Source organism: Sylvia atricapilla, chromosome 7 (genome assembly GCF_009819655.1).
Source record: "Sylvia atricapilla isolate bSylAtr1 chromosome 7, bSylAtr1.pri, whole genome shotgun sequence".
NCBI classification, from domain to species: domain Eukaryota; kingdom Metazoa; phylum Chordata; class Aves; order Passeriformes; family Sylviidae; genus Sylvia; species Sylvia atricapilla.
Window position 1 is genome coordinate 36,043,133 of NC_089146.1, and position 72,089 is coordinate 36,115,221.

A 72,089-nucleotide genomic window follows, 5' to 3' on the forward strand; every position below is an offset into this window, starting at 1 on the left:
ATGGATTCCTGTGCTTTCCATGACACCACAAACTATGGACCAGTATTTTATCCCTGAAGAATCTAGCCCAGGGACTTTTCAGCTTTCTTCCCTCGGGAAAGGGATGGGCAGCACCACCTGCACTTCCCTCTCACAACACCAGCCTTTTGTGGTACCCAACAGGTCAAAAATGCACCTCCAAAACCAAATAACCTCAAGATTTTCTTCCAGCCTTCTTCCAGTTTGCTCCCAGCCCCATCCAACCTGGCCTTGGGCACTTTCAGGGACATTCTCCACCTTTCTGGAAAACTTTTCCCAGTGTTTCACTGTAAAAACTCTCATATCTAACCTAAACCAACCTTCTTTTAATTTAAAATGCTGAACTACCAGCAGTCTCCTTTCCCAACTACCCAAGGTTTTATTTTGAATTCTGGCCTTTAAAAAAAAAAAAAAAAAAAAAAAGGGAAAAAAATTAAAATGAAGCAAAAACCCTGGAGCAGCTTCTCTCATTGATACCCAGCAGAGGACTGTGTCCTTCCTGGAGGGACCTCCTCGGATTTTGCACCTGATTTAATCCTAACTCAGGGTTAGAGTCATGCTCTCAGTGACTCAGTGCTCTGGTTGACTGCCTGACAATCTCCACAGGGTAGAGTGCAATTTGCTTGTGTGCCCCAATTAGCAGTGCTAATTGGGGCACAAAATCTGTGTAAATCTTTTTTTTTTTTTTTAATTTTATTTTTTTTAACTCAACCACCATTCTGGGAATGGCAAGTGGGCACTGAAACAGGAGGGGGCTGATCTGTCCTGACCTTCAAACGTGTCACAGAGAGTGGGGAGAGTAAAAGGGTTTGGAGAATCATGGAATTCCAGCATGATTTGGGCTTGCAGGGACTTCAAAGTTCATCTTTCCATCACCTGCCATGAGCAGGAACAGCTTCCACAATCCCAGAGTGTTCCAAACCTGGCCTTGGACATTTCCAGAGATCCAGGGGCAGCCACAGCTTCTCTGGGCACCTTGTGCCGTGACCTGCCCACCCTCCCAGCCAGGAATTCCTACCTAAAACCCAATCCAAATCTCCTTTTATCAGCTAAAGTCCATAGCATGTGGATAAAGGCAGAACTTTTCTGATAATATCAAGTTTCACAGCTTTTTCTTCAAGCAATCCAGAAGTATTTTTTTGATGAAAATGGGCAGGGGATCGCAGAGGTTTTTATACAATTATTTCAGCTGTGTGCCAGATTCCACAGGTACTGACTGATACAGTAACATCAATATTCTGGTATTTTCACACAGAAATGGCCCTTCTGATGCCATTAGCATGCATTAATATTTGTCTTTAACCCAGACTTGTAAGTTTGCCTGTGTACAATCAGGCAGAAAAACCTTTTTATTGTGTTATTTTGCACAAAAATCAGCTCGCTCAAGATCAAGTGATCCTCACTGGATCATTGTCGTGGCTGATGCTCCAAACAGAATCCCAGACTGGAATATAAACCTTTATCAATTCAAAGAGGATATGCAAAACAAACAGCCTAGAGAATGAGATGCTTTTTGCTTTTCTATGATGCCATTTGATAACACTGTAAAAGAATTATTGCACACTCCTACAGCCAACACACTCCCCATTGCAGGAGGGCAAACTGAGTTTATTGTGATCTATTATAATAATAAAAGAACAATTATCTCTTCCCCAGAAGCTTCAAGCCTAAATCACCTCATGTGCTTAATTCAGGATGCTGTGAAAAAAAAAAAAAATCACAATATTTAGAAAGGGCCCTGTCCCCTTGCTCCAGTCAGGAGGTGAAGGGTACAAAACCAGGATATTGACAATTTGGACTCGTTATTTGTGGGTGTTATTTCAGCGCAAGGAAAAACACTTTATCTATGGAAAGTTTGTGAACATCCTGCTCCAAAATCTCCATCCCAAGCAGACAAGATAGGGCATGGAAAAGGGTTGATCCTGAGAGTTCAACTTTAAAACCTTCTTTTGTTGCACTCTGTGGGCTTTTCACTTTGAAATAAAAATTGAAATATATATAAAAATATAGGAAATATTTTATATATAAAGATATAAAAAATTAAAAATCAAAATTAAATAAAGTAATCTCCTTTTATGGCTCTATCCTAAATGACAAGAAGAAAAAAAGTTTGCTCTTATTTTGTTGGGACTTTAATTGTTTATACAGTTATGATTAAAATAACGGAGCTCACACACAAGCTGAGGTGCCAGGGGAACAAATGTTGAGCCAAAACCACACAGCCAAATAGTTTTTTAAATCCCATTTTCCAGGTGGCAGCTCTGGAGCACTTCTCCATGGCACCAGGTCCTGCCTGTACCCAAGGCAGGAGGCATTTTCTCCTCTCTCTGAACTCCTGGGAAAAGCTGACTCCAGGGAGGGTGTGGAGGCCCCTGGTCCTTCAGCTGAGCCAAAATCTCTTTGCCATGGATTTGGAAACAAAAGAGAGACCCCACATCCTCCCCTGAGCAGAAAGATCCCTCTTTATGAGGAGCCCAGCAGGGTCTGGCCCGTCTCAATCCCACACAAACACTTCCAAATGCTCCTGGAGCTCCTCAATAACACGGTGGAAACAGACACTGGCAAAATCACCAGCAAAGGTCAATAGAAGCCACTGAGGACTGCTTTGGTCCCAGGAGATCTCTGTGGCTTCCCCTGGATCCCACCTGGAGCTCCAGGTTTGTGACACCAACGCTGCCATCCTTTGCTCCCACTCCTTTAGCACCCAGAATTGCACAGTGACGTTTTGGGGGAATTATTGTCACATCTTTGCCAGTAAAATAATTCCATTTCTCTGGCCAACATCCACATTGCTGCTGCAACCCTTGTATCACCATTCCAGAGGGATAAAAGGGACCCTCAGGTCCAGTTCCTGAGCCAGAATTCACTTCCCAACCCTCCCAGGCAGTGCCCTGAGGTCAGTCAGAGTGGTCCAGAGACACAAGGAAGTCCCCAAGGTGCCATCCAGCAGAGGTTTCACTGCCAGGACACAAAAAACTGTCTCATTTTATCTCCCAACCAAGTTGCTCCAAGTCCCATCCAACCTGGCCTTGAACACTTCCAGGGATGGGATAGCCAAAACTGAAATTCTGGACTGAACTCCAGAACCCGAATTCAGATCCTGATATAAACTTTCAAATTTATATTGAGAACAATTCTTTCAGTAAAACAAATTTTCAACCGTTCTTTTTTCTCCCCCACAGGAAGATAAAAACTCAGAATGGTTGGAGTGTGATACAAAGAAAAGCCCAAAGAGGAAGGAGCTGCAGGAATTGGGTGTAACTGAGAAGGAAAAAGTTTTGGAGCAGTAATTAGTATGGAAATAATCTTCACCCACCCCGTGGAAAGCCTGACATATGTTAAGGTCAGACTCGTGCTAACTCAGAAAATCTTTTCTAAGCTGAATCCTTAAAGGAGGATGATTTAAATTAATAAGTACAAATTCCCTCAGCTCCAGTGACTGCAATCAGAGGCAGAGGCCAGAGGAGAAGAAAGAAGATTGGACAAGGCACAGCTTGACCCAACAGCGTCCTCCTGATGTGTGATTTTGGGGTTGTCCTGTGCAGGGCCAGGAGTTAGACTTGATCCTTGTGAGTCCCTTCCTACCCACAACATTCTATGAGAAGGACAAAGAGAAGCTGTTCCTTGAGAACCCAATTTATGGGCACAGAGCTGGAGATGAGGAGCTGTAAAATCAGTATTTCTACGCCAGATATTCCTGCTGCAGGATATTTGGGAAGAACACGGAGGAGCTTCAGGGATCACACCCTCACAGCAGGCTGGCAATGACCCCTCTCCAAACTGACCTCCAGCCACAGACAACCCCAATCTGTCCCCTGATGACTCCAGCCCAGCCCCTTGTTCTTCCTGGGAATGACAAACCCTCTTCCTTCAACACAATCCAGGATTTCCTGTGCAAATCACATGGGCAAAAAAATATATTCAACATGACAGAGCTAATCAATGACAACACTGCGGGGACAGCTGAACAGCACTTCCGTGGAGCAGCCCTCGTTGGGGGAGACTCTGGGCCACAAATAATTCATCTCCCCTTTATTAAATAATTAGATATTAACGGAGAACCACTGATTAGGCTGCACTGCTATGATAGTGTGTATTTTCTCTCTTGACTTTGTCACCGAGGTCACCAAACCACCCAAAAGCTGAGGAGGAGAGAGGGAGACAGAGCATGGGCATGGCTGGAGAGAGAAGCCTTTCATTAACCCCCCTGATCCCCCATAATTTCATGTGTCAGCAGCTAATCAGCCACTCACTGACATCATCAAGGGACAGGGAGAAAAGATGTCCCGAGGGAGCGATCACTTCTCACAGGAGAAAATCTACACTTGCACCAGGAGCGTGAGCGGATTTTGCAGATAAATAAAGTGGGTTTGCATTATAATCACTGCTGCAATTTATGTTTGTGCTGTTGGCAGCAGAGATTTATATCCAGCATGATGGAGATCGTAGTTAAAGGAGACAGTCCTTGATAGTCCAACCCTTTCAGACTTTGTCTCATACTTTGTCACTTCAAAAACACAAGAAAATCATCTCCTTGCTGGTGCACAGCTCTATTAATGCCACTGGTTTTCCAGACAGAAGAGGAAATAAAAGGGATGCTGCATTTTAATCATTCTGTGTTTTCTTAATACTTTTATCCTGAAAGATTTTGTAAATCTAATCAACACAGCACTTAATTCATCTACAGCCCACAGAAAGTCCCCTCTTAAGCAGGATAGAGATGTGTCTTTAGCAGTGCTCCCAAAAGGGTGGGGACATGGGAGGGTCACCCCACCAGCCCTGCAGGGCACAGCAAGGGATGCTGTGGGGCTGTACACCTGAATCTCCAGGATTACCTGGGATCTGCAGGGATAACAGACGGACAAACTGAGTCTGTGCCCTTCAAAAGGGTTCCCAGAGGAAGGCAGTGCTGAGGGACACGGGAACATCGTGCTGAGAATCCCTGGCTCTGCCCAAGAGCAGGGGCAGCTTGTCTGTCTGTCTGTCTGTCTGTGTGTGTCCAGCCTGGATGGGATTTTCTGGGATCCCACAGGAGCCTCAGGGGTGTTTCCAGCACAGGATGTGGGTGGGGAGTGTCACAGCTCAATAACACCAAGAGAAGGCACTCACCAAAAAGGAAGAGGAAGAAGAAGGGACTGAAGTGCCCCACATCCCAAAAAACACCCCAAAAACCAGCCTTGAAACCCTGCACCGCTTTCCATGCGGATATATTTTATATTTGGAAACAAGAATCCCGCCTGGACAGTCTTCCACCCTCCAGGCATCAACTTAACAAATCCCAGCCATTGGGTTGGACTCGATCCTAAAGGTCTTTTCCTTCCCAAAAGATCCTATGATCCATTTGGAAAGCTGGAGGACATTCCCTCACACACTTCCCACAGACCCTTCTTACAGCACCCTCTGGTCCAGCTCAGCACCAGGCTGCTGCACAAACACGAGGCAACAAACCAAAAAATAATACAAAATATCTATTCCTTGCTCATCATTATCTCATGGATTTGTGAAGCTGGACCTGATTTTTTAGGACTCTGGAGCTCCTAAACCCGTAATGACTCCAAATTAGCTGATGCTCACATTTTCGGTCTCTCATTGACCATCCAGAAGGAGAAATCCCATGTTCCCACGTGGAAAAATATCCCCTACCTTAATTAGGCATTATAAATTTATAATTATCACCATCAACATTCTCAATAAGGACTTTCCAGATAGCCAGGTTAGTTTGGATGTGGGAGACAGAATTGTATCCAGAAGAGTATCCTAAGTTTAATTAAAATATTGCTTAATAATAATCGTTTAAGGGCAGAAGAACCTCAAGCTGCAGTCCTTCAAAATGGAAAAATAGAGATTCCTGCCCTGTACTGGCAAAGAGCTTTGAAGAAATATAGAAAAGATATCATGGTAAGGGGAAAAAAATATGGAAAAATTATGAAAAAAATAATTTTGGAATGTGGGGAACACTACTGTTGAATTTTACTTGAAATTGGCCTTTTTTTCCCCTACTGGAATAAATGCTGCCATTCCAGCAAGCAGATCTTACAGAGTAGATTTCTATTGGTTTTTCTGAGTTTTGGAGAGTTGTGAGCTAAAAAACAACTCATAGAGGGGCATTAACTTAATTGTACTCAATTGCTCAATTGGTAATAAACCAATGACCACCCAAATCACCGAATTAAGTAACTTTACAAACACTCAGGTAATTACATGAAACAAATGCATTTATATTGACTGCAAAACAGAAGTGGAAAATGTTATTTTTTAAAGAGTTGTATCTCTTTGTTTTTTCTTTTTTTGGACTGTAATTCTGTATTTCCAGATATATATTTATGTAAATATATATCTTTCAAAACTCCATTTTTATTAGTACTTCTTCTCTTAGCACTGACAGATCCTGCACCATGTTTCTCACCAAACAGCCCTAACCTGGAATTGAAAATGTTGGGAATCCAGAATCTCTCCATGGAATCTTCATTCCAGTTGCTTCATTGGACACAAACATTGGAATTGCTGGGGAATTGTGCCTAAATCTCTTTGTCCTGGCTCAAATCATGAACATTATGTACTGTAACACAGAGAAATTAACAGCAGGGCCAGGAAATTGTCACTAAGGATCAGCTGCCCACCAACACATTCAAACCACACTAAAATCAAAGGTGAAATAGATTTTCCTAATTGTGAGAATATTTCCTCTTAAATTTTGAATTTTTTTTTCCCGAAGCAGAACTAAGAGAGAAGCTTTTGCATCTCTCCCGTGATTTTCATTTTCTAAAGTGCAAATTTCTTTGTTGTTGAATCCAAGTATGTTGCAAAATTTGAATTTGGAATAAAACAAATCAAAAAAAAGTTGTATTGCTTTAAAATTGATTTCTTTTTTTTTCAGCATGGTATTGATTTATCCCATCCTAGACCTAATCTCCACTTATTATGTTTTTGGTTTTTTTTCCTTCATATCTAGCTCTCCTACAAGGTTCATTCATAAATAAAAAGCTGAATTTAGCCCAGTTTTACTTTAATTAAACAAGTTCATCATTGAGAATAAGGATTTTTGAACACAGGACCAAATAATCCCATTTTTTCTGTGTGATCTGGGCATCTTCCTTAGGAGTAAGAACAACCTTAAATGATCACATCCTTAAACAAAACTTACACAGAAAGAGAAATGAGCAATAAATTGAACAAAGCATAAAACCCAAGGTAAAAATAGGATTTTCCAAGGGTCATCTTTGCCAAGGGTCCACAAAAATGAGTTTGCAAATGCAGCCCAAGGTTCCCCACAGTTCTGGGGCTGCCATGGGATAGGAAATTCAGGAAGTTTAGATATAAACAAAATCTAAATTCTCAGCATATGCAGAAGCTGCATCTGATACAGACTCATTATACAGTTTGTTCTTCTGGGGAGAGAATAAGTTTCACACCTAAAAATACACATTTTCAGGTACTAAATGTTAAATATCTCCATTCCCACCTACCCCAGTGTTACCAAAATCTATTTTTTTTTTTTTCTTCTGTTAGTGCTGTGAAGAGCATACAGCCAACCTTCTAATTTTAATTTTCTGGAATGGTCCCCGGAAAGACAAGGAAATTGTTTCTTTCAAGACACTGAGAGCTTTGTTTGCCTTTAAAACCAAAGTCTGGGCTCCAATAACTCCTGAATGTCAGCACATCTCTGATTCCCAAAATATGTGGTTTAGGGAGGGATATGGAGCCTGTTCCCACTCCAGGATAATTCCAGCATTAATTTTCACCTCTAATTGTTTCCTCCTCAAACAGCCCCACAGAGAGGCACTCCCAGCCCTTCATTGCACATAACTTATCACAGCATTAAATTTGCCTAAATTGTGCTCCACTGCTGACCCCTCAGTCTGTAAACAAATACATTTGTTCTCCATATATTTATGTTTTGTCTTCTAAATGGTGAGAAAATGAGCCTGGAATCTTCATATTGTAATTGTATCATCAAAGCCTGTTGAGAATACGATAAAGTAACCAGAAGTTAAATTATCAATAAGAGTCATTTATTTTGCATTTTTATTTTTAAAGAATACTTATGAGAATTGTGATAAATTAGCAGTGACAAACTACTTCTTGCAGGCTGATTTTGTGTGGAGAGTTTAATTAAACATTGCAGCTGTTTATCTCTATGGTGATTAAATTTTCATATGTAAATTACATGTATTAAGATCAAGATACTTATGTAAATGTCACTTGCCTTAATGTTTTGTGTTACTGTTATTAACATCTCACCATCAGCTTGTAATCTCCTTGTATTGCATTACGCCGCCGTGCACTACACGACTAAAATAAGTAGATTTATATCTTAATAACAAACAAGTTTTTTTTATAAAGAACATCTCGCTATGTAATTGAGATGTAGATTAAAAAAATTAAAAAATAAACCGTGGAGGGTGAACTGCTGGAAATTTGAGAACCTCTTTGGCTCAAGTTGTGTTTGTTTGTGGACGTGGCACTTGGGGACGTGGTTTAGGAATGGGCTCATGGCCTTGGAGGGGTTCTCCAAGCTGAACAATTCCATGGGTGCCTCCCATCTGTCTGCAAACCATATTTGAACTGGGAAGCAGCATTTTGACACCCAGGGGCAAAGAACAGCCCCCAGAGGAAATTGTGTTACTTCCACAGAGGGAGAGAGCAGGGTAATTTCACTGCACCTACCTGAGAACAAAAACTTCGGCTGGACATCTAAAAACCCACTCAGAATTACTCTCCCATCTGCTTAGAGCAGCTGAGGGCATCGTGTTTTATTCTGTGTTGTTCCCACCAACTAAAAAGCAGAATTCTATTGTAGATCTGAAATGAACACTTCCTAAACAACAACAAAGCAGATTTTTATTTCAAGCAGAGAAGAAAGCTTGAGATCCACCCACACCCATTTCCAACAACCAAAAGAAACCCCTAAGAGGTCACAAATATTCCTTTAGTAATAGAACTTTAAACTCCTGGCTCTAACAGGGAGTCAAAAGAAAAAAATTACTGAGATTTGACATTTACTACATTTTCTACCTATTTTTTCCTACTCTTGCTGTACCCCAATGAGCACCATTCCTATTCCCTTCGATGGCAAAGATTAACTACAGCTTGGAGTGAAGACACAGGAAGATCTGTCATCTGATCTGAGTTATCAGACAGAGGGAAGTTCCTAAGCACAAAATTCCAGCTCTAACTCAAGAAAAGACTTTTCATTATGCCAGTCATGCTTGGAGCCTTCCGACAGGCAGACACTCATTGACAGCAGGAAATCAAATTCATCGTTTGCAACAACAAATTAAGAGCCCAAATTGCAATACAAAAAAAAAAAAAAAAAAAAAAAAAAAAAAAAAAAAAAAAGAGAGACAACCACTCGGGATTAATTTCTTTTGAGGAATCCATAGGTTCTGTGTGATCTTGGGGTTTTTCCTGGCTGCTGTGATGGGCAGGAAGAAAAGGAAAAAGAAAAGGAAAGATTCATGGGTGGTGGAGGCTTCATTTCCCCCCACGGCCATCCAGAAGCACACGGTGCTGTAAAAGGAGGGCACATAATCCCCCCAGGATCTTCTCCAAAGCAATGAAAACCTTGAAGATGCCCCAAATTTAGGCTGGATTTCTGGAAAAGTTTTTTACTGAAAGAGTGATAAAGTACTGGAACGGTGTGCCGGGGAGATGGTGGAGTCACCATCCCTGGAGGTGTTTAAAAAAAGACTGGGTGTGGCACTCAATGCCAGGGTTTAGTTGAGGTGCTGGGGCTGGGTTGGACTCGGTGATCCTGGAGGTCTCTTCCAACCTTGTGGAATAACTGTGTGGATGTTCTGATGGGCAAACAGAAGCTGAGGCTCAGAAGGAGCTCAGTAACTCTCTCAGTGTGCCTTGAAGGCAGTGCAGTTGGCACAAGGAATTAGCAGTTATTTTAATGGGCACTGTCCCTCAGTGCCAAAAATTCCCTCTGATGAGAGCCTGGCTTTGTGCTCTCAGGGGCTCACAAACACATCTCTCCCAACAGCTTCAATCCCCAAATCCACTTCGAGTTCCTTTTTTATTTTACAGTTGTCAATTACACCCCAAACACTCTCTGGGGATTAAATCCTTTTCCTTACAGGATTTTCTATTTCCAAATTTAAAATAAATGATATCTGTCCTTTAGATCCACTCACATGTTAAACTGCTAGAAAAGTGTTTTTTTTTTTTTTCCTTTTCCCAGCACCAGATTTCAGGTGCTGCCAGAGGATATTTGCAATGTTTAGACTCTTCTAAAGCCCTTATCCATGGCTTCATGCTCCCACACACCCCAGCTCTGCTCTGCACATCATTCCACATTATTTCTTCCATCCTCTGTACAGGTAAAAAGAGGAGGACAACATTTCAGACATTAAAAACCTTCCACTAAGGAAGGTGGTGGATTCTCAAAAGTCAATTGTTCTAGAAGGAATTGGTGCCAAGATCCACTCACTATTCTCTGAGGAGGCACAAGAGGAATCTACCCTGAGGACCACTGAAAATTTACCTTTGAAATTTCTTTATCCAGTTAAAAGTTTTGTGGGGTTTTGTTACAAGGAAATAAAGTTTGTGTTTGCAACTGCTCCTTCGCATGGAAAAACTGCTGCAGCAGAAGAATATATCTTTCCAACTTTCATAGATAATAACAACCTCAATTAACTGGAAATTGGATATCACGACATTTTGGGGTTTTCTCTCCTGCAGAAAGCACATCTTTGATGGGAAACCCCAACCTGTGACACTTCCCCAGCTGAAATGAGGCAGAATTTCTGCAGCTGCAGAAAGACCTAATCCAGACATGGAAAATTGCTTCCCAGTGCCATCTCCAATGTGGGAGAAGCCTCTCAGGCTACCAAGGGGAAAGACAAAATCACAGTTCATTTCACAGATCCTTCTTCACCGGCAGCTCCATGCTCCAGTGGATTTCTTGGACGCAGAAATGTCTTTCAGAGGAGTGAAGGATTTGTCCTTGCACCCATCCATGGATTCATTTCCTGTCCCTGTGTTTGCAGCAGTTCAGGCTGGAGCACCCTGGTTTATCACCATCACAACCACGGCATGAAAAATGGAGTGTGGGACCACAGAGAGACAGAGACAAGAGGAGCTGGCTAATTGTGAGGGACAAAGCTCCTGCTTCTCCACACAGATCTCACTCCTCATCCCCAGTCGAGGAGAAAGGGTGAAATATTGTTTATGGGGGCTTTGGAAATGACTGCATTCTCCTGAAGATTGCCCCTGGACCTCTCCACAGCTCTTAAACATGAACAGATCATGATGAAGTCCACCACCAAGGCGTTTTCCTGCAACGAGAAAACCTACTCGTGCTATTTAAGTTTAGTTTGCCATACAACTTCCTCTATTCACTGGCTGACTGTCTACAGAAAATAATAACCTTTGAGTAATGATCATAGCCAGGGTAGCTGGCAGCAGGTCCACCACAATTACCAGAAGTTAATTAGAATTATTAAAATAACAAACACGAGGCCACCGATATTATACGTCTATATTTAATAATGGAACTCAATGGTGCGTCTGATTCATGAACTACATTTATTATTTTAAAGCCTTTTCTTCCTTACCAAATTAAATATTGATGGATTATCCTCTCCAAATCAGTTGGTGGATTGGATTCTATTTATACAGGTCCTAAAAATTAAGCTTTAGAGCAGAACTATAAAGAGTCTCTTGTCTCCCTGAACAGTAAAATAACTTGCAGTTCATTTTTGCTTGTTGCTGCCCTCTCCACAGTGTTCTGTTTGGAAAATGAAATTCCAGACTTAAAACCAATTTGCCAGACAATTTCATCAAACACGGCTTCACCTCCTGTTGCTGATTTAATCCAAATTTATTTAAGGCCACGCTTGTAAGAAATTTCAAGTTCAAGTTGTCAACATCTTTGCACCCACGTGAACCCTAATAATTTTAACATGCACAGCCTCCACAGTTTTAATTTTCAAGGGCATTTCAACACCTCTCTGCTCTCTGACACGCTCGGCTGTGCCCCTCCTGCCTCCTTCCTTCACACCACGATTATTTTAATCAGACAACTCGGAACAGATTGAACACGTGTTTACTCCACTCCAGCATGTGCACAGTGTTGTAAAGAGCCTGGCTTTATTTTTAGAGCCTAAAAGTGAATTATGCAGCAACATGGGATCAGGAGAGAATTTTTAAGCTCCTACATTGGTGGATTTGAGGAGGAATTGCTGACACACATCACGCTTCCTTACACAGGCAAGCATTGTCAGGGCCATGCATCATCATATTTTTTCTTCATTTTTTTAAACCAAATCAACCCTTTTTCAGACCACTGTTCTCCTCAGTCATTCAGAAAATATTATTTTAATTGCAATAATTGAAAATACATGGAGCTCCCTGAGCTGCTCAGAAAGGTACAAAAAATAGTTCAATTGAGGTATAAGAAGAAATTCAATTCTTTTTTCCATAACCAGCTACCTTGGTCATCAGCCTTCCTCTAGCCTTCATGTATGAGAGAAAAACATATAAATAGTTTAAAGGCATTTATATTTATATATATATAATTAGTGTTTCTCAATATTTTAAAGAACACAATCCCTAAATTAAACTGGTAACAACAGGGTAAAAAAAAAAAAATAAAATAAAAAAAAAAAAAAGGTATCTATTCAAACACCAAAAATTACAAGCCAGATACTGGATATGCATCCACCCTCCTTTCAGTTACTTCCTATGGGTTCAGATGACCCCATGTGATTAGGGATAATGAATATAAGGTTCAAGATTTGTTTAAAAAGGCTGAGAGATCTTCAGGCTATAAACTGTTTTTCCAAACTTCACAGGAACAAAAGGGATGAAGAGGAAGGAGATACAGCTCCACTAAAATGACTTTAAAATAAAGATTTACACTTCCCATAAAAAAAACTGTCTCCAGATAATTTTCACTGTGAGTAAAAACCCTTCCAACCCAAACCATCCCAGGATTCTACAGAAGTTTAACACTAATAGAGGAAGGAAAGAGCAAGAGAAGAAGAGGAGCTTTCCTTGCAGCAGGAACTTGAACCAGATTTTGGTGTCAAATATTGTGGTACCAACCCATCCAAGGAGCTGGTAGAGCAAAACACACCAAAGAGCTGAGCTCCCAGAAAAAGGTTCTGCACAAATTCTGGGGGAAACACATGGGAGTCTGGGAAACAGCTTGCTGTGAGAACAAGTTAGAGACTCTCAGTCTTAAAATAAAAGTTCAACAGCAACTTGCCACAGTGTGAAAGCCCTAATAAAGATCAGCCTTTAAACAGCAGCTCTCCAAAACGAGCCCCACACAGCAGATCCCACAGGACTCCAGCCCACCAGGGAACAGAGATTGGCTTTCTCCTCACTCCTCCAGCAGCAACACGAGGCCATGGAGACTCCCACACTCACTCCTTGACCACCTCAACACTGCCTCCCTTTCCAGTCTGCTCCTCTGTGTTTCCCAGAATATCTGGGGATTTTCCTTAATTAAATGATTTCACACCATATTATCTCTGGTTAACAGGAAGCCAAGCTTTGCTAATTTGATCTCCACACGTCTGGCACCGTTTGTTCAGGCTCTGTCACCACCTCTGAATGTAACCTGAGTTTGACCTCTTGGGCTCCGTCCCAAACCTTTCACAGGACCCTCGATTGTCCCAAACCAAGGGTTGAACATAACCCAGCATTAGGGCTTCAAAAGCATCCAGCTGAATTGTAGATTGATTAGATAATCATTATTTTTTCATAAATAAGCATAATTTTTCAAGGGAGTTTGTCCTTCAAGTGAGGCACTGGAAAAGAAGGAAATTTGGGACTTCATTATCCTCTTTTTCCCCTCTTTCATGCTCACCCTTCCTCTCTTTTCTTCAAAACTTGGCCATTGTAGGTGAGCACTTCTTTTGGTTTTCATTATTGTGAAAACATCTCTTTTTTTACCATTCCATCGTGAATTTTTCCCGTTTTCCTGCTGTCTACGGTTACATGTTCCCCAAATATAGGGAACAATCTGATTTGTTCAACTTTTACCCAGAGCAGACACCTGGATTCCTGCCCTCTGACTTTTAAAATCCTCCTTTTGAAAATTTTCAAGTGGTGATGTCAGGTTTGCTGGTTAGGGCGAGAGGAAACAGCCTCAGGTTTTGCCAGGGGAGGTTAAGGAATGGATACGAGGAGAATTTCTTCCCTCACAGAGTTGTCCAGCTGCCCAAGGCAGTGGTGGAGTCCCCATCCCTGGAGGGATTTCAAAGCCATGTGGATGTGGCACTTGGGGACACGGGTGGCATTGAGTGGTGGGACTCACTGGTCTCAGTGGAAAACTGGGATTCTGTGATCATCACTCCCCGAGAATGTTAAACCCAATTTTATTGTTTTTACTTTTCTCCAGTCCAAATACCCACTCTGCATTTCCATGAGAGCTGCTCCCTGTAGGAAAACAATCAAATGACACTTGAAACTTGTCCAGACTCTGAGACATCGCACCCTGAACAGCCGAGAAGTTTCAGAAGTTGGATCCCTCACTTAAACCTACACAGCGAGTTCTGCAGCACCCAAAATAACAAATCACTGAAACTTTTGAGGTGGGGGGTGTCAGTTTTAACATTGATTTCCACTGCTGGGGCTGAGTCAAAGGGAGCCTCGTCACTGACTCCCAAGTTTCCACGAAGCCAGGCCTTTGTGCCCCAGCTCCCCAATCAAAATTCCACCCAGCAGAAGTGTGAAAATATTTTCAGCGTATTTATTAGCACCTCCTCTCGCTCAGAAGGCAAACAGAACGACGGGATTTCAGGGGAGTGAAAGACGGAATATTAGCCCCCTGTGCTGCCAGTGCTCCCAAATTTCTGCCAATTCCCGTCACTCCCGACCCCGGGTGGCCTCACGCAATTTTATTTAACCAGCCCATTTCCAAGTTCTTCAGAGGGGAATAGAAAAGAAACAAATGAAGTTAAATAACAAATAGCATAAATATTTTAATAGGCCTTCACATTACCAACTGCCAGACCAGCTGTCTAAACCACAAGAGTTTTTCGGTGCCTTTTTTTTTTTTTTTTTTTAATATATTTTAGTTTTTATGTTTTTTTACAAAGCAGAAACACATACGTCTGTGCCTCCAAAGGCATCTGTCTCTGGAGTGATCCCTGGCCTCAGGCACCACAGCACAGACCCTCCTCAGGGACACTTGGAGGGTGCTGGGTCCCATCTCTGCACCCTCTCCACACTCCCATGGCAAGTGGAAAGAAGGCAAAACCAGTCCTGAGCTCAGCATTAAAAGCTCAGAATCCTCCCTGAACAATTTCCTGCAGAAAAGAAGACTCCAGTTGTCTTGTTCCAAGACAAAAATTCCAATATTGAGTATTTTACCATCAGGCAAGAAAAATCAGGTTTACTTTTTGTTGTTCTCTACTTGTGGAAAGTCTGGTTTCCCACAGCCACGATCCCAAAGAGCAGATCTGGCTTCATTCAGATGATATTTTGGGAATTTCGCTTTTGTGACAACCTGGTCTAGTGGGAGGTGTCCCTGTCCATGGCAAGGGTTGGAGTGAGATGAGCTTTAAGGTCCCTCCCAATCCAAATTGTTCTGGAATTCTGAACATGAGGAAGAGGATGCTTCAACCCCCAGACCCCAAAGGGAGCAGCTCAGGAGGAAGGGGGGTGAGTTTCTACAGCTGACTATTTAACAACATGTTCAAAGAGAGAAAGAGGCTTTGAATCTGCCAGTGAAATACCTGTTCATGAATTGAAAAATAAAAATGGAAAATCTTAATAAAATACTCCCAAGCCCAATGCTTTTTTAGGCAAATCTAATTTTAAATATTGCGAAACTAGGAGAGAGGAAACAGTAATTTCCAAAAAGAAGAAAATAACTACAATTTAAAAAAATTTTGATGATACAAGTTTTGGCTATGAATTCTGTAAAGAAACAGTCTCACCCCCTTATAACACTGAAACAGTGAGAGGAGGATGAAAATTCCTTCTTCCTTTAATGTCTCATCTAGCCTAAACTCCGTGAAAATTCACTTTTTAAAGACAGGACTAATTCCCACTGACTGCAGAGGAAAGATGAGCTCACCAGCTGAATTTTAAGGAAAAAAAGTTCCACTACAGAAACTGGAAGTGTCCCATGCAGTGGACACTGAGTAGATCCAAGTTCAACATCATGAAGGACCACAGCCAAATTTTCAACTTGGACTGATAATACTGAAAATATATATTTTAAAATACATATCTATATAGACAGCTTTAATGATTATAAATATATAAAAATATATTTTACTTTTATATATTTAACATATTATCAGTTCATATATAGTGTGTCTATATATGATACATAGACATACACACACTTATGTAATTTAATTAATATTCACAAAGCAACAGTAGTTGATTGCCAAATTTTGTCCTATTCTGAGCACATTGATTTTCATTAGGAACACTGATTTTCCTACAACACCATATTAATAACCCGCTGTCTGTTTCCTACAAGTTTAAGTCAAAAATTTGTTTGGAGCCTCGGGAATAATGAACACTCAGATAAAGAAATTTTTTATGAACACTCAGAAAAAGAAATTTTTAAACACTATTTCTTAGCTTGAAGTTCTCTAGAATTCTGCATAATGGAAATCTTGTGAATTTTTTTGGATTAGATTCCCAGAATAGTTTGGGGTGGAGGGAGTAGAAGAGCTCAGCGATGTTTTCTCTTTTCTCGTCCTCTCCACCAGTGGACAGGTCTCTACACACACGTGTGAAAACCGCTGGTTCGGGGAGAAAAAAGGGGAATTTGGATTTTCCTTGCCGGGGAAGCAGCTGAAGTTCTTGTGTGGTGTCACCACGTGAGGGAGCCCTGCCCTCAAAAATTCACGCTTTTAGGGGAGACAAAACGAAGCAGGAACGAACCTGCAGCTCCAAGGGGATGCCAAAACCCAGAACCCGTGGTCCATCACAAACCCCAAACCATCCCAGCCAAGCTGCGGGAGAGATGGGGAGAGAGGAGATCCTCAACTGGGGAGAGAAAAAAGGGATTTTTTTTATACTTTTCTCGTTTATATTTGAACACAGAAAAAGTTTATAGTTAAAACAGTGAGGTGCATTTTTTCTGTCGGAAAACCAAGATAAGCTCATAATATTATCAATCAAATTCACAGGCAAAGAGTAAGACAAAGCTCAGCCTGGCAATAACAAGAGACATAAAAAATTTATATTTTGCCCCATAAATTATGTTGCTGTCCCTCAGTGAGTATTTTGAAATATCCACACGAAGGGATTTAACAACACAGCCCAAATGTCTCCCACCACCTTATTCTGACAAAATTCATTACCGAGTAGAGGCTAAAGCACCCAAGGTGGTTTTTCACCACACAGAAACGTTTACCATACTTAAATCACAACCTAAATGAGTCAAATTGAGCTTGCTCTGGCATCGTGATCCTCCCCTCCCTGCTGCTGTCATGTGCACGGAACATGACCTGGGGTTCCCATGGAAAAGGGAACTGAAATGACAGCCTAAAGCACCACCAGCACTGATGGGAGCTGGATGGGCTTCCCACAGATTGAAATCCACTCCTTCCTGATGTCAGACACTCAATCCAGAGCCTAAACAACAATTTCCTGCACAACAACCTCTCCTGCCACCCTGTGCCCTTTGCCCTGCAGAAAACCCCACAGCCAACTTCTGAACCTTCATCTACCAGCAGACAGACATTTAAGGTTTGGCAGAAGGTCATGGAAGCCAAGAGTGGACAGCAGCACCCAGCCCTCGGAGTCCTGCTGGACACAACGGGGGGCACAGACAGAACCTCCCCGGGGTCAGGGATCCACCTCCCCAAGGTCAGGGATCAACCTCCCCAGGGTCAGGGATCAACCTCCCCAGGGTCAGGGATCCACCTCCCCAGGGTCAGGGATCAACCTCCCAAATGTCACAGCCCCAAGGCTGGGAAGGGCCAGACCCAGCAGCCAGAGGAATTCCTTTGCTAGGAAGTGCTGCAGAATCATGGAATGGCCTGGGTTGGAAGGGATCTTAAGGACCATCCAGTTCCACCTCTGATGTCGCAGTTAGGACACGAAAGGACGACGCTCACCCGTGAGGCTGAGAGGGAGAAAAGAAAGCCCTTTGTTTTGGGGATTTAACTTATATAGTTTTGGGGATTTGGTCAAGGATTGGGGGACGAGAGGAACACCTCTCTGACCCCAGTGGTCAAACCAGCAGTCCATCACAGAGAGGAATGCAAAAACAATCTACTTTGTTTATGTTAAAACCTTGAGAACTCCAATACAAGAATGTAAACAGAATCAGAAGGCTGAAAATCAGAGTGACATCCTGACACCTTCCACTATCCCAGGCTGCTCCAAGCCCTGTCCAACCTGGCCTTGGACACTTCCAGGAATCCAGAGGCAGCCTCAACTTCTCTGGGTACCCTGTGCCGGGGCCTCAGCACTCTCACAGGGAAGAATTCCTTCCCAATATCCCATTTAATCCACTCTGTGCCATTTTGAATTCATTTCCCCTTGAACCTGTCACTCCATCCCTTGTCCAAAGTCCCTTTGCACTCTCTTGGAGCCCCTCCAGACACTGAATCCTGCTCCATTCTGGTTCCCCCCAGAGACATTACAACAGGTTATACTGAGCAAATCTGAAAAAGAAAGGTATCAGTAACTAAATTCATAATTTATCAAGAGACTAACTGAAATACTAAAAATACAAGAATGTTTCTCCTACCTCACATTCCTCCAGGGCACCTTTGTATCACTTCAAATGTTTTGCAAACTCTAATTATAACAAGTACTTTAAAAAGGTGTCTTCACGCCACAAGCCAAAATATTTGGGAATGTTATTACACACCTGTCCTCAGTCTCTCACTTCTTTTACATGATCCAAAAAGCTTCGAGACAGAACTTCTGAGGCACAACCTCCACCTACACCCAGCTCCTCTGCTCCCTGGATGGAATCAGGGTGGATGGTGGAACAGGAAGGGAGCAGCACGGGAAGCACCACAGTCTCCTACCCACTAATTACCAGGAAATGGGAGAGGCTTTGACAGTGCTCTGTACCCTCCTCACAAGGGGTCTCATTTTCTCTCTTCACTTGTGTTAACGAACAGAGCCTGCAATTAAAAGAGCTGCAATCCCTGTGATAAAGAGACACGACTGCTTTGCTCTTCACTTCTTCACTCCCTGCCTTGTGCCACCCGTGTCGCACCATTAATCTAATTAATAAACAGGATTTCATCTATTTAATGCATTTATTGAGGTATAATAATCACAGAATCCTAGAATGGTTTGGGTTGGAAGAGGCCTTAAAGCCCATCTTATTCCTTTTCCATGGGCAGGGACACACACACATTAGATTACATTGGTTGGATCAAGCTCTCAGTGATTTTTTTTGTGGTTTTTTGTGCTCCTTTTCTCCCCAAACATGATTTGGAAAAACTAAACAACTTGACAAAATTAATCCTCATAGTTTTCTTTAAATTTCTATTTTCTGTTTTTTTTCCTAAATTAACCAGTAAACACACATTGAGCTCTGCATCCCTCACTCAACTCTCAGTCCCAACAGGAGCTCTGCAGGAGGCTGTCACCACACTGCCCAGCCCTAACCCACAGGGATTGGGAAGGGATGCTGCTCACACCATCCCACTGAATTCCCGTGGTTTCACCCTGGGTAAAGTCGTTTCTTTGGATGCAAACAGGGGACTGAGCAGGTCCATAGTGGCCTGTGTGGTCTGCACACAAATCACAGGCTGTGCTTCCCCTCCCTTTGACCATCCCACTCCCTTAACCCTGGAGATGTTCCCAGGATGGCCCTGGAGAGGGAGGATGGGCAGCAGGACTGGCAGCATCTGTAAATCCAAATTCCATGAACTGCCATGGGTACCTGGAGCTCCTTCCCAGAGCAGCAGAGGGATGACTGAGCAGAGCCTTCCCTAATTCATGCACTCCCGTCCTGTCAGGAGTGAAGCAGTTGATGCTTCCCTTCATCCCGCTTTTCCTGGCAGAGTCAGGCTGCCCACAGAATGTTCTGTTCACAATTCCACGTGCACAGCTGCAGTCACAGCTCTGCCCACGCTGCCCACCTGGGGCTGGAGAGTGCCAAAAAACCTCTGGGCATGCATCTAAACACCCAGATCCAGGGACAGCTCAAACTTCACCACTTTGTCCCAAAATCAGTAATAACCCCAAAATGTTTAGGGTCATCTAATCTCTCATGCACTTTGATTAATTCTTTCTGCTTGAGAAACAGCAAAAGTAGGACTAACAGACCTCATGGACAGGGATCTTGTCTTAATTTCATCCTTTCCTAATTTCACCACTTCTTTGGAACTGTCCCAGGCCAGGCTTGGAGAATCCTGGCACAGAGGAAGTTGTCCCTGCCCATGGCAGGGCTGGAACTGGGATGAGCTTTAAGGTCCCCTCCAGCCCAAACCACTTTGGCCTTTTAAGACTCTCTGATTCTATTACTCTCCCCCACAGACCAGCCAAGTATTTCTCTAAATATTTACTTAGCATAAGGCCCGGGAATTCATATCTCACACCTAGGAATAGGAAGCCAAGGTTGGAGACCTCTCAGATAATTGATAAATATCAGTGAAATTTGCCCCTCACAACAAAGTCACTGATGTAGACATTGAAATGCCAATTAAAAGCCTCCAGAAATTTCGTTTGCACGTTTATCCAGAACTTCTCTTTGTCTGTGAGCTCAAAATAAATAGATTTGTTGACATTTGCAGATAATAACTGCTTGAGTATTTAGAATTTCAGCTCTGAAACACCTCAACTTTACAGAGAGAGTCCTGGTACCATCACCTGCACAATTTACATGGATTTATCATTTATCTCTCAGAAACAAAAATTACATTTGGTAAAATCAGTAGGAAGAAAAACAAAATATAGCCGATGCTAAAGAAAACATAATTACACAAAGCATTATTCAATTTTTAGCAAAACATAAGGGTTGTGATTGCAGCAGATTTTGTAAAGCATATGAAGCATAATCATTTAGCATTAGGTTAAGTTGGATTTTTACATATCTGAAGAAACAACACCAAGAGGAAAAAAAAAAAAAACAACTTAGGAGTGAAACACCCTCATTCATGCTGAACCAAAACTTCTAAATGTCGAAAAAAATTCTTTTAAATCATTTTTTTTTCTCCACTTATTAATGGAGTTGTCAGGTCTTCCATCTCCTTACAATAAACCCTAATTATGGTTAGGTTGGAATTGAAGGGAAAGGGTTCAGCACTGCCACAGTTCAGGTAAAAAGTGGTTTCTCTTAACCATTTCTACTGCATCCAGAAATGGCCCTTTTGGAGAATATCTTGATTTTATTTTTTATTAACTGCTGTCTGAATGGGCTGCTCAGAATATAAAAGGCAAACAACTCTTCCCTCTCCCTGTAACAATTAGCAGCCATGATAAAGCTCCCATTTCCAACTTAGTTAATTTAGCATGTCAAAAAGCAATCTTTGCCTGGTAATTTCAATGCACTGAATGTCACAGAAAGGCCAAGTGACAGATTGCTGCATTTCAGTCAGAACACTCATCCTACTAAAAATGTAATCACTGATGTTCAGATCTCATTTGATATGCACTGTACAATATTTGGGTTGGGGGCAGCCTTTGGCATCTTTTTTTTTGTCCCCCCTCTCATACAATAAAAAATTAATTCATGTCGCATTCCGAGTTCTACCATCAATTTTGATAACCACATGGACGGGTAAGCCTGGACCACAACACTTCAATGGAATTCTGAGTTGATATTGAATAGTCTGGAATTCACTCATCACTGAGCAACTCTGAGTTCAGGCTCAATAACGTCGGGGAGAGCTGGAAGTTTGATTCCCAGTCACACTCAGGAGCCTGCAAAGTCCATCAAAAATAAATTAAATTCCTTTCCCAATCATTAACGTGCCCTGTGTTTAATCACATTCCTAAAACTGCCTGAACTCCATCACTGCAGGATGGAGAAGCTCCAGTTGGAAGCTGAATCCCAGGGCTCTGCCCCATCTTCCAGCAATCTTTCCATGAATCTATTTGTTACAAATTATTTTGATGTACCAGAAATTTATTTGTCTTCTTTCCCAAGAATAGTTTCATAACCTCGCCACATTCCAGATCTAAATAACGCATATGCTCCATGTTTAACAAACTCCAGTTGGTGCTTCATATGTGTACTTTTCCCTTTTATTCCAAGGATATGGCTGCAGAGCACTGGGGATCAGGCACCAGCGTGGGTGAACGCTCTCTGAATCCCTGCTTTTCAATTGTCAGGCAGCAATTGACTGAAATTGGGGGGAAAATGATCGTTCTGACAGGCTTTGATAAGTCATTGGCTCCAAAACTTTCTTTTCCAAGTCTGCCATGTCTATCAGATGCTCAGTCAGGCATGTGGCATCTCCTCCTTGCAGTGTCCATCATTGGTGTGTCATGGCATTCTGAGGCTGGTGACTTTAATTTACACCCCAGGTGTGAGGGAATTTGGACAAATGATTGATTTTTGCCCCAAACTGAAGCCGTGTCAATAAATAAGTGGTGAGCAAAGGAGCTACGCTGGAGGATGAAGAGTTACAAGGGTGAGGATCTGAGGCACAGCCATTTATGCAGCAGCTTGTTCTAACTCTTTTTAATATTTACACTAAATTCTAGGTCAGCTGAAGTGGTGGGCAGGAGACCAAGCCCTTGATGAGGCACCAACTGCATGTGCACACCCGCCCAGGGGAAAGCAGCAGAGATAATCTCACTTCAGGCTCTGCTTTTCCCCCCCTCTTCCCATTCCCAGCTTCCCCACGTGACCTAGCACACCTGAACGGCCCCACCAGAAAATTAATTAAGCATGAAGATGAGCCCTGGATGGAGGCAGGACCACTCTGAGCCTCTAGACACCAATGCATGGAAAACAGCATTGGAAACACAGGTGTTTCCATCCAGCCCTTATTAATCCCCTAAGGAAGTGCCTCCTGCTCAGTATCAGATCATAAACAGTAATGAACGCTTTAATTAATATTACCCCGCTGCCAGGGAGAGATATCATATGTAAATGCAATAAATCATGGCTCTTCACAGGCAGTGCCGATGCAAAACGAAGGCCAGAAAGGGTGGTCTCAATCCCCCAAATTACCTCAAACCAATTCCCTGAGTGTAAACACAAATCTGCATCCAAATCTTGATGCCTTCCCAACTGGCTTCTTAATGCAGATCTCCTCATCGAGAGTCATTTTTATTCACAATAAAGAGCTCAAGGTTCAGGGAGAAACAGTAAGAAAAAAATAAGAGAGTGGAGGAATTTCCATAACACCCCAAGATTCACAGAGAAATGTTCCTTAAGTAGGTTGTTTCCAAGGGATGGCAGCCATAAATGCACATTATGTTTTGTACTCTTTCTGGATGGGTAGAAAGAACTGCACCTCTAAGTAATAAGAAAAAACTTTAGTTCATTAAACAAACCTTAAGGGGAAGAGCAAATGAGAAGTGTTTTATATTCAGTGTCATCAATTCAGCTGAAAACATGTTTGTACCACTCCATGAAATGAATGCTTTTTATAGCGCCGTTCCTGCCAACGTTGCCTCATGAACATAATAAAATTAAACATGTAAAACCAACTCTGGAGATGGCAACAAATAAATTCCAGAGAAATGGTAACACGAAGTAACACACATTCCTAAACAAAGGGTTTGTGGACAAAAAGGAGAGAAAATAGGTAAAGGGAGGAAAGCATCGTGCAGGGGGTGGACTGGATTTATACAGAGGTCAGGAAAGGGATTTTTCAGCCTCTTTTCCAATGTGTTTCTGAAGCCCCAACATTACAGCATTGGCAGCACCACCCCAGACCACAAAAGTGATTAATTACAGACATTTCTGCACTTGATCCACTGATGGAAGTCACCATGGAAGAAGGCTCAGCTCCATCCCTCTAACACGGCCTCACACCACTGCTGAAGAAGTGACCCTGGGGGCCATGGAATCATGGACTCACATGGAAAAGATCTTTAAACCATCTTTAAAGCCACATCCACACAGCTTTGAAATGAGAATTCCACCAGTGCCCTGAGCAGATGATCCTTTTGGGAAGAAATTGTTCCTAATGTCCAACCTGAGCCTCCCCTGGCTCAGCCTGAGGCTGTTCCCTCTCCTCCTGTCCCTGTTCCCTGGGAGCAGATCCCAAATCCTCCCTCCCGGCTGTGCCCTCCTGTCAGGGAATTCCAAACAGGGAAAAGATCCCTCTGGATCCTCCTTTTCTCCAGGCTGAGCCCATTTCCAGCTCCCTCCCAGGGGCTCCATTCCCTTCCCTTCCCTGGACAGGGATCCTCGTCCCATGGGACCACAAACACCACACCACAACAGGATCACACAGTGCCAAGGACTCAGCCCTGGCTGCTGTTTGCCCATGGACATCCTGTGAGGGTGAGGACCCTTCTAAAAATCTGAGCACCCACCCTTGATATCCGCCAGAAATTCAGACAAATCCTCCGATTTCTGTTTATAATTCCTCAGCAGAACAAAACCAAACCCAAAAATCTAGGTGAAAAGGAGGATGAAGGAGTTGGTTTGATTTTGGGGGGTTTCTGCAGGTTGTTTTTGGGGCAGAACAAGCCCATCCCTCCTCCCTTCATTCCCCTCCACTCCCAAGGCAGCAGGGACAGGGCTCTCCCCGACTGCCACCCAGAGATCTGAGAACAGCTGAAAGGAGGCACACAAAGCCCTCCAAAGTTATGCCACAGTCATCAAATACCAGAGGTGTTTGGAAACCACTATTGTGGCCCCGAGTAGGAGCAAACCTCTCCAAATAAGGCAGCATTTCTCCTCCAACGTGCAGGAATTGGCAGCTCCCCTGCCGGAGTTTATGTAAGATTTCTCAAACAGATCAGCCAACTAACAAATGTCAAAGAGCCTTCCTGGCTTTGGAGGGCAATCGCCAGGCTTTTCATTTGCAGGAGGGGGTTCTGATGTGGGGAAATGAATTTCCACGTTGGCAGGATGGAGGGGAAGGAAGATTCCAAATAATGAACCATCAGTGATAAACTGATGAAGAATGGTCGCTCTGCCACCTCAAAGTGTCCCCTCTCACATCCCCAGTATGGGTAATTAGCAGAAAAATGGGTATTTCCAGAAAAACGGGGGTCCAGGGTCACATTGCAGCAATGTGCTGCTCGAGATCAAGAGGATCAAAAGTAGCATGGCCTGACAAATATGAGATACCACTGGGACAATCTTAATATGGACACAAAATGTTCCAGAGGGGTCTCAAGAGAGGTCAGACAATGCCGTATTTTTTATACTTAGCTATATCTGCTCTTCCCAGAAGATTGGCGAAGTAAATTCAGCTTCACTTTCCTGCAAAAGGCTGCAGGACATTCACTTAAAACTTCCTGAAAACCAGGCTATCCTGGTTAACCAAGACATGATATGGCAAGTGCTTAGCAACATTCTTTCCCAATTTTTTTAACCTCCACCAGCCTCCCACGGAGAATGACAAGGAGTTATTACCTCCTGACAATGAGCTCTTTCTTCTGCTTCTTGTCCCATTAGGCCCTGATCTCTGCTGCTTCTGCACAGGAGGTACTTTGAATATCTAAATACCTAAAAGATGTGATTGTGTGCACAAAAGGCTCTTCAGAGCAGGGAGGATTTGGGGCTACTGCACACAGGAATCTCAGAATAAAGGACCCAGCTTGTTTTGCCTCTGAAGTGTCCAGCATTTCAGATCTCAGAGCGATTCTGAAAAATTTAGGGTTTGTTATTTTATTTTTGGTTAAGTTGCCTATCAGAATTAGTGAAGTTTATGTTTTCATTCACATAGGTATTTTCACTTTCTGAACAGCATATAAAAATAAGCAACAAACCACTGACACAGAGCAATAAAACAGAAAGAAAACCCAGGTCTGTGGGATTTGGAGCCTTGAGGCACACTTACTCCTTTTTTACCTTAATATACAGAGTCCAGACCAGCATCTCTTTCACTGCCACATCTAAATCCTAAAAAATATTCACACACAGACAGCAAATCAAAAAGGACCCAAAGCCAATCAGCTGTTTGGGGGCACTGAATAAATCAGGCTTTGATCCATGGTCACAGCAGAAAGGTAAGATGGACCTAACAGGGTTTGAAGGGACAAAACCCAGAGCAGCAAAATAAGGAATAGGTTTAATTCTGCTTTTCCCACACCACACATGAAGACAAACAGCTGATGGCAGGAGAGGGAAGGGCAAAACACATCTGGGAAGACACATGAAAAGGGTTTTTCCATGCCTCCTTCTCTGCAAACTCCACTCTGGTTTGATCATCCCTTCCAGCAGCATGAGGTCAGGCCCAAGCTCTTTTATGTGGACAAGTAATAACTCTTATCATCACTTGATTTATCCCTCTTTAACATGTGTGCATCACATGGAGATCGACTGGGTGAGTTATTACCTTGTGGAGCCAAGCAAAGAGTTTTGTTTTTACTGTCCTGACGTTCTGTTTCCTAACTTGAATAAGAAATACCACGGATCTATATTTCAAGAGGGACACAAGCAATGTCTTTGCCTAAACACATGCCTGATTTATTATTCAGATTTATAACTGTACTATCTTCAGTGTTTGAGTTACACTTTTTTTTTTTTTCTGCTGAAAAACAAGGATTAAATCTTAACCACAATGCCTTGATTTAAGCTTAATTTTCCCGTGCACCATTTTCCTGCCTCCTGCAACTCCTGAGGTTCCATGACTAAGTCCTTTCTGCTGCCACAAACTGATTTTTTCAAGCACAAGATTCCTCTTGTTTGGCCCATGCATGGAATACCACAAAATCCAATCATAGCGTCTGCATTGAGCAAATCTTTGTTTAAATCTCACCACGGAGGCTCAGGGCGCCCTTTTCCTCCACAGCTCACTGGAGACAGCTCTGAGGGAGGCAAAGAACAACGGGATTCCTCCAAGGATGTTTCTAAACCAGCCCCAGGAAAGGGGCACTGAGCAAACAGACCTTCCATAGTCCAGCCTTCAGCTCTTGAGTTACGTTTTCTGAAAAATAACTCCCAATATAACACGATCAATCACTGCATTGCACAGAGGAGTTTTCAGTCCAAAAGTGTCTTTTCTGCACAACTGGCAAAGATAAATAGGAGAAAATCTCTGATACCTTTTCACTCTCATGACCCTGAATATTCACTTTTGTCTTCAAGTCCAGAGCCAGCTTAAATATAGAGAATTTAAGCCAAGGGGATCTGAGCCATAATTCTCCTTCCGTGGCTGTGGCAAATCCATGGACTGTGCTTTATTGATCCAAAGCCATTAATGAATGTGAATGACCAAATCATGAAGGTTTCTGCAGTTCTACATCCCAACTGGAGTCAGGCATCCCAAGATCAAATAAAAATGCAGGAGTAGGAGCCCTACATTCAATTTATCAGTGCTGTTCTCTATCTCGACAGCAGCAGCTGTAGCCAGGAGCAGTTTCATCCCAATTTGTATCCATGAGGTATCAGCATTTCAGAGTCACCCTGACATCCTGGGAAATTTTCATTGCCAGGTAAAACTCAGATAAAACTGAGAATATCCCAATAACAGCACCCAGGGATCTCTGAAATTTAATATTTTTTTTCAAGTTGAAGGAATGGCAGTCGGTTTCTCCCAGCACAAACTGATCTTCCCCAACCTTCAAAAAGCCAAACCCAGCTGGAAAATCTTCCTCTTTCCAAAGCTCTTCTTTCAAGTTGTGCCAGGAGAGGTTGAGATTGGACATTAGGAAAAAAATCATTCACTGAAATCATGGTGAGGCATGGAAGGCTTCAGCCAAAAGTTGGACTTGATGATTTTGGGGCTCTTTTCTACCCTTAATGATTCTGTGATTCTGGCAGGGTATGCACAGATTCCAGAAAGACACCAAATTAAACCTCAGCCTGAAGGAGCCTGAGGAAAGGCAGTCAAGTTATTGATTATACTGAGCTGCAGAACCCTTTTTTCCCTGCCAAAATTTGTCTGTGAGAGGGCAGAAGACAAAAGCTTTTGAAAAACCCTCCTTGTTGAATTAAATCTATTCCCTCTGGGTATTTGCTCCATCAGATACAAAGAGATATTCCCATTGCCATCAAGATTTAGCCTTTTCCAGACTTTATTCTCCATCCAGTAAAGCTGATCTGCACTGATGAATAAGCAGCAAAATAATTTAAGAACAGAGAATAAAAGTGTACCTAAAGTTAAGCCCAAATGTAAAATTAGAGACGGTGCTTGCATCTGTTAATTAGAAATTAATCTGAGCCTAAAGAAAAGCCCATGGTAAGTTTAATATTTCAATTACAGTTTCAGAGGAGCAGAAACTGCCAATCCAACATGTTCCATGGTGCCTTTCTGCTGTGGACACAGCTTCCAGTATGAACCTGATACACAAATGGGGCAGCTACAGCAAACTGGGTCTTCCTTATGAGTATTTCTCTACTAAGTTGCTTTTAAATGAAATGTTTTGATGTCTCCCACAGACCTGAACTGTATGGGAACCAAGAAAGTATTAAAAAAATGAACAGAAACCCTGCTATCAAAGGTACAACACACTTAAAGTTCCCCTGAGCTACAATAACCTTGTGGCTGCATGAGCTGCCGGATAAACAGAACAACCCAGATAAAGAAGAGCTGGAAAGGGATTAATTAAATCAGAAGCAATAAAGACATATTAAAAAGATTTCTAGAAAGAATAAATCAAATCACAAATACATTATTGTGGGGTCAGCAGTGCTATTATGGGAAGGATCTTTGTATTGGTCCCTCCTTGCTCATTACCAGGTAATCAGATGCGTCACAGGACTGAAGCATCCCAGTGACTCCCAGCTGCTCAGGTTGGTCATTCCCAATGCCCTTCTAGATAACAAAAATGATCATTTCCCAAGGATTAAAAGCACCCAATACCCAATAAAATGGCCAGAATCCTTCCTAAGCAAGAGTTAACCCCAGAGTGATGCCTGAGACAGGTGGATATTATCAGAGCATCTTCCCCTGGAAATCTTCAATTGTTTGCAAGTCAAAGTCCTGAAAGAATTTCTGACATTCCCAGCGAAAAGATCTCAAGTCAAGCCTTGGCACAGCAATTTAATTCAGCTTGTTTTGTTGTCTCAGTTGTTTGCTCAGTGTTTATTGCCAGGCTATGTTTTCCTGTCACCTCCATACCCACTCCACTGCCCTTGTTTATCACGTGGCTTTCTTCCCTCTCATAATCCTCTGAGCTTCCTTTCAAGTAGCTTGGAATAAAGAAAAAAAAAATTAAAAATCACAGTATGAGTTCATGAAACAATGTATGAATAAGTCATTTCCTCCTTTAAATACACCTCTGAGTAAATGATCCAGAGACTTTTCAAGAACCATTTACATAACAGTCGCTGATACAGGCTTCAAATTTTCATGTCAATCTCAGGATGGCATTTTAAATCACCCCATTTTCCTAAATGAGGTGAGAGAATTTTCAGAGCAGATTTTGCCAACTTCTAGACCCCTTCTTTTAGACCCGAACCTTTAAATGGTGAATCCTCCTCATCCCTTCTCCATTTGGGGTAGTGCAGAAATGTCAGAAATGCTCTGGGTGTATAACCTATAATCCAAACACTGTTGGGTGCTACTTCAAATACATTTTCTTTTATGACTACAAACGCCATAAATTTCAGCAACTGTCAATCCCACTTCACAGCCTGCAGCTTGAAAATAAAATTTGGAGGCTTTGCTAGAAGTGAGTAACCATCTACTGCAGTACTACTGGGAAGACACCTATGAATCACAAGATGCTCAACTAGTTGCAAATAAATTTAGGTAATTTCCAGGCATAATTCATAGGCAAGTAAACAAGAGAGTGGAATTTGGTTTCTACGTGGATTTCTGAAATGTTGTAAGAGCATCCATCCTTCCTTGGGCTCAGAAACCAAGAACAGACCCACTCAAAAGTGGATCTCTCCCTCAAATCTTGTTGGAGTTGGAAGAGCAGTGAGGAAGGTGAGGGTCAGGCTCTGCTCCCAGGGAACAAGGGGCAGGAAGAGGAAATGGCCTTAGGTTATGTCAGGGAAGGTTTAGGTTGGATATGAGGAAACTCTTCCCCAAAAAGGTCACCTGCCCAGGGCAGTGGGGGAGCCCCCATCCCTGGAGGGATTTAAAGCCCTGTGGATGTGGCACCTGGGGACATGGGGCAGTGGTGGCCTTGGCAGTGCTGGGCAGTGGTTGGACTCTGTGCTCTAAGAGGACTTTTCCAGCCTAAATGTCTCCATGGCTGTACTCCAGACAAGATTCTGGATGTGGTTCCTGCAGCAGCATTGTTCTGAAGGCACCAAGGGCCACGTGGGAATCCATAACCTGGATCACCAGGGGATCAGCACAAGCTCCATGTGCTGCTCCAGGGCTCCACTGGGAATTTTTCCTTGCCCTCAGGATGGATCAGGGCTCTGCTGAGCTTCCCCTTCCTTGGGATTACATGGATGGACTCAAGGACTTCTCTGACAGCCTGAGAAGAGGAAGCCAATGCTCAGATGAGCTTCTCTTGGAATGTCTTTGTATTCAGAGGTCTTGGATCCCAAAGGGAAGGGCAGAGATGGAGACTGGGATCTCTGGCACGGTGGGAATCTCTCTGGGGGCTGGCCTCCACATCCACAACACTCCTGATTAATTTTTGTGCTGAGCCACGAGTTTGGGCAATGGAGGGGTAAAAGAGCTCATCCACAGCAGTTGGCACTTTTGTTTGAGTGACCCAAAAGGACCCAGGGGTTGGGAGCCATAAATTCCCAAAGGAACTGCCACATTTCTTCTTTTGGCTCCGAGTCCAAACGCCAAAAACTGGGACAGTTGACTTTGATGTGCCCCACTCCCAGACAGCAGAGGCAGCACTTGTGACCCTGAGAGAATCCCAGCCACAGAAAAGGCCATTCTTCAGCTCCACTGAAGAGGTCACAGCCTTGGAGGTGTGGAATCCAAAAATACAACGTGATTTAAAGCAGGGCTGGAGGAGAAGACAAAGCAGCCGGGGGAAGGGAAGTGGAACAAGGCTGACTCCGGGCAGAGGAGGGAAAAGGACATGGAAAAGGCAATGGGAGCTCACAAAGGGACTCTGCAAAGAATCAGGGGAGCTGTGACCCTGCCCCAGCTGAGCCACCCCAGGCTGTGAAAGGAGCAGAGCTGCAATCCATCACTTCTATCAGCAGCAGGTCCACACAGAGCTCAGTCCCCACCACGCTGGGTGACAAACACTGCGAGGATTTCTCAGACAATCCTCAGGCACCAGGCTGGGAGCAAGGACAGCACTGCCAGAGGAGAGGGAATTAAGAAAGATGATGTGAAAATCGGGAAAAGAAAAAGCCGGTGTCAAAACCAGCAGAAATAAGAGCCTAAGCACCTTTTTTTTTTCTGGTAGAAATCATGATTTTATCCAATTTCAACAGGTAGTGGTGCCAACTGTGTTGCACAATAAACACTGGAGAAGAGGCTTTGGAGAACATATCCGTCACCACGATGTGACATGTTAGTTCTGCCTGCTTCCCAGAGTGAGAACAAACAGCAAAATCCAACTCCTAATGAAGTCAAACAACCCGAAAAGGAAAAGAGCAAAAGGAAACACTCTGTCTGTCTGTCTCTCTCTCTCTCCCCCATCGCCAAACACATCAGCAAAATGGAGTGTTCATGATTAATTCACATTCCTTTCCCACCGTGTCTCTCCTTGCTGGAGCAGCATAAAATCCAGCTCATTGTTTCTGCTCTCTGAAGATGCAGGAGCTGCTATAAAACAGAGCTCTGGAGCTCTCCCAGCAAACTCCAGGATGTCTGCAGAGGTTTTTACCTGGCTGGTGACAACTGCAGAGAGCCAGGAGAGGACTTGTCAGAGCTCAGCACTTTCTGAGCCTGGACCGACAAAAAATTCTACAGCATCACGTTATTTTGGGGCTTAAGGCACTGAAATTAGGCCATAAAAAATGCAGAGAGTGGAGATCTTCACAGCACTGAGATGGGCACCATGGCTGGATAGAGAGATAATTAGAAGTCAGTGAGAATTTTGCACAATGTACAAGGAGAAAAAGGCCTTTCTTTTAAAAAGAAGAAAGCTAAAAACGCTTCGGCTCTACTACACTTCATAAAAGCCAGCTTTTTGAAGCCATTTCAATTAAGCCCAGCAAACTCTTCAAAAATCTTTCAGATTGTTCCAGATCTCACCTGACTCTGTTCTACATTTTCAGGCAAGGGAGGAAAAAAAAAAAAAAAAGTTATTTTACTTTGAAAATCTACATAATTAAAACCAGCACTGTCTTCTGATTGATAAAGTTTCAAGTGACAGCTTTGCAGCAAGCTGCCTCCCACACAGAAGCAATTTGTAAAAGCCTTTCAGAGTTTTATGTAACTGAAAAATCCAAGTTGCTTTCATCCAGGTCTTCCTTTCCAGCCCCAGTTGAAATGTGGCTGCAAGGAGCTGGAACAAATAAATGCCTGAATATAAGATTAATTTAGGGACCCATCATTTTGTCTAACCATCAGGCACCATCCGACAGCAAAGGCTTTTTCTTGTTCGTTTGTATTTGGCAAATTTTGCAACGATTTTATCTTCAAAGCCCAACTCAGCCCTAATTTTTCAAGCACAACTGGCCACACGATGTATTTGCCACCAGCTCAATTGGGCTTAAGTTCCCATGAGAGCAAAGCCAAAAGGAACTGAAACAACAGAGAAAAAAAAGATTACTTTAATTCCTTCCCTGGGTTTGTGAACACAAATCTGTTTGTTTTTTTCAGCCATGCAGCACCTTCAGCACTAGAGGGAGTACCCAAAAAAGCTGAACATTTCCCTCATCAAAACTTCAGCAAGATCTGAACGTGAGTTATAAAACTCTCAGCTGAATCCACGAATTCTCTGAGATTTTGGGAGCTGGTAGGGACTGGACAATTAATTCCATATAAATTTACCTGGTGGTTTATGAGAATTGTAGCTCTTAGGAAATAATCTAAACCTCAAACCCCTCACCTGGTTGCAGGTATCAGCCTCCCAAAGCATATCTAGAGCTTTTAAGGTTAAAAAAAAAAAAAAGTACAGATAATGCGTTTTTCAATAAAAAATTAAAGCAAATTAGCTGAATCAATATTGGCGCAATATAGTTCAGGAAAACAAAATTTTGTTAAATGCAAACATCACTAGTGGGTTGGGTTTTTTTTTTTAATAAACTGATTCAGTTTTTATAAGCAAATAATTGTGACATTTACAGGCCAGCTAGTGCAATGTTCCATAAAGGCAGTAGAAACTGAGTGAAAACACTGAGTATGGAAAGACGAGAGAAAAAAATGTCAAAAATAGTAAAATACTGAGAAAATGTAAAGATATTTCTATTTTAGCCCTGATAGATAGGGCTAGTAAATTATCTTAATGCTCTGAAATTATAGCCAGCCATTTCATAAAATTCTCAACTCAAAAACTGCATTTCCTATCAGCACAAACATGAATTCTGATTTCCTTTTTTTTTTTTTTTTTTTTTATGGTTCAACAGAAAAGTGAATGCATATATTAGATGAGACTATTAGGACTGGAAGTCCAGAAGAAGCAGAGCTGCCTAGACATCATATTTTGGGTTGTATTTGCCTTTCCTTTGTGACAAAGAATCAGAAGCCAAATTTGACCTCCAAGGAGTCATATTCAGGTAACAACACAACAGGAGGGTTAGGAAAAAAAGAAACAAGCCCAAAACCAGCTCTACAAATCAGCAAACAGTCAAGGAAATCCACAGGACAAAGATTTGGGCCCCATGAAATAAACCTCTTGTAGTTTCCAGTTTTGGTACAAACTGAGAAATATTAGGTCAGACTATTAGGACTGGAAGTCCAGAAGAAGCAGAGCTGCCTAGACATCATATTTTGGGTTGTATTTTGCCTTTCCTTCATGGTAATGATTTTGACCTCCATGAAAATTTGACCTCCAAGAAGTCACAGTCAGGTAACAACACAACAGATTGGTTAGGAAAAGGAGAACCAAACTAAAAACCAGCTCTACAAATCAGCAAAATAGTCAAGGAAAATAGTCAAGGAAATGCTGCAAAATAGTCAAGGAAATCCATAGGACAAAGCTTTGGGCCCCATGAAATAAACCTCTTGTCGTTTCCAATTTTGGAAGAAACTGGGAAAGCAGAGAGCCACAGGACAACCCCATCTGTGGTGCCTCTGGAGGAGTCTGCTCCAAGCAGAAGCAGCTCCATCAGTGGAGGGGTCACCCCCTGCTCACTTCCCACGGTGTTTAAAGGTTTGAGATGCTCCTGTCCTGCAGCCAGGGCTGACCTGGAGCTGCACATCCCATCAGCTTCTCTTCATTCACCACCAGCAGATCCAGCAGAGCACGTCCCCTAAAACAGCCCAGCTCAGGGAGGAAAATACCCCTAAATTGTCCCTAATGCTCTCCAGGAATCTCCCACGTGGCTTCCAGCACAAACAGTCCTTCCAGCACCAGTTAAGGTCACCCACAGGAATCCTGAGGATGCACCCGCAGCTCTGCCCCGTGTGTTTCCATCAGCTGCTCCCAATCTCCCAGCCCAGCCCCTGCCTGTTCCCCCTCACAGCCCTGAGCACGAGCTGCTCCTCAGAGCATAAATTCCCCTCTCCTCACAGAATCCTGGAAGGGAGGGCAAAATTCTCCTCTCTCCCTGGAGGGCTTTGGGTTCATGTCTCATCCCACCCCTGCCATAGGCAGGGACACCTTCCACCATCCCAGAGTGCTCCAAGCCCTGTCCAGCCTGGCCTTGGACACTGCCAGGGATCCAGGGGCAGCCACAGCTGCTCTGGGAATGCCAGCCCAGGCAGGAATTCCCAATTCCCAATGTCCCAGGCAGCCCTGCCCTCTGGCAGTGGGATCCATTCCCTGTGTCCTGTCCCTCCAGCCCTTGTCCCCAGTCCCTCTGCAGCTCTCCTGGAGCCCCTTCAGGCCCTGGAAGGCTCCTGGTGTCAAACTCCATTCCCAAACACTTGACCACCCTACCAATCCACAAATTCCTGACCAGGAGGGAAGGACACAGATCTTTCCCTGCCCTGAGGAGAAGAAGACAATCTTTAATTGTACCCTGCAAGTCTGAAGAGTTTTGTTTCCTACAGACAGTGACAGCAGCCTGAGTGATGGGTGAAAACCCTCAAGACAGCAAACCCTGAATACCCTTTGCCAGGCACATTTGAATGATTTGCTTCTCCAGTCAGATTTTTCTCTTTTGTTCCAGCTCTGTTGTGATCTTTCAACATCCAAGTATTACTTAATTCAGGAGTTTGTCACATAAAAGCCATTTTTATTCTTCTTTAGAGGAGGTTTTCATGAGAGATTTGTTCTTGCTGGGGAGCAGTCTTAACAGAAAAAAAAAAATATTAATGATAACTTTCCAAACCAAGAGTGGTAAAAACTTACTGAACCATATTTTTTTTTTGCTAGTTACTTGCACATGGAAGTTGCTTTTTTAACCTTCCCATTAAAAGAGAAAGTAACCACTGCCAGAAGAAAAAGGAGAAATTTTGAAATTTCGCCTCTCCTCCTGTGTAATTTTGTCCCAAACCATGTTGTGTGTGACCCCCTTCAAAGGGAGAGCGTGGAAAAAGAAAATATTTGTGTGGTAGCAATGGCCTCATCTCTCTGAGGCACTTGCCACGCCAGCTGCAGGGATAAGGCTCCTGTTACAGATGGATTGTGGCTGCAGAGCAGCCAAACTGGAATGTTAATTTGGGCTCAGCCGTGCTAAAGGCAGGCAGGGCTTGGGGCATTCTTGGGGAACACGAGGTCTCCACAAAAACCTTGCTCTGAGAAAGGCCTTGGCAAAGTAGTTTAAATTTCTAAATTTTCTGATTAGCTCGAGTCTGGAGCTGTTAGAGAAAACATCACCTTTGGAAAATCCTTCTCACTTTTTTTTCCCTTGTTTCCTGTTGCCTTTTGACATCTGCTCTCCTGCTGGCACAGACCTCAGAGTTTTCCAGAACGTATTCCCTGTCCTCTTCCATTGTCTTTATCTCCTCAATGAGTTATTGGGTTCTTCCAACCCAAGCAAAGATATTTTCTCATTATTCACATTCCTGCCTATCCATCTATGGGATTATGGGGATAGACCAAAGATAGGATCTCCCACATCCAATAATTTAACTCCATGGCTGCTCCCAAAACACCACACATCCTGCCCGCCTCTGGTTTTCTTGGATTCAATGTGGAATTTCTGTGGGTTAAGGACCCAACTATCTCACCCTACCTAAAGTCAGTCCCTGCAGAGTTTCTGGCCAAACTGAAGGTTAAACTATAATGAGGCACCTGAGCCCTCAGAAGCCACTAAAATTATTCCAAATTAAGGCAAAAAAGAAAAGGGAGCAGAGCTGAACCAACAGCTCCAAAAAGAAATCCAGTGTCAAAATGAACTCCTGACACCCAGCACCTGGGGAAAAAAAGGCAGGAAAAAGAAAAATCAGCTCAGCCTCGATATTTTCACTGCTAGAGCTTCCCAGCAGTTCTGAGCTGTTGTGAAGATTTTGCTCTCCCTGAACAGTATCTCCCACTGCACTTCCAGGTGGAGAAGGCTGGGCCAAGCCTGTTCCAGGAGATCATTTCTCACATTCTCATCCATTTTTGCACAAAAACTCAAAGCAACTGTCTCTTGTCCACCAGGACAGGCAGCCAGAGACAGCTCAGGATTCAGGGAATGCTCCTGACACGACTCCAAACCATCAGGGAAAAAAAATTAATTTCCTTTGCTGTTTTCCAGATTCTGCCCCCATCTCCTTTGCCCATGCAAACCTCTCTGCAATCAGGGATTTCATTAACAGGCATAAAACTGCCCCTGACTTTCAATCAGATGCTCACAGGTGCTTTTCAAAACCTTGTACTCCTCAGACACCTGGAAAACTTCTCCCATCTGAGGCCATGCCAATATAAAAAGGTGCCTTGTTCCAGACTAAACGAGATAATTGAGATTTTTGGTAAATTGTGAGAGGGTAAGTACCAACTCAGGCTACATGGACCTCAGAAATAACTCACTTCTCCTCCCAGAAGTCAGGACCAAAACCACTATGAATTTGTGTTTCCCATAGGTTTTCCAGGACAAACAGGATGAGTTGGCCACTTGGATGAAACCCTGAGATGGGCTCTGAGCAGCACCACGATATCTGGGCACTGAACACTACCAAGAACAAGAGGAAAAATCCAAAGCAAAAAAAAAAAGTTTTTAAACCACTTGCATCAGTAAGAGCTTTGCTGTCAGGTTATAGACAGAGAACATCCTTGTTGTCACTCAGCTGTTACAGAACTTCAACTAAGCACTGTTAATTATCTAATATCGAGCCACTTCTTCTACTTCAAAGTAATTTTCCATCCTATTAGTTTTTATATCAGAAGTCATGCAGAACTGACTCTATTTATCTTTTGCTCTCTGGTATAAGTTAGAGTTTCTTAAAGCGCAGACCTGAATAAAATCTTAATATCCCTCTTAATTTGTCACCCATCTGAAAACTGAACTTGAAATAGTTTGTAGAATCTCTTCCACACAGGCCTTTTGTTTTAATTGAACTTTTCTTTTTCCCACAGGAAAGCTAATTTAGTATGACTTGCTACTATGAAAATTGAAATTCTTGGGCTAATTAGTTTTTGTACCTGAAAGTGAATATGACTTTTTTTTTTCTTTTTTTCTCCCTCCAGTTTTTAATACCTCCCTCTACAAACTTCAATCCTTGGCATGTAAAACCAAAGGAGAGATAGAAAAGTTTTCAGGAATTAGAAAACTTCACAGGAATTAGAAGGTTTAATAGGGATTACTTTGCAGGGTGATAGAAGTTTTTCACCTCTACAAAAATCAGTAGCTGAAATATAAAATCTGGAGGCAGCGAGAGTCCATGAGAGAATTTTGGCACGGTGGAGCAGGAACACATGAACTTTCCAACTTCATTTCCATGAATAAAAAGCAGGAGATGTATAAAAATAATTCTCATAGGCAGAGATGAGATACACTGGTTGTATTGTTTGATAAATCCTTGAGAGCTAAAAGAAACAACTTCCCTGCACTTGGACCTCAAAGGAGTGAAGTTCACCCCAGGAGGACCAAGGAGATGACTTCAAGCACCAGGGCTGCTGCTGACATTGTGCTTTGACACCAAAATGGCATTATTGCATCAGGCAATTTATATTTTTTAGATATTTTAGACATTTTTCTATTCTTAGATATTTTTCTGTTACTTTCTTTCATCTACTCTCTATATACACACATTTCCCCACCAAAATAACCTCATATTTTTGACCAAATCCCACAGACCTTTCTGTTGTTTGTCTGTGTGGCCCATTCCTCACTCTGGATTTTTCCCTACCAACAGAACAACACTTCACTGACTCGTACTTGCCAACAGCAGAGTTGAGAGCACCTTCAATAATTGCAGTAAAACCAGTGATAAATTGAAACCACTTACATCAGCGTCCTGGGTTGTAGTTTAGGACGTATTCTATCACCATCTTCAGTCAATGGCCCATCAATGCCTTGTGCATGACTCAGAGATAACTCCCTCCGGGTGTTATCTCTCTTTAATGGGCCATCAAGGACCTCCTGGATGACTCAGCATCCCATTGGGAGATGCTCCGCCCATGGGGAGGAGCCAAGCATTCTCACCTGGATATAAGCTGGTATTTGGGAGAGTAGAAGTAGCCCTTATCCACTGGATTCTCAGAGAACCAGAGGTACCAGACCTTTCTATGGGATCACTGCTTCAGGAAGAGCACCTTGTCTGGACTGCTTCCATCACTCTGATCAGGTTGTGTTCTGACTTGGTCAGTGGTTTTTCTTTTTGTATTGTTGCATTTATTTTATTTTATTTTATTTTACTTTATTCCTTTTCTTCTCATTAAATTTTATTTCTGACTTAGAGCCTCTCACTTGGTTTGTTTTCAAACCACAACAATCAGCCATACAAGTGGTTCTGTGCGGAGTCCAGAGCACAGAGGAGGTGACATCTCACAGCCAGGTGGGAGACGGGACTTCCTCAGCAGCACAGAGGAGCAGGGCTGGGGGACATCCCCCACACACAGCTCCCATCAGGATTTGCCTCCCTACTCTGCTTTTCCTAACAAACCACCCAAAGCCCTACAAGGCCATTCAGGGATGGGATGTACCCCAAGGCAGAAGGTGATTGGAGCAAAGTCTGATGAGGAGCAGCTGAGGGTTTTCAGCCTGGAAAAAATGAGACTGAGGTGGGGTTTTATTGCTCCCAACAACTTCTGACAGGAGGGTGCAGTCAGCTGGAGATCAGGCTCTGCTCCCAGGGAACAAGGCACAGGACAACAGGAAATGGCCTTGAGTTGCACCAGAGGAGGTTTAGGTTCAATACTGGGAAGGTTTCTTCACTGAAAAGGTGACAAACCTGTCACCAGGGCAGAGGGGGAGCCCCACTGAAATGTCAAAGTGCCCTGTGGAATCTCCCCAGGGAGGGGTTTCAAAGCCATGTGCTTGTGGCACTAGGGGACACAGGTCAGTTGGTGGCCTTGGCAGTGCTGGGGAATGGTTGGACTGGATGGGCTCAGAGGCTTTTCCAGCCTTTGTGATCCCAGGATTTGTGTAAAGCACGCAGCTTCCCCACGTCTCCAGCTGTGCCGTGTCCCTCAATGAGAAATGCACCCAATAAGCTGCAGAAACAGGTGTTTTCTTTCCCATACACAGCTCTGGAAGCAGAAAAACACTTTTTTTCTCTGTTCCCTTTCCCCTTGTACATCTTTCCACACCGCTGATGATGTGGCTGAAAGCTTTCAAAGAATTAATCCGAGACTCCGGAACGGACAAAGCAGCACCTGCTGAAAGTGTGACAGCAGCTCTGGGCTGGGGATCAGCTCCTTTCCCTGCCTCTTATCCCTCACGGCTGTCAAGCCACCAAACCCTCACCCTGCAGGTGTTGAGAGCATCTGTGGAAACCCAGACTGTGGAATGGACACATCCAACCCCGCATGGGTCAGACGCCGCCGTCATTTGTGCTCATTCTCACACAGATTTTCAAGGATAAAAGTTTCAGCCTCTGATTTTCTGTATCCTCACTGGTGATTCGAACGTTTTGAACCTTCAGGAATGAGGGCTGCTGTGAGTCAGGTGGGCTCTGTTTCGTGGGGTGAGATGGAGGAATTCCTTGTGGACACATTGTGGGGCAGACCCTCCAATGCCTGGAAGGTGATGGGAACAAGACATGACAGCAACACCCTCCACAGGCTGAGTCCCCCTGAAAAGCTAAATTAAAGGAGGAGCAGGTGTCTGCTCAGTTTGGCCTTGCAGTTCCTTGGGTTAGTGGGGAAGTGTCAGCGTTATCCTCACACCACTCTGGCTCTGTCTGGGAACACGGGGTTTGAAAAAGGGCGCGACCCTGGGGGTGTGCCCCAGCCCCTCCAGGCACAGCCTCCCCTCATCCCACCCGCCTTTGGGGGCCCTTTACACCAGCACAGAACCCAGAGGGAGACCCCAAGCTCCCCCACACACCAGGGCTGATTCCCAGCAATGCAAACCACGCCCTGAACCCATTTTTCAAATGTTTTTCCCAATTTGGGAGCTGCACTTTTACTTCAGAACACACACCTCGCAAACACACCGAGCAGGATATGTGTGCAGCTCAGGCAGCAGCAGATAAATACGACTTCCTCAACTCTAATCTTCATGTTACAAGATGAACTTCTTACACATTCAGGTTTTAGGAAATGTCACATTTTATCAGCCCATCCTATAAAAGGAGCTGCACATGAACCACCTCATGGGCTGTACATCCCAACCAATCTTCGCTGGTTCTCCTTCCTCCTGAACCATTCACCCACAAATTATCACCTTTTCTTAATCATTTTTTTCTGTGGTAGAAAACATTTTTCTGAATCCAAGAATGATAAACACAAAACTGCATGAAATACTGGAGTTTAGGCTGATTAAATTAATCAGAATTCACAATATATCAATGTCCAGGCTGAAGGACAACTTTCAAGACATGACAGGAAATGGAGATATTTAATTAAAATGGGCAGGGAAGTTTTGGAGGGGATTTTTTTCTGTTTATGAACAATCTCTCCAGCACCAGGACAACCTCACAGGATCTGTGAGCTCACTCTGGAGCACATCCATAACAAAACCTGCAGCTGTTTCCCTGGATTCTGTTGTGAAAACAGACTTTTGGCAAAACATGATTATTTTGGAACTCTGCAAGGACATTTGATGTTGCACATTGCAGGTATTTTTACTGAAATCTTACAAAAAGGTGGCTTTGTCTTAGAGATTGAGCTCTTCAGAGACATCCATCAAGCACCACGTCAGCTGTCAAACATAAATCAATTAACCTCTGCTGAGTAATTATTTTTAATTACTTGAAAAGCAAAACCTTTTGAGGTAAACCTGTGACTTTTTTTTTTAGGCTTTTTTAAATAAGGCATTATTTTGCTGTTTATGTTGGTCTGGATCCTGGTGGTTTGTAAGTGTGGTTTTGGCCCTTACAAATAATCAGTAATAAACAGACACCCGTAATTCAAGGCCAGCCCAGGATCTTTCACTGCTCTGCCTGAGCAATATTTTAAAATGCACCAGAGCGATGCTTCTGTTCTTTTCCGACCTGCAAGGGGAAGAAGTGACACCTCAGGCTATGTCTACATTATTTATACCACTTTGATAGATTAAATCTTCACCACAAGGCTGAGCTTTTCAAACATGCCTGAAAATGTTTAAAGATTCCACAGGTGCTCTTCCCCGAGTGCAAACAAAGGCTTCTCTTTGTAGTGAGAAAACAAAATTAAAACAGAGCAGAACCCTGGGAGCTGTAGGTGGTGCTTAGAGCAAATCCTTGACTGGGCATGTTGGATTTATTTATTTTTTAGCTCAAATATTTTTGGAGCTCAGCAGAGCAGCACCTATATAAATATGGGGTGGGTGGGATGCACCCTGTCCCTTCCACGGGCCACATCCAGGCACCTCTTGAACACTTCCACCACCTCCCTGGGAAAATTATTCCAGTGTCTGACCACACCTGCAGGGATTTATTTTTTTTTCCCTGATATCTCATCTGAACGTCCCCTCGTGAAACTTAAGGCCATTTCCTGCTGTCCTTTCACTTGGGACACAGGAGAAGAGCCTGACCCCCACCCCACTCCACCTTCCTGTCAGGTTGTAGAGAGCACTGAGGTTCCCCCTGAGCCTCCTCTTCTCCAGAAAACCCCTGGCATTGGTTTGGTTTCTAATTCTTAAACTGTTAAGTGATTTCCAGGTTTGGAGGTAAGCAAGAACTAAAAGATTAAAAGCCTCTAAACCACATCTGAGTCTGCCGTCAGGGTTTGAACAGTCCCAAACGAGTTCTCTGCTAACTGGATCCCCAAAATATGATGGAATCAATGGAACAGTTTGGCCCTTGACTTTGCAGCTAAAGAAAGATGCTGAGTTCCTTTAAGATCAGTAGCAGCTCAAGTGGAAGAAGATGTGAAAACATTCTTTATTTTGGTTTCTGTAAGCCAACTACGACCACTGGATTTTCATTCCCTATGTCTCCATGGCAAGAACAAAAGGCCAGAATTTTAGGCCTCAATTCAGCCTAAAATCACTTTAAAATGTGCCTTCTGAAATAGAAGTCTTCCTTCTAATTCCCAAGGAGTTCACAATCGTATTTTTAGAAAGGCAATTTGGAATTGAACAAATACAGATACTTGGAAATGTCTCTGTGCTTTCCTACTTTCATAAAAAGACATTAAGGTCATATATTTTTTTTCCGGAGTGGAGATGACTTTGGGGTGGATGTAACCATGGCTACCCCACTGGGAATCCAACCAAACTGCTGAATTTGGAAGGCACTGAAATGTACAGAATGCACATGATTTGATCCGCAATAATTGTGACTCAGATTGATGGCAAACCTTCTCAGTTGCTATTCCCAAACAGGGAAGAGGAGAGACCAAATTCATCCATGGATCTCTTGGTCCATTTTGTAGCATCCACTCCAAAGTTGCCATCATGCTCAACCCTAATTTTTGTTTGAATTGAAGTTTTTACTGACCTGTCCTACAGGAAACAGCCTGAAGCTGTGCCAGGGGAGGCTCAGGTTGGACATCAGGAGGACTTTCCTCATGGAAAGGGCTGTCAGGTGTTGGGAGGTGGTGGAGTGCCCATCCCTGGAGGTGTCCAAGGAGAATCTGGAGGTGGCACTCAGAGCTCTGGGCTGGGGACAAGGTGGGAATTGGGCACAGCTTGATGGCCCTGGAAGTCTTTTCCAACCTCAGTGATCCTGGGATTCGCTGACCTGTCCCTAGTCCAAGGTCTTTATTTTGTTAAAAGATGGTCCTTGCCTCACTAGAGACACCCTGAACTTCAAGAGTCAGGAATCTGCTTCCCTCCATCCAAACTGAATAAGCAGAAATGAGAAAATCAGATGTCATCCAAATGATTTAGGTTTAAAAAGCACACTGGCCTCCTCTGCGCTTTGTTCAATCAGCTCTGCTCTTATTTCAGTAAAGTTTTACTACAAAAACCAGGGCTCTTCAAAATCCAAGGCTAATAGGGGTGAGTGACAGGTCTATTCATTTCTGAGGAGTGATGACACTGCTTTAAATATTTAATGCACTGAAAAACATATGGAAAGAAAATAATATGAAGTTGGCTTTTGCACAATAACACCATATTTTTTGTCTCTTCCCATGTTGCAGCCACATTACAGAGAACTGTAAAAAAAGGAAAATGGCAGATTTCGAAGCAGTTATCCTGGTGCTACCGGCTTTCAAAAATTTAATTTTTTATCCCCATTTTTTTCATTTTTCTAGTTCAATCAATAAACAGGCCATGGCAATCAATCTCCATGCCACAGAGCAATATTTTATTTCCAAAGTGATGGCTTCCCATGATGAATTACAGTCATTAGAAAGCATGACAGCCTGTTAACAGTGCCTTCAGCACACGTGCAAGTGTTGCTGACAGAAGAAAGTGGTTTGTTTTTATTAGTAGTATTACTATTATTATCACTATTATTATTGTTGTTGTTATTATTATTATCTTCATTTGGGATCACAAAATCCCCAAATGGTTTGGGTTGAAGGGACCTTAAAGCTCATCTCATTCCAACCCCTGCCAAGGGCAGCAGTGCCACCCACCCCTACCCACATAAAGATGTAAATATTACCCTGAGCATGGATCATTCTAGACAGCCCATTAGAGACGAATTTAACTTTTTCCAAACGTTAAAAATGACATTTCAAGGTGTTTGGTTTGTTGTTTTTCTTCCCTGAATAGATATTTTGTGTTTGCAACAGTTGGATTCAAATGGAGTTTTGTGATTACGTATTTGGATAGATCACCACTTAACATTACTAAAACCTGAAAAGCAATCAAAAATAAAATAATCTGAAGAATTTATCTGCTCTCCAGATACCCTGGAATGTCCACAAATACAGGATCACAACTGCAAATGGAACTGGAACTTGGCATCTGCGACTCAGCAAGACAAAGAATACTCTTAGTAAATAATTACAGACGTAATAGAACTGAGCTCAGCAACACTGAGCTCAACAGGCTGCCAGAAGTCTGAGCTGAGCTCAGTGGAAGTGCCTCCCTGTGCCAGGGAAGCAGAACAGCTTTCCCAGCTTTTGAGACCTTTCTTCTCAGTCTTTTCCTACGTAAAAAGCATTTTTTGCTGCTGCACTTGGAGCAGCTGACGTAGAAGCGAGGCGTCTTCAGACTGGGAATTAAAATAGGTCCCTGCAATGCCTTTAATGTCACAAAGAACCCGCCCTGACAGGAGGCACAGGCAAAGGACAGGCAGTGGAAATGGGGTTTGCGGCTGGAGAATTCATCCTCTGGAGCAGTGGGATCAGCAAGGGGGAGAGGTGAGGTGGGAAAGGGAGCAGAAGGGGATAAAAGCCCTGGGATAAAGCCTGGAAGAAAACTTAGTGGAGGCACAAGAAGTGGTGGAAGTGAGGGAAAGGAAGAAAACTCCCCATCCTCCCTTTTCATCCTGAGCCATCCAAAGCCGAGATTAGAGCTAAAAGCTTCCACTGACAAACTCAGTACTCTTCAGATCTAAAATGTGCCCGGACATCCCGTGGTGTTCCTGGATCTGGGAATAAATAACAGCTCCAAAGGAGCTGCAGGTGACAGCACAAAACGTGAGCATACAAAGCTTAGGTAATGATCAACATAATTATCATTGTTTTCTGTGGTGTGATCTGGAGAGGTTCATGAACCTCAAAAAATTCCAGAAACCTCTGAAAGCAGGGAAAGGAGTTGAATTTTATTGGAGAAAACAGAAAAAAAAACCCCAACCCACAAAGTAAAATGGGAGAGGAATGAAATATAAATAAAAAATTGATGAAAAAAAAAAATGAGGAGGCCACAGCTAATTATCAGAATTTAGAGTAATATTTTTCTCACTGGCTCCTGGGAGAGGGTCAAGGATTGCAACTGAATGATGGATTCCAGGTGGGATATTCAGAAATAAATCGAAGAGGAACTTCTGACAAATTAACAGGGAATTTACTGTTTCTTTTGTAACATCTTGGGGCGAACACGAGCTTTGAAATTCTCCCCTAAATTCTGCTCAAATCTGTTTGAGGAGTTGGTCTGGGTCGAAACTTCCCACAGGAAGAACAAACAAGCAGCATGCCCAAAGGAATAGAGAGCAAAGAATAACTTCTTAACCCCTCTGTGGCCCCACAAACCTTTCAGCAGAGAACAGCATTTATTTGAGGCAATTACCAGTGTCATTAATGACATTTCAGTGTGTCCTGTGTCAGCAGTGGAGCTGATATAACCCTGGGAGTGTCCCAGGCCAAGTTGGATGTGACTTGGAGCAGCCTGGGATAGTGGGAAGTGTCCCTGCCCATGGCAGGGGTGGGATTAAGTGACCTTTAAGATCGCCTCAACCAAAACCATTCCATGATTTGCTAAATTTCTTCTGCCCTTACCAAACTTTGCTCCATGCATCTCCAAACCCTGCTGAATTCCTCCAATCCCATCTGTGCTGGCTGACACCAGGAAGCCCAGCCTAGGACAGGCTGCAGATCCCAGCACGGAGCTTTGTACTCTTCTATCTGGTTCAGTAAAGAAACTCCTTGGGAAGACAGGAATAACACAGCAGCTGTCAGTCATTGCAAACGCCTCGTCTCCTTTATTCCTTTCTATTTTCCAGCTGGATGCAATGACCCACTGGTCAGTCCCTACACTAAAATCTGCTCTGGGCATCTGTAAATCTGCAACACTCAAACCTGAAGATTTCCACAGCCAGAGGAGCAGATTCAGTCCCATCCAGGCCAATGTTAAGATCATTCCTGTTCCAGAACCTTCCTGCTTTTAACACTGCAAAGGATCTGAGCCTATTGCACTTTTTTTTTTTTTTTTTTTCATTCCATGCAAGCTGCCATCTTGTGAGGAAGGAGGAATAAACATATGGATTCGAAATATGTTGGAATAATCACTTTCTGCACTGATACTTGTCTGTCTGTGTAGACATCAGAGAACACATAATAGTAGCTTTGTGCATGCTGTGTTATTTCACACCGCCTCCCATTTCACACGGAAAAGGCATTTGACTTTGTCTAATACAGCCTGGATTTCTCATGGATTTACCACCCAGAAGAATCCAAATGTCTAAAGCAGCCCTGTTTATCTCAGAAAAAAATACTGGAAATTTGAAGCATGAAGTGGTAAAAGAGCATCAGAGACCAATGGCCAATGAAGACAAAGGTCGCAGAACGTGCCTGAGGGCATAATTCACTCTTTTTCTCAGGGAAAAAGCGAAGAAAAAAGAATCTTCCTAAAGAGTTGTTGATCACTTATGCTCTTAAAACTTTGTTCAGACTTAAAACTGTATAAATTTAGAAACAGCACCGACATAATTTTATTAGAAGCCACAAAAAAAATCCATAGAATAACTAAGCACGACATTTAAGGAACTCGTTTAGCTTGTCTAAAGACCACATGGAGCCAATGGCACATGGAACAACAATGCAGGGATTTATATCCTTAAGTGATTCGGATATTCAGACAAGAAAAGATTTGAGGAGAGGGAGAGAAGTAAGTGAGGAGCAGAGACATTCCTCTGTCTGTTCTCCTGCATGATTAATAAGCAAATTACATCTCCTCTCTTCCTTCTCCAACATTTTCTGAAGCGTATCTGGTCTTTTTGGGAATCTATCTTAGTATGCCAAGTAGCTGCCAAGACTTCCACACTCTCCATGCAGATGATTAAACTGGTCAAAATATTGTTGTGTGAAAAAATGAGTAAGAGGATAATGAATCTCTGGATTTGGAGTCGTCTGTGAAACCTCGGAAGAAATCTGGCAGCAGGGAACACACTCAGGATGAAACAGAGAAGGGAAGAGAGACAGGAGGTCTCAAAAACAAGTCCTGCATCAAACTGCTCAGGGGTTTGTACCTCTCTTGTAGCTGAATTCATGAAATTCCGTCCCTATTTTCCGTGTGCCCATTGAATAAATGTGGATATGAAGGAGCACAACAATTTTCTCACCAAAATCCACCCCTGAAGAGGAGTGAACTGACCACTTTCATCACCAAGGGTTGGAATTAATTTGTGCTGTGTTCCCTATCTGGAAGGACAATGAATGCCATGAATTTCCATCACCGTTTTTCCAGTGCCTCTGCTCCGACCATGGCACACCCGCACCACTGCTCAGCTCACCTCTGCCCACCTGAAAAATGGGAAAGGTCTCCTGGCATCACAAAGGCCTTGCTTTAATTAATCACATCTTCTCCCAGCAGAGCATTCACCTCACAGTGCTATTATTAATATTATAGAGGTACAGATTCTCCACGCTAATGAGAATCCTGAAAAGATGTGCAACTCCATGGCTACACATGGAAAATATAAAAGTTTGGGGTTAGGCTTTGATCTGGGTGTGCTTTCATTAATTAGAGCAAAATGTTTCAGTACCTGAAGGGGGACAACAAAAGAGATGGAGGGGGGCTTTTTGCCAAGGAATGGAATGACAGGACAAGGGGGAATGAATTCATAATGACAGAGGGCGGGGTTAAATGGGGTTTTGGGAAGGAATTCCTCACTGGGAGGATGGTGAATCCTGGCATAGGGTGCCCAGGGAAGCTGTGGCTGCCCCTGGATCCCTGGAAGTGTCCAAGGCCAAATGTGTCATATTGGAAATAAAAGCCAAAAATTCACCCTTTTCCCTGTTGTGTTTGTAAGAGCTCAGGTATGATGAGGGGCAGATGGAGGAGCAGGGAAAGGAGAAAAGGAGGATCCAGAGGGATCATTTCCGTCTCTGGAATTCCCTGCCAGGAGAGGACAGCCAGGGGGGATTTGGGATCTGCTCCCAGAGAATGGGACAGGAGGAGAGGGAACAGCCTCAGGCTGGGCCAGGGGAAGGTCAGGGTGGATATTGGGAACAATTTTTTCCTGGAAAAGGTTCTCCACCCCTGACACTGCTGCCCAGGGCAGTGGTGGAGTGACCAACCCTGGTGGGGTTGAAAAACCATGCGGATGTGACACTTGGGGACATGGTCAGTGGTGGCCTTGGGAAAGGTTGGACTCGATGGTCTGAGAGGGCTTTTCCAACCTGAACCATTCCATGACTCCCCAGGGCTCTGTCTTTGCAGGGATCCCAGCCCAAGGGAGCTGATCTGTAAATACTCCCCTGAGAAAGCCAGCCCCTCCAAACCCACACTCACAGTCTGATTTCCATGCTGACAGTTTCGCTCCATTTGTTGAATTGTAAACCATGGAAAGCTCAGCAATAAAACGTCTGCAATCTGGAGCAGTAATGGGAGGAATGTCTCATAAACAAGATAAGTTGTTTCTTGCCAATATTGTTACACTTCATAAATACGAACTCGAGTCTGTTTTGCGTCTCCGAGATCAGTAGCAGACTTTTATTTTAATTAAACACAACATATAAAATATTCATTTAAAAAACAAACATCATTGTTTTAAAGACATTGTGCTAAATTAAATCACAGCGCTTTTGCCACCGAGTTCTTGCACGAAAGAACAGTTTGGAATTGAGCGGATTGAGGCAGCACAAGTGTCCATCAAGGACCTGGAGCAAGAAGCTGGTGGCTGCCCTATGAATAAATAAACTATTTATATTTCCTGATAAGTACTTGTGTGAACCCAGTCCAATTCCCAAAGACTTCTCATTCCAGCTGGGGCCGTAATTAAGGAACTTTATCACCTGGCAGCGAGGAAGATGCTGCCAGTCCCATTTTCTGCAGCAGAACTCCTGAGTTTCCACTTCCCACAGACATAATTTATGGCCTCATTTCATTAAACTAACGCTGGGTGTCTTTGACAGAGCCGTTTTCAACAGCCTCTGCCCACAAAAAAAGTACTTTAATTTTGAGATTTACCCCTGTAGCTTTTTGAGGGTCTCAAATACAACCACAACAGGTTAGCTCAAGCCTCATTCAATGCAAATGCTATTCCTGGTTTAGTAACACAAATCCAGCTCCTGGATTTAGCTCGGAATCCAAACACATTTCTTCCGACACAAGCCTCAGTGATGACATAAATTACAGAAAGCAAGTTTTTAAACTGTCAGCAAGGAAGAATTTTAGGAATCGAGAAGAAATTAGGCAGAAACAGCTGAATGCTGGATTTTCTATAGAACCAGCAACCCCTAACCATGGCCTGGAAGGCACCAGCCACACATTTCCATCATGGTCAACATGGAAAATTGTATCCCTCAGCCATAAATCTACCAGAACAGGAATAGGGAAGGCAGGACTTTATTCAGAAACTCCATAGCTGAGAACAAAACTCAGCTGCTTCACATCATCACTCTGTGCCTTTAAATAAAAGTTTAAAATAACTGAAACTGCTCAATTATGGCTTGAAAGCCACTGTGTGACACCAGAGTGCCCCACAGACCAGTAGCAAGAGGCATGTTTATGTTCATTGAATTCCATCTTTAATCCAGGAGGAAAATTGAAGGAATAGGAGGAAAAAAATAAAAACACCAAGAAGTAGCATTAATGTCCTGCTAAAATTTCAGGCTTCTGTGGAATTTCAGCAGAGTACAAATGGTAAATATGAAATTACTCAAGTTTTGAGATGTGCCTGTGTCTTGGGTCACTAAAAAACAAGATGTGTCTTAAATACTTATTCCTCAAGTTATTTTCCAGAAAAAAAAAAATTCCTCAATCAGAACCAGCTTCAGGAGGATGAAGAGATGCAATAAAATCTCTGTCCTGTCAGGCTCAACAACCTGGAGCAATCTTGGAGTTCTCCAACTCCAGGGCAAGAGAGGGAAACTCTTTTTTTATATATGTATTTGTGATTTTTTTAAAAATAAAAACAAGCAGAACAATCAATGGGCTGATTTGGGATCACATTCTCAACTGGGACCTTTGCAGCCTTCCCTCTCCAGGGATCCTCCTCTGGGATTTGTCACGTTTTAAGCCTTAAATCCACCTTTTTCCCAAGAAGAAAGGATGAACAATATGGATTGAGAGGCTTGAAACATGTAAATTTTTATCAGAAAAAGATAAATAAGAAAATGCACAAGTCCTGGTCATCACCTTTACTCCAGGTGTGATGGCTGATAAGTTACACTAATTTACCGGGGTAATAAATGCAAAAAGAACACAAAATATCCTTTTCTTCACATTCTCGTCTACTGCAGGAGTCATCTCAGCTCCTTTATTTTCAGTTTGCAATTTCTAAACTTTTAATAACTGCTTCTAATAAGCAAGATTGTAGTTTTTTAAAAAAAAAAAATTTAAAGACCCTGTCCAATTTCCTCTTATTTTCTGCAAATGAATTGTTTTTATTAAAAGTAGAGCTGTTTTTGGCAACAGGCTGGATGCTTTTAACTCCTAATAGAGACTTCCCCTAATCTCTTAATTTATCAGGGCCCAGACTTGCATTCCAAATTGCTTTTAGTACCTCTGCTGATTCATTACACAGAGATATGGTGAAAGAGTGAAGTCATTTTAGCAGCTTTTATAATATTGTAGAATGTCTACATTAAAGAGTTTTAAAAGACAAACTACACTGGGAATATTTCTATTCCTGGTCAATTTAAATTAAAAATAAAAATAAAATAAAAAAAAAATTTAAAAAGCAGTATAGGACTTAATTACAGGAATGAACAAGTGGCACTTATCAGACCAAGTATTGTATGGGGATGGGGAAAAGGGATTATTTTTACTTCCAGATTGAGAAGGAATCTGTGAATTAGGATTCCTGCCTGATTTTTTTTAAAATCTAAGCTTACCAAAATATAAGTTTAAGCCTGGAACAAAAGCTTCAAACTCCTCATGGGAGACCTTGGTAAGCTGGGTGAGTATTAAGTGAACTAATTCAGTCTCTGCTTCCTGTAAGCCTGAGACACAACACTTGATGCTTTAATCACACAGCCATTTATTTTTATAAAATGTAAAATGTAAAATTACTAAATTGGGCTGGTACTCAATCCATCACCAAACTGGGCAGTAATTGCTCTTCATATGGATTCCTAGTCTGGGCTGTTTCCTGATCAGTATTTCCCTCTAATGAAAAAAACTTTCAATGCTTTCAGATTTTGAGACAACGGAGCAATAAAAGTTGTCAGTTGAGTCCCTTTCGTAGCCCATGAGATGTGAAATCACCAGATGGATCCTCTCTGCTTCCCCTAGAACCTGAGTGAGATTTGTTCAGAATAAATCCCGAGCTGTTGTGGCTCAGAAAGGGTGGAGACACATCAATCACCATTGCTCCTCAGTGGCCTCTGACCAAATTCAGCTTTCCTTCTCCTCTTTTTCCACAAATCCCAAGCTTCTGCTGGTGCTGATGGATCCTGCTGGCTGGGAGGCAGCTGGAACTCCAGAGGCAGGAGATCTGCACTTCTCCCAGGACCACACACCCCTCAGCCAGGCAACATTAAACTCCTCTTTGGCCAAGGAACACAGAATTTTTGGGGCTCAGCAGCCCCAAAAAAGGGACTAAAATGTCTCAGTGCTAACAGACCTGTCCAGGCCCCTTCCACTTCTGCACATTTTTATCATCCCACAGAGATTTAGGGGGTCACCACCTTCTCTGACAAAACTCTGAACAAAAGCTGGGCTTCTGGAGGATTTGGGGTGGCTTTGTATGACCCAAACCTCTCTGTTCTCCTCAACAAACTGGATCCCTCAACCCCTCACTCTCACTTCTTTCCTTTTCCACGGTGACCAGGGAAGTCTGATCCTCCTTTGGATATCCTATTCCTTACAAACCGTAAATATTTGAATTGTGTGAGAGAAGTGACTCACTGGAGGGTCTCAACAGCAGAGTAAACCCAGAGGATTATTAGAAGTGCTGCCAAATAAATTCAGATGCAAATCCCTGCCACGTTAATTCAGGTCTTCAGCACAACAAGAGTTTGCCCAGGCTCAGATCTGAGAGTGTCACAGGATCATGGAATCATCATTAAGGCTGGAAAAGACCTTCAGGATCATCAAGTGCAAGCATCAGCTGATACCACCACACCAAATAAACCCTGTGCCAGTGGTTAACTATTCTTCCTGTGGAGAAATTATCCTGAATATCCAAACTGAGCCTCCCCTGATGTGACCTGAGGCTGTCTCCTCTCCTGACCCTTGTTCCCTGGGAGAAGAATGGGAAATTCCGCAGCAAATTCTGATACAAATCCGGGAGATGCTCCAACCTTTGCTGTGCTACTGAGCCTGCAATTTCCCCTCCTCACTGCAGCAGCCCTGTGCTGATAAAATCCAATTGCAACAAATCACTCCTTTTTTTTCCTGATTGTTATTTATCTGGAGTGGCTGAGAACTGTGTTTTTGCAGATCCGAATGAATTGCTATTCTAAATAACAACTAAATTAACTTTGGTGTTCCCATTACCATAGTGAGAGCCTTGAGCTGGTTATTTTATAATCACTCAAACTGCATTTTTATTCAACAGCTTTATCATAACACTTTCCCAGACTGGAATTTGCACAGCATTTAACAAACTGAGAGAAGTTACCAATATCAATATCAGTGGTAGAACACAAGCAGTGCATGGAAATCTAACAATCGTTAAGGCTGGGAAAGGTCTCCAAGATCACCATGTCCAGCCTCCACCTCGTCAGCTAAACCACAGCACAAAATTCCACTCATTTTTGAGCATTTCCTCTTTTTTCTTTACTCATTTTTTAACACTTTCTTTACTCATTTTTTTAACAGCTAAACCACAGCTCAAAATTCCACTTGTTTAATGAGTATTTACCCATTTTCCTTTACCCTTTTTTCTTTACTCATGTTTTGAACACTTGAATTTTGTCTCAAATTTTTTTTACAAACGTCTGCCCAGCCCCAAGATCTTCATGTTCAGCCTTCAACTGGATACCACCTTGTCAACTAAACCACAGCACAAAATTCCACTCATTTCTGAGTATTTACTCATTTTTCTTTACCTATTTTTGGAACATTTAAATTTTGTCCCAACTTTTTTGGACAAATTTCTGCCCAGCCCCAAGATCTTCACGTCCAACCTTCAACTGGATACCACTTTGTCAACTAAACCATAGCACAAAAGCAACTCATTTTTTTGAATATTTACTCATTTTTCTTTCCTCTTTTTTTTTATTTACTCATTTTTGGAACACTTAAATTTTGTCCCAATTTTTGGACAAACTTCTGCCCAGCTCCAAAGTTATCAGCAGAATGTGCTGAAAAATTATTGCTGTAAAATCTGAGGATACAGGGAATCAGGGAACGTTCAAGGAATGTTCAGCAGGGATTGTATAAGGAATCCACGCGGAAGGAAATGTGGTGGGAATTCCTCATGAGATGTTTCATCAGGTGTGTGAGGATGGCCACACCTCCTGACCACGAGTGGGAACATGGAATGGCCTTTTATTATCACACCACTTACGCAAACAGGCCTTTAGAAAAAATATATATACTCAAGCTTTCTGCCAAGTTAAACACCTTCTCACACGTTAACTGTTAGTAAAAATGCTTCAGCAAATCCCCAGGTATCTTTATTTTTCCCAGCTGTGTGCAATATTCCTCAAATGTGCACAGTCCTAATAAACAGCCACGTTTCTGCTGCAAATGCATGGAAACCCCTCACAGTGTTCAGGTGGGAGCCCTGGAGCTGGTAATTCCCAGCATCATGAAATTAAGGAGAAACCCTGATATTTTTCAGCTGGACCAAAGTCCAGCTCATCGCCGTTTCCCGAAGTTAACAAAATTTACTTCCATCAATTCTAAATATATGTGGGGCTAAATATAGTAAACCTCAAGTTGAAAAATCACGGCTAAAGCAACATACACTGAGTCTCAGTCTGTGCACCAGCTGTGGGTAAAAATGTGCTGAAAAGTAGAACATTTCGTCTCTTTTCATTTATCAAACATTCAGTTGCAAACACACAGTCATCTGTTTAAGAAGAGCTGAGAATCTGTTAAAATTATTCATTTGATGGTCTTCTGAATTTAAATCACAATTTTCTCTGGAATTCGAATTCTCAGGTAACTTTTTCTGGATAAATGCTTTCAATCAAAAGAAAAAAACTTTGTTTACTGAAAATCTTTTTTTCTTTTTAATGTACTTTTGTATTTTAGCAACAATTTTTCATTTATTTGTTAATATGAGCAACGACACTTTTCTAGACAGTTGTAAAACACGTACCTATGTCATGATACAGATTGATGAACCATCCTAGCTGCCGAGATAAATTCAGATATCAATTTATTTCTTTTTTTTTCCTGTGTTATCACAGATAAGGGGATTGCTAATGCCACGTCAAATTTGACATTTCCATCTCTCCCAAGGAAGGGTTTTGTTGTTTTTACAGTTCACTGAGTCCCTGCAGGGATCTGTGCGAGGAGGAATAAGGATTCAGGTGGAGTCCAGATGAAAGACTTTGGGCAGACCCAGGATTTTATCATTTCTTTCCTTTTAAAACCTGCAAGGATAGCAAAGGATGGCTGGAACTGGTGGGTCTTTGTGAGCCAAATCAAACTTTCACTCTCCAGAACAGTTGTCTGGAGTTGAACTAATTCTGTGCAGCCTCTCTAAAGCCAAGACTTAGAGAGGTTTTCACGTTTTCTCCTCACACATTCCCGTTCCTTCAGTGGCTGTGTCCTGCTGGAGCCAGCCCCACTTCTGATCCTCCTCCTGATCCCTCTTTTCCTTCTTCCTTGCACATTCCCTTAACATTCTGCTCTCCTCTCCCTTCCCTCAACAGCACAAACCTGTAGTTGTCCTCTGTCATCTTAAAAATATCTCATGCTCGCCCTCACTGCCCTTTCTCTTTTTCCATAATTTTCCACCTTTTATTCTATTTTTTTTTTCTGATTTTTTTTCTCCATTTTTTTCTCATTTCATCCCCTTCTCTCTCTCTTTCCTTTTTTTTTTTTTTTTCTGGTGCTCTGGAGTTCTCTGGTGTTGCTTTGCCACCTCTCTCTGACTTCCCTTTCCTCTCTCCTCTTCCCTCCCTTGGGATTCCTTCAGCTCTTCCAAAGAGCCCTCCACAGATAGGCCCACAGCAAATCTCCTTCACTTCTTTAAACTCAAAAACCACGCATCCATCCTTTTTTTAAACCAGAAATCACCTAATTTCCTTGCCAGTTTGGGTTGTTTTTTTTCCCCTGACCTAAGCTTCCAAAGCCCCATCTCTTTTTTTTCCCCCTCATTCTCCCAGTAGGGGAGGATGTGCCTTGCAGACACCCCTACATCTCATTTTTTTCATCAGCAGCTTTGACGTCTCTTTACATTTGAGGACACCCTCCCACTCAGCTGCCTCCTCATCCTCTGTCAGATGCTTCCCAAAAAGCCACGGCGTTCCTGGTGACAGGAAAAGAGTTCATCAAAGTGCTGGCACCCGAGTGCTCTGCCAGTGAACCTCCCACACCCCGGGATAAAAATAAACAACAACAGGCAGAGAGATGGCTCGGGAACCATATGCTTGGGATTTTTTGGCTATCACCAAAAGGATGGGAGTTGTTGATGTCCCGGGTCCTCGAGAATCGAACCACCCATAAAGCAAAAAAAAAAAAGAAAATTATCATTCAGATAAGTTTGAAGCCCAGACAATCTGATGAAGTGCATTGGCTCGTGTTTGTTAATTCTTAGAGAACTATTTTGGATTGTTAAATTGTCTGTTAGGTTGTTTTTCCTCCCAGCTCCCAGCCCCAGACAGCTGGAGGTGTTTAAAGGAAAAGTAATGTGCATTTTTTTTTTTCCACAATATGGAGAATTCCTATTCTTATGTTAGTTTTTTATTCTTAGAAGCTTGAGCTGAAATTTGAGTTCCACTGCAACACTTCCACTAATTGCCTTGAATAATTCAAATTTTACCACTCTCAAGGGCACAACTGGAGCCAGACTGTTCTAAGCCATATCTGCTACTCTGGAGCCAACAAAATAAGTCCGGTTTATGTCGTAGAGCACGCTGAGTTTAAGTTACATTATTTTGTTTGCTTCAGATTTAGACAAGTGGAAAAAAATAAAAAATCACAATGGATCGACTTTGCCAAAGGAGCCCACCAAGAAACCCAGAACAAGCCCAGTTTTACTTTGGAAGCAGCAGGAACACGCCAAAAATTGCAGCACAACCCTGAAAATTGTCCTTTGTCGAAGAAAATTAGCAAAGGCCAGAACTGTGAGATCTCTCTATTTTTGGCTCAAGAGAGAAATTCTGAAGCTGCTGATGATTTGAAATGGGTCCTGAAGAGAAGGAAGGAAGGAAATTAGATTTTTTTTTAACTTACAAAATTGTCTTGCCTGTGTAATAACACTGAGCATGACTGTCACTCCGAAGACATATTAGCTCATTTAGGTAATTAGTGTGAGCAGCATGTTTCCCTGCTTATTCCATTCAATTATAGGGTGCTCACTTTGTCATTACTGGAGTATCTTAATGTGACTTGTAATTAGTGTAATTACAATCCAATGTTAATTATATCTGCCACTTAGACATAATTTTATATAGTAATGGTCTTATTCTCAATAACCTTATTATGTTGTTTATTCAAACAGGAATTTAGCCTTCTTTCATGCGTCAAATATGGAGATTACAAAAAGCACTGCCTGTCATTTTTGTAGTTATGACTCGGGGAGCTTTCGCCTTGCAAAATCATATTTGGGGCAATCAATGAATGGAGCAAACCAAATTACAGGGCCTGATTATTAGAGAGATGCTGAACTCACAGGAATGATTTGCACAGGAGGCACATTAAGCTCATCCCGCGGTTCCTGGGAGCCGCAGAGAAGGGTCAGGGGCTGTAAATTAACCAGGGAACAAGAATAGGGATACACAAACTCTGGGTGTGCTCCTAGGGCTGGTGGCAGTGGTGCTCTCATTAGCAGGGTAATGAACTAGCACGAGTGGAAGCGCCAACAAAAAAAAAAAAAAAATTCCTGGGAAAAGGTTCTCGGTGTTAGTGACACCTTTTTGTACAGGGATTGCACATCTGACGAGCAGTTTTGATTTTTCACAGGTTTCCTTCCTCTGATCAACAGCATTTTTGGGGGGGTACAGCCACACTCTGGGTGTAGTTACCAGGAAAAAGGCTTTGAAGAGTCTTTCCTGATTCCTGAGCTTTGCCTCCCACTGTGGGAAGGGATTTCTGCTTCTTTTCCTCTGAGGAAATGCTGGGAGAGCTGCGAGTGTTTGAGAAGGCTCCAGGCAGAGCTCAGAGCCCTGGCAGGGCCTGAAGGGGCTCCAGGAGAGCTGCAGAGGGACTGGGGACAAGGGCTGGAGGGACAGGACACAGGGAATGGATCCCACTGCCAGAGGGCAGGGCTGCCTGGGACATTGGGAATTGGGAATTCCTGCCTGGGCTGGAATCCCCAGAGCAGCTGTGGCTGCTCCTGGATCCCTGGAAGTGTCCCAGGCCAGGTTGGACATTGGGGCTTGGATCATCCTGGGACAGTGGGAGGTGTCCCTGCCCGTGGGACAACCCAAACCGTTCTGGAATTTTGTGAAGAAAAACTGAAAGAAATATCCCAGGAAAATCCTTGGTGCCCTGGCACTGGGTGCTCTCCCACAGCACCAGACAGAGTCTGGAATAAAAATCCACCAAATGCAGCCAGAGGGTTCTCAGCACCTCCTTGCTCTGACCCCACCACTGGCCACGAGCTCCTTCCACAGCAAAGACAGATTCCTTCTGTAAAATAAGTTTTTTTAGGAATTATCCCAGCCTGGAACAAACCCTCTCTGGAAGCAAAATGCTCTCCCAGGCCGAATCCCACTCTGCCCCACAGTGTCTGATGTGCTACCTCGGGTGGCCACAGTGAAATATATATGGATTGAAACGCTCTGAAAGAGCCAGTCAGAACAATGCACATATCTGTGCCTCCAGAGAGGCCCAGAAGGACAGGTCACACATGACAAACAGCAGCGATGTTATTTAATGCACGATGCTGAGGAGTGGCACAAGAACCACAGGAGAGGAGAAGGGAATTTGGCAGCTCTCTGAGAGATGGAAATCAAGATCCTCCTAAATCCGTGTCTTTTACTGAGCCTGACAAAGGGCTTCAAGCTTTGAGCTCTCTCTTTGGAGGCAAATGAATCATCCAGATTTCCATGGCTCAGGGTGATGTCCCAAGACAGCTGCCAGCTCTCTTTGAGCTCAGGAAAATCAAAACGTTTCAAAATGAAAGCAGAGAGTGAGTGAAAATAAAAGTAAATCAGGGTATGTACACCAGAGGATGATGAAGGAAAACCAGCTGGAAAACCAGGAGACATTCTCCAGTCCTGGATGGAGGCTTAGGGAGCAAATCCCATGGGGAGCTGAGCCCTCCCCTCTGGATGATCTTTCAGGTCCCTTCCATCCCAAACCACTCTGTAATTCCGTGATTTTGTGAACTATTTGATCACTCTCACATGCAAGACTTTTCCTTAGTCCCTTTATATTTTTTTCACATAAAATAGGAAATTTTTTTACCACTAAATCTTGCATTTGGTGGACATGAAACTTTCTTGGATTCTCTTTCTTTAAATCTATCAGGGGGCCTAGAATTGTCATTTTTAATGGCCCAAAGGAAAAGCAAAAACACTTTTTCTGTTGTTGTGTTGTTGTTCGAGTGGTTGCAAAGAGCACATCTGGATTAACACAGTTCTGAAATCTTAATGCTATTAATCTGGTTTAAGAACTTCACATGTGAGAGATTCCTTATTTAGGAACTTCACCTCAAACCCAATACATGACTTCATGCACAGCATTGCTGAGGTAGATATTGCAGCATTAGGTGATCAAATATACCAGTTGGATATAGAATGACTATAATTTATTATTCCTCCAGTACAAATCTTACTGGCACTTCTGCATAAATAGTGTTTTCTCAGTGGCTGCCAAGTAAATCATATTTCTGCCAGGGACACTCCATAAACTGACATTTCTACCTGTTTTACTTGGGGAGTTTTCTGATTTTTTTTAACTCAAAGACCATCTCTTTAGAGCAGGCGGTGGATTTAGAGCCCCCCAGCCACTGAAGCCACTCATTCCTCACCTCGTGCAGTGTGACACCACACCAGGCCTGCTGCAATCAGCATTAGGATTTCATTGCTTAAATACATCAGCAATGGCATCTCTGGAATGTGCATTCAGACCCAGGAATTAACCATTAACCAGCAGTTTTCCTGACAGAGCTCTCTCTCATTTTTTGGTAACTGCGAGGCCACAGCAGGAGGAGCAGATCTGCAGTGTAAGAAATGTCTCTTCTCTCTTCCCACCTGCTGCCCTAAACCAGGGCAAAGTTCCATGGCAGAAGAAGGTGTTCCCAACATTTCAGTGGACAAAACAACATCACTGCCTACTCCAGCCAGAGGAAAACTCTGCTTGGAACTGAATTCAAGGTGTTTGATCCAGGGCTTGGAGCAGCCTGGGACAGTGGAAGTGTCCCTGCCCATGGCAGGAGCTGGAACTGGATGAGCTTTGAGTTCCTTTCCAGCCAAAACCAGTCTGGGATTCTAAGTCTGGACTAGCTCATCACACATATTTTTAATCCTAGAAAAGACTGGGAGCTGGTTACGCCTCCAGGAATCATTTCCTCCCTGGATTTGTTTCCCCTTTAAGAGGTCACTTGTGAGCCCATTCCACTGCCTGACCAGGAGAGATACCCCAGGTAATCCCAGGATGGATTTCTGCCTTCCACAAACCTCCCCAAACAGTGGGATTTGTCCACCCTGGAGTCCATCTGAATGAGATGCCAAAGATACCAAGGCCCATCCACCTCAGCCAGGGATGGAACCAGCTCCACCGTGGTGCTCCTCAGGAAGGTTTCCTCACAGGCTGCCCTGAGAACATTTCCCAGTCTCCAGAGGGAATTAATTCCAGTAATTAACTGCCCTATTATTAAAAACCATTCCCTCATTTTTAGCCAACCCTTCCCTGCTGTGATTTTTTGCTGTGATTACTCATGTTTCATCACAAGGGGCATGGAGAACAAATTGTTTCTTTTGTCTTCCCTTTCCATATCTGAGGGTTTACTGTCATTGGGCATCCTGAATGAGAGGAGAGAACTAAATCTGGGACATTTGAGTGGTCTCTTCCTTCTTAGGCTCTTCCTATTCATTCCTGCAGGTTTCCCCCTGTGCCTTTTCCACCCTAAAGTCCATTTCACAGAATCACCAAATTATTAAGGTTAGAAAAGACCTTTGAGTCCAACCCTTCCCCATCACTGCCAAGGCCACACAGATCCCCAAGTGCCACATCCACATGGCTTTGAAATCCCTCCAGGAATGGGGACTCCACCACAGCACTGGGCAGCTGTGCCAGGACAGGACAACCCTTTCCCATGAGAAATTTTCCCTAATAACCAACCTAAACCTTTGCTGGTTTGACTTGAAGCCATTTCCTCTCCTTCCCAAACCCCTTGCTGTGCCTGGGAGGACAGAGAGTTCCAGCAAAGCACAGCTTTGTCTCTCATCCCCACGCCCCTGATCCCACACTCCAGAGGTGGAATGTCACCCATGGCAAACACCCAGAGCCCCCAGGGAGCTCCTGGAGCACAGCTGGAATTCCCAGGCTGGGCTGTGGTGAAAACCAACAGCAGCTTTGCCCCATCACTGGCCAGAACCCCATCCAACAGCCTCACCCCATCCCTGCCTTCCCTGGGAGCCTCTCCATGGCCAGGATGTGGGGGCTGAAGCCCCTGATGGATGGGGGCAATTATTGTATCTCAGACATACAAGTCACACTAATGCACAGCAAATACAGCTCGCCCTTAATTACAGCTGCAGACATGGACATTTGTTTTTCTTAGTAATTAAAATGTTCTATTGTGCTTAATACTGTTATCTGTATTCTTTGGTTAAGTGCAATTTAATTTGCTTTAAGAAAGCTGGGTATAATTTAAAATGAAAAATTTATCCCTTCTGCTGTTTTGTTTTTTTTTTCCCTAATTCTATTGTTTGCCATGACTGCAGATCCAGAGCACATCAACTTCTGAGTTTGTTCACAAAGTTTCAAAGTTTCTGGAAGGTGATGCTGCTCTAAAACAAAAACGACAACAACAACAACAAAACAAACAACAACAACAAGCATTTATTTGTGACTGATTCTGGAAATTTCCTGGTTGCTACAGCACTTGTTGGGACAAAGGAGGTCCCTGAGGCATTTCCAGGGCAAAGGAGATTTCGGAAGGGAGGCAGAGGTTGCACTGGGGTCCCTGGAGTCCCCTGGTCATGGCTGAGGTGCTGTATTGAGAAACAGGCATTAGAGTCATGGATGGGTTGGGTTGGATGGGGCCTCACAGATCCTCTCATTCCAAATCTCCTGCCAGGGGCAGGGACACCTTCCATGTGTCCGCATTCCCTCCCAAATGTCCCAGGGTGCTCCCAGCCCACCCAACCTGGTCCTGGTCACTTCCATCCACAGCTTTTCTGTGCCAGGGCCTCAGCACCCTCACAGGGAAGAGCCAATTCTTATTAATTAATTCAAGGACAGCTGACAGAACTCCCCTTAAGCCCTCTTAGAAGCAAAAAGGGAAAAGATTTTTGGATATTCCACATTTGAGGAAAAAAATCCCAGTGGTGTGGGGAGCAGCTCAGTCCCACATCCACCTGCACGAGGCACCAGAAAACCTCTCACTCGTAATTTTTTTAACACAAAAGCAGGTGGGAAGGTCTGCAAACATAAATTTTTTCTGTCACTAACATTGTTGTGGGTACTATTTGACTTGTCACAGCTCAGAAAGAATTCCTTCCCTGCAGGAAATGGTTGTGTTTCTTCTTGTGTGTCCCCTCGGAGGCCACAGCCCAGAACGATCCGGGACAGAAGTCACAGGAAGGAACAGTGTCCCAGCAACCACTCAGGGATGAAATACTGCAGCCCAGAGCTCCAAACCACACTTTGGCTGACTCTCATTTCTGGGGAAAAGGGGTTTTTTTTGTAAACAGCACCAGCTCAGAGGCTCTCGAAGAACGTCCTCGCCCGGGTGTGCTGCACAAACAAAGTCCTTTCCAAACCCTCTCTCCCCAGCCTCTGCCAGCAGCTGACTCTCCCCAGCTCACAGGGTCACAGGAACTGGGATATTGTGAAATCGCTCGCCAGAGATGACCTGCTTTAATCTCAGCTGTCGTTTCACACACTCTAGGAAGGATGGAGCAATGCCTGAACACCATCCACTCCCTTCCTGTAAATTCATGTGATGTTTGTGCTCCTTATCTCAAGCTGGAGAATCTCAAACTGAATCTGAGGTCCTGCTCTCCCCTCCATGACTCATTAGGGGAGCAGAGAAATAATTATGCCAGTACAGACTCAGAAGAGGTCATGGTCTGGTCCAGAGCTTTGGTTCTTTAGCTCAAGAACTGAGTTTTCCCCAGCCCACCTTCCACACACAGGTTTGGTTTTCTCAGGCTATAAAAAATATCCCTCCAAAGCATAATTTTAATCCACATGAAACACAATCCCATTCAGATTTTCAAATTCCAGTATCAATATTATCTGCTACTGAACAAAAGAGGTTGCCCAGAGAAGTGGTGGATTGCCCATCCCTGGAAATACTCAAGGTTGGATGTTGCTGTCTGCAGTTTTTTCTCAGATTTAGGGAGACACAAACCTTGCAAAATAATAAACATCCCAAAACCTCATGGCATATTAACAGAAAATTGAGGGAGGAGAGTGGTGGTGTTAATTCAGAATAAACCTTCTTCCTCCCCCAGAAAGTATCCCTGAAACCCACGCAGTTAATGAATGAAGTGTGCATTTGTAATGAGGATAAACCAAGCAACTTTGGGTCACTACTATGAAGATTTCACGCTATTTATTGGCAAAAAGGTCAGCTTTCAAACAGAAAATTTTAAAATGGTGTAAGGATCTGTAAATTCAATTAATGAACAGTTTCAGGGAGCTCAGTGTGGTGTAAGCCCTTTAGCAGGGTCTCTCCTTGGCTTTTCCCCTGCCTTTGCCACCCTCCTGTGACTGTGACTCCTTCCACTCCAGCACCCTGAACCAACCCCACAGCCCTGAATTTGTTCCACTTGCCACTCTTAAATCCCAAACCAGAAAGGCACAAACAGAATTAATTTCTTTTCCTGGCTTTGTGTTTGTTTTTTTTTTCCTCCTGGCAAACAAACCCCTGCCAGAATTCTGTACTGCAGCATTGCCCTGACCTGGGGTTTCACTCAGCCAGCTGACACACACTAAAATCACAACTCTTCTTCCCAGAATTTAACATGTGCAGGTTAACCTCTGCTAAAAACTCCTCTGTTTCCCCTCGTGGCTGCAGGGACAAATGTGCAGTCATGGAATGTAAAAGCCCTCCTGGTCTGCATCCACCTGAACCCCTCTCTCTGTCCTAAGAAAAAGAGATAATATAGTTAATAATGTAAATAATATATGTTATGCATAATTAATAATCCAGCCAAAGCTTGCTCCTCTGAAAAGCAACAGTTAGATAACCAAGCTCTGTGCCAGGGCCCATAAAATACTTTGAAAAGCAATATGTACAACTGCAATTTTCCAGCAGAGACCAAAACAAATTAGCAGCTTGTATTCCTCTGTGCTTTGCTAATAATTTGTTTCCAGTGCTGTGTCGGGGAGCAGCAGTGGTGTAATGAGGGGCAGGAAATAGTAACAACCTCATTAAACTGGGGTGGGTAGGAAGCAAACCATCAATCCTGTTTAGCTGCAGCTCAGGGGGCAAACCCCCCCCTCAGGTGCTGAGAAGAAATTATTAAAAAAAAAAAAAAATTAAAGGGCTAAGCAGAAGCAGAGCAAAAATGGAATAATTGTCAAAAACTTTACCAAGGCTGCCTGATGTTACATCCCACCACAGAGAAGAGAGGATTCATCCCCAAACTTTCTGATCTGTGTGGGGTGTGCAGGAGCAGGGCACAGGACAGAGGTGATGCACAAACTGCCTCCTCCTGTATGGAATTGAGCTACTTGGAACTCACAAAACCCCACCTACACTTACGGATCAAGGAACCTCAGGCCTCGGCAGCAATATCACAGCCAAGAACAGCATCAGCAAGAACGCTGCTTTCCACTCAGTTCACCTGCAGCTCTTAGAGAAAATCTCCTTCCTGTGGGAATTGCGCCTCATCTGCAGAGGGAAGTCCCCGTGTCCTCCTCCAGCAGAGCCCTGGAGTGGGAGCAGGTGCGTATATAAGGAGTTTTTCTGCTGGCTTTGGGACATCAGCTTCCAGGAACACGAGCCAAGCACTTGAGTTCCTGGGTCAGGAGAGCTTCAGCCACAGCCCAGTGAGTTCTTTACTGCACAGTGATGTCACCTGGAGCCATGAATTTGTCACTCTTACAGCAAAACGCAACAATGCCAGCGAAATACATGGGCTAATTTCACTCAGTCCACTCTCCTCACTCCGCCAGGGAAAACTGCAGATGTCTGTCCATGGGAGAGAGGGAGAGAAAACTCAAAGTGTCAGCATTTCAGGGGGATCAATCCCTTACATTTTTGGAACTCTTAATCCACAGGAAACTTATCACACAAGCCTCAAATCCAGAGTGTACAAGGTGTTCATGCAGCATTTGTGGCAGACATAAGGGATCTGGATTCAGCATTGCCACGTTCAGGCTTTTCCCATATTTCCTTCAGTTATTCCACTTGTTGATCCATTTGGATATCACAGCATGGAATCATCCAGGTTGGAAAACACCTCCAAGGTCACCGTGTCCCACCTTTGACCACAACACCCACCAAGTGCCACATCTACTCATTTTCTGAAGACTTCCAGGGATGGTGACTCCACCATTTCCATGCCTGATCAGTCTTTCAGTAGAGATTTTTTCCCTGAGATCCAACCCAGGCCTCCCATGGTGAAAATATTCCTCTTTGTCCTATCACTGGTTCCTCACCTCACCACAACCTCCTGCCGGGAGTTGTAGAGAAAAACAACTCTGACTTACCTCAAAAACTGTCCACAATATCAGTAGGAATACTGATATTTACACCAAATATTAACAGGAGAACAAAAGAACTTCATAGACATGTAAATTAAAAAATGGATGCTTAAAATGGGATTAAGCCAGTATCTCCTTCCACAAGAGTTTTGCACATTGTTTTTTTGGTTTTTTTTTTTTTTTCAGCTGGACTCAATAACCCCCATTGGAGCTTAGAGCTGCACCTGAGGATCTCTGAGCCCACCCCATCTCACAGCCACAAATGGTTTAACTCATCAAGGAATGAAAAGGGTTAAAGCTTTGGAAGCTACTGGAACCTGAAGGGAGCCAAGTGCACTTCACTAAACACAAGAAGAGCTGAAATATCTCAAAACCCAGAAGACCTCGGCAATAAGATTCCAGGAGCCCAATGTGTCATGAGAGTGGGGTTGGTATCCTAAAATATCTCTGAATTAACATTAAATCTCCAGCAGAGAGTTTGCCCTGATCTCCCCAGGAGCCAGGCTGAACTTATCTATCATTTATCTGATATTAACATCTATTTATTTCCAAACTGAGCTGGTAGCTTCACTCATTACAGAGAATTCCTTCCAAATAAATAGATCTGGTGCTAATAAATCCCTGGCTTGCAGTCCCTGGCACAGCAGGTCTAATATCTGATGTAAATAATGTATTCAAGATGTTCCTTTAAATGAAGAGTTAGACCACGGTGCTGAGACTCCTGCCTGAGGGCTCTAAACCCCTGTGTAATATTAATTATAATTACCTCATTAAGCTGCTGCTTTAGCACCTTCACACCAAAGCAGTGCCACAGAGGGGATTTGAAGGAATCACCTAATTCCTGAAGTAAATCATGGCAAGGTCGGGATCTCTGCTCCTGAAGCATCCCAGAAAATGTCCTTCAGAACCAGTTAGAGACACCAGCCCCAAAGAGCTGAGAACTGTGGGGAAATAACTAGGAAATAACAGCAAATAAAGCAGAGTTTATCATGAAGATAGTATCAACAGGGATTATTATTATTTGTTTTCACTGTTTTGTCCCCAAAATTGGTATTTTTAAGCCAATATCTTCTTGCGATCATCTTAGATCTGTGGCGAAGCTGACACCATCTGTCAAAACATGGTATCACTTTTAGGGCAGCCTCTCCAAAAGGACCAGACAACCCTAAATTCCTAAAATGCCTGCTGTCAGGCAGGCTCTGGGATTCCCAAAAGTGGGGCAGGGAACAGTAGAGGACTGACCACTTGTGGTGACTCAGCTGCCACAACATCACCTCTCCCAGCTGCACCTGGAACCCAACACCATCCAAGTTTTGTGTTCAGGTGCCTAAAAAACCACTCTGGAATGATGTTTCATGAAGAGTCTGGTGCCTGTGACTTTTTTCCCCCCACACTTTTATGTCAGTTCAGTCCCTGAATAGGAATTAAAATGAAGCTCTGATCACTCTTCTACTCCCAGTATTAAACCAGAGAGGGAAAAGGTGCTGCCAGGAGAATTTGGAATACTACAAAAATCCTCACATCCACAAACTACCTGAGAACATTGGTTGGAAGAAGATATGTGAGTATTTCCCACACATTAATCACTAGTGGTGGGTTTGAGCAGAGGAATCGAAGAGGTAAAGTTTTCCATAAGAAATGCCAGGAGTTACCTGCTTAATCTGCTTAAACTCTCCATAGGAGGCCTTCTTTCCATATTTAAGTGGGTTATTTTTAAAAACAGAACCTTTATTTTGCCATGGTCAGGATAAGGCACTTCACAGCCCCACACTTCATTTGTTCAACAGAAGGTGAACATTTCCCTGTGGCTGTCCCCAAAAAAACACCTTTGGGGTGAAGAACACAGGAGGAAGACTAGAATATAGGATTTTATACATTTTATCTCTATTGTTTTCCATTTCAGCCTTTTCCCCTGGTTTCAGGAAGGAATCCTGCTGGCACGGGATGAGGTGAAAGGGAGGACCATCCATAGCCCCGGGGTTCATACCAAGACACAAACCCAGCCTGAAAAGCCACAAGGATATTTGAGAAGCCACCAGGTAAAGGCTGAACAAAGAGCCCTTCTCACAGCACTCCCCACGAGGAAGCCAGATCTGAAGGGATCTGTTCTCACACGACGACGCAGACGTTCACAAAAATACACGTTTTAATTTCAGACGTTCACAAAAATACACATTTTAATTCCCTTTCAACACCACGCTCTTCTTCGCAGCTCTGTTTTTAGGGTATTTGTGGTGTTTCTTGAGTTGTCACACACCTATCAGAGATGCACCTCTTCAGGTCTGGCACATATTCCAGCCTCGACCTGGAAAACTTCTCATCCTCCCCAATCTCTCCACATAAAATACAGGCGGGCACAAGAACACAAATAAATACAATTAAATTCTGTTCTGATAGATGAACTTTTTGCCTCCTGAGCACCTTAATGAACGATGTTTTGGGGGGGGAAAAAAAAAAGTGAAACACCCAGCTCTGAACCAAGCTGTGTCAAAGTTATTGCCGAGTCTAACAAAGGGCTCCTGTGAAACGAAACCCTTCTGTGGAATATGCTGTAATTGTACTCTTTGAAAGTAATGTCAAATCATTGACATCGACTTGGTGTTCCACGGGAGAAGTTACAATATATAGAAGCTGTAAATTAGACCCTAATTCAAACTTATCACTTTGATAGTTGTTAGACAGACTATTTGGGTGCCTATTTAGCTCTGTGATTTTCCCTTCCCTTTTTTTAGGCTGTTGTCTTTCCCTCGGATTTTCCAAATCGGATTTTCCAATAAGCTGAATGATACATTCACGTAGCACAGTGAAGTTAAACTCAAGCCAAATCACAAATGCAAACTCTCCAAGGATTTATGAAGAGAAGGACTGGGGTCTGGCAGATGAAATCCAGGTTGCAGGAATTTGGGCTGTGAGTTGTGAAACATTCTCCTGAAAAACAAAAAGAAATGCAAGCTCCCAACTGAGCAGTTATCCCGTTTATCATATATATTAACATATATTTTTAAAATTCACCTTGTCTAATTCATGGGGCTTTTTTCATTCTCAACATGACACAAGGAATAGCCCAACCTCTGTTTGCATTAGTTTGTGTTGACATCCAACAGCAGCATCCCAGTGAAGCAAAATACTGGTGCTGGTGGTCTCCAAGCACAGAAACATGGACACGACTCTCCCAACCCAACCTGAAACACTCCTGTGAAAGCTGGAGAAATCCTGAAAGATTCGGGCTGAGCAGATTTTGTAATGGATTTACAGATAGAGATTTATTCCCGTGAGGAAGCAGGATCTGGAGTGCTCCTTGTTATAATCACCATCAGATGTGGAATGCGCTCGTTGTCACCTGCTTTGGTGCGGTTTCATGCAGCCAGGACAGCGAGATTTCAGAGGGAGGCTGTAAAACCATGGCAATTCTCATTTGCAAACAGAGGAGGAAAAAAGAGAGAAAAGCCTATTCCCCAGAGAAAACAAGTCCTTGTTCTCTTGAGGAGCCTCCCTCAGCTGCCATAACTATGACAACAAAGCCCACTTGGGAGATAGATTGAAGGGAGATTTTTAAAAAGATGGTTTGGGGGCATTTTTCTCCTTGTTTTGCTCCTCCTAACACAGTCACACACAGCTTAATTAGCACAGGCCAAACACAGGCAGGAGATGAACCCCACCTCTAATCCCTGATATCCCAGAACTTCCCAACTGGAAGACACATTGACAGGGCAGATTTAAGGCTCACAGAGAACATTTACTGAGGAGAGAACATTTACTGCACTGAGAACAAAGTCTGAGGGACATGCTGACAGCGCTGTGCGTGCTGACGTCTCCCTGGAATGCCTAGGACTTTCTGGAAGCTGAAGATGGAATATCCTTCAGATATTCCAGTGCCCCTGGATCCCTGGAAGTGTCCAAGGCCAGGCTGGACAGGGCTTGGAACAACCTGGGATAGTGGAAGGTGTCTCTGCCCATGGAAATGGGTGGTACTGGGTGATCTTTAAGGTCTCTTCCAACCCAAACCATTCCATGATTCTGGCTAGGAAGGACCTTTCCCATCCTCTCCCTTGGGAAAAGTCCCCTCTGCATGTTCCCAGCTCACGTGCAGAGTGTTTGACGTCGGGTCTCTGCTGAGATCACCTGGCAGAGTTTTAAATTGAGAAGCTGCAGAGTCTCTCACACCTTGGCTGTATTGTCACAGTGGAAGTTTTGAGGTTGAGGTGAGTGCTCAGTGCATCAAACCCAGAATCCAGATGGAAATCCAACAAGGGAGATGAGTCCAGGTGCCCAACAAACCCATTTATTGTGATTTTTCCAACTGTCACAGGAACCCTTCTGGAATTTTGGGGGATTTTTTGTTTTATTTTAATGTTAGAGTGAATCAATTTTAGGAGATGTTGTTTTTGATTTTTTTTTTATTTATTTATTATGAACTTATGAGATGTGAGGTTTTTTTAGTAAGTTGAGAGAATGAGTTAAAATAGTGTTTATTTAAGGCTATTTAAATTTTAATTATCTAATAAACAGTAGATATTTATATTATTTATTGTTTTAATTTAATTATGATTATTTGAAATTTGTAATGTGGACGTGTTTTACTTAATTACAGAAAACTACTTTGATTTGTGAAGGAGAAGATGGAAGAAGGTGTTAAAAAGACAACTAATTTACACTTAAAGTTTTTACTTTGGTTCTTATATATCACCATGTACTAAAATTTAAAATTTTAGTTTTTTACTTTGTGAGATAACATAATATTACTTAAACTACACGTTTTTAGCTTTTGTGATAATATACAATTTTGGAAGCCTCGTTCTGAGGCTTTAAGTTAAATGTGGTGTTTGTGGGAGGGTCAGCACTTTTTAGCTCAGAAGGACTGAAATTTTTACCCTCTATTGTTCCAACAGAACCCCTCCTGCAGTGACCGTGATGTCTGAGCCCCACATCTCTGCCACCCCTTCCCAATCCTGAGCCCCCCAAATCCATCCTCCCCACTCCTAACATTTCCAACAGCTGAAAAGCTGCGAGTTTTTCTGGGCCTTTTTTTTTTCTTCTTTTTTTTTTTTTTTCCTTTTTTTTTTTTTTTTTTTTTTTTTTTTTTGAAGGCAACCTATTTCCAGAACTGTTTCTCTACCTCAAGATCTGTAATTTCTCTCCCAAAACACCCCTCTGGAGCAGAGCCCAGGACTGGCAATATGTTCCTCCAGGAGCAGGGAGAGGTTTACCTTTCAATACCTATTGCACCTGTCACCATAATACCAGGCATTTTCCACCCACGGCGCAGGAGAGAATCCAAACTTCCTGTGGGATGTGCAAAACTCTCACTCAGCCCTGGGAGCCATCCAGGCATGGTGATCAGGGAGAGAAAAGCTATTTTCTGCTGGCTTGCAGGAATTGATGGCACCATTCAATGTCTTGTCTTTATATGCAAGTGTGTCTAACCCAGTTTCTCCACAGCTGCTGTGACGTAAATAAATTCAGTATTATCTCCATTTTACATTGTAGGGTGGAATATAAATAGTCCTGGGACTTGTGCTGGGCATAACTCAACGTTTGAGGCATCGAGTACAATTCACCCATAGAGCCACCTAAACACAACACAAAATATTTGACCTGCTCCAGGCACAGCAGGACAAAAATATTAGCTGTGATCTGTATCTCCAAAAGTTGGAGGGTATTTCTGGGGAAAAAAAAAATGTCGTTGGGTTGTTCATTTTTTTTTTATCACTGCAAAATGAGACTTCAAGGGCTCCTTTAGAACAGTACATCCCTACTACAGTGATCAGGAAATATTAGTATATGTTATACACGAAGAAAGCCTGAAATATCTACACTTGCTTTACAGAATTAGCTCCACTTGAACGGTAGCTATGTATAAAATCCTGACTTTTTTTTTTTTTTTTTCTTTCCTTGCACATCCTATTACCTAATCAGACAAAATCATTTGCTCCAGCTGAATTTACTAGAGGAAAAATGTATCTCTTGGTACCTATAATTTTACTTCAGGCTTTCCCTCTTAAGGTAGTAGTGTTTCAACCACGGGCTGGAGTGAAACTCCATCATTCCCAGGAAAACCCAATCCACACTTAGAAATACCTAACCCAGAAAAAGAGACACAAATTGAGAGGGTTTTTTCACCATAAATACAGCTTTGGGCAGCAAAACACCTCCTATTTTGTTTCAGCAATAAATCACTTCCCTGACTTGAGTTAGTAATGAGATTTTTAATCATGTGGATTGAACACATCCTGGAGTTAATAAAAAAGTATGGCTTCCTCTTTATCTTTAATAAAAGATTTGTACACTGCTCAAATGATCAGTATTACGTTTTTAAGGAACCTGAGATTGATGTTTTCAATTCTCCTTCTTATTTTTTCCAGGCTTTTATAATTCAAAGGTAATACAGGGAAGAGTTAATAATTCATGAGGTAATTTTAAGGCTTTTATTCAGAACCCTTTTGCCTATTGACTTAAGGATGTGCCATAAAATACCCAGGTATTACTATCCCGGCAATTTGCTGCCCTGCACAGATGAAATCTCTGAATTTATGCAAGTCAGGATTTGTGCTTAAGAATCAGAGCACATCATTCCAGCCTTGGAAGGGACATGGGGAGGAAATAGCTTTCCAGCACTATTTAAACGAGAGTATTTCATGTCTTCACACAGTTCTGCTTTTTCGCCCTTGTTTGCAGGTTTATTCTTGATGGAGTTATTTTTGCAGTTGCCAAGAGACAAAGGAGCTGGGGGAATATTTTTAAAAAAAGGTAAATTCTGCTGCACGAGTCCTGTGCTCCCACCTGCACGAGCTCCTGACCAAACCCTCTGCTCTGGGAGAGCTCAGCTGGGCACGAAACAGATCCTCACAACAACAACAGCAGCCAAAATGGACTTGTTTGAGATGAGAACATCAAAACTGGCTTCCAGCTAATACAATCC